The sequence below is a fragment of the Heteronotia binoei genome, chromosome 6 (assembly GCF_032191835.1).
Source record: "Heteronotia binoei isolate CCM8104 ecotype False Entrance Well chromosome 6, APGP_CSIRO_Hbin_v1, whole genome shotgun sequence".
NCBI lineage: Eukaryota > Metazoa > Chordata > Lepidosauria > Squamata > Gekkonidae > Heteronotia > Heteronotia binoei.
In genome coordinates, this window is record NC_083228.1 from 141,318,849 (window position 1) to 141,384,930 (window position 66,082).

The 66,082-nt window shown below is 49.2% G+C and overlaps 1 protein-coding gene and 1 non-coding gene across 2 annotated transcripts; both read left to right on the forward strand.

Moving 5' to 3' along the window:
* Positions 1–25,877: 25,877 nt before the first annotated feature.
* NCL (nucleolin) lies at positions 25,878–58,893 on the forward strand. The gene is given in 19 exon segments (XM_060242827.1): positions 25,878–26,036; positions 29,915–30,034; positions 33,769–34,033; positions 35,861–36,016; positions 38,715–38,900; positions 39,201–39,275; positions 44,039–44,168; positions 44,790–44,926; positions 47,164–47,290; positions 48,165–48,298; positions 50,195–50,321; positions 50,463–50,614; positions 52,158–52,284; positions 56,491–56,516; positions 56,519–56,563; positions 56,566–56,618; positions 56,620–56,709; position 57,004; positions 58,024–58,893. Coding segments are annotated over 19 exon segments (2,052 nt in total). The 5' UTR covers positions 25,878–26,018; the 3' UTR covers positions 58,107–58,893.
* Positions 36,507–36,577, forward strand: LOC132574541 (small nucleolar RNA SNORD82). The gene has a single exon (XR_009555618.1). It is a non-coding gene; the product is annotated as a small nucleolar RNA SNORD82 (small nucleolar RNA).
* Positions 58,894–66,082: the final 7,189 nt, after the last annotated feature.

Here is a 66,082-nt window from a genome sequence, read left to right on the forward strand (position 1 = left end):
ATCTTTTGCCTCATTGGGGGCCAAAAACAGTTTTTAAAATGCTACCGAAAAGAGAGCAAAACTTCTAGAGCACAAACAGCTACCGAATGAGAAGACAACATTCAATCCTCGGGACGGTGGGGGGGGGGGGGAGGGAGGAATGATTGTGACTTATCAGTAGATCTTTGAGAAAGTAGATGGAGACTGGAAATGAGACCTGCCATGGCTCAGATGTAGAACCTCTGCTTGATACGCAGAAGATCCCAGGTTCAGTCCCCGGCATCTCCAGTGAAAAGGACCGGGCAGGAGGTGATGGGAAAGATATCTGTCTAAGACCATGGAGAGACATAGACAGGGGTTGTGGCTCAGTGGCAGAGATTCTGCTTGGCATGCAGAAGGTCCCAGGTTCAATCCCCGGCATCTCCAGTTGAAAGGACCAGGCAGGAGATGATGGGAAAGCCCTCAGCCTGAGACCCTGGCGAGTTAGGGAGGGGGGCTGTGGCTCAGTGGCAGAGTATCTGCTTGGCATGCAGAAGGTCCCCGGTTCAATCCCCGGCATCTCCAGTTGAAAGGACCAGGCAGGAGATGATGGGAAAGCCCTCAGCCTGAGACCCTGGAGAGCCATGAAGTAGGGCTGTAGCTCAGTAGCAGAGTGTCTGCTTGGCATGCAGAAGGTCCCCGGTTCAATCCCCAGCATCTCCAGTTGAAAGGACCAGGCAGGAGGAGATGGGAAAGACCTCAGTCTGAGACCCTGGAGAGCTAAGGAGGGGGGCTGTGGTTCAGAGGTAGAGCATCTGCTTGGCATGCAGAAGGTCCCATGTTCAATCCCCGGCATCTCCAGTTGAAAGGACCAGGCAGAAGGTGATGGGAAAGACCTCAGTCTGAGACCCTGGAGAGCTAAGGAGGGGGGGCTGTGGCTCTGTGGTAGAGCATCTGTTTGGCATGCAGAAGGTCCCATGTTCAATCCCCGGCATCTCCAGTTGAAAGGACCAGGCAGGAGATGATGGGAAAGCCCTCAGCCTGAGACCCTGGAGAGCTAAGGAGGGGGGGCTGTGGCTCTGTGGTAGAGCATCTGTTTGGCATGCAGAAGGTCCCATGTTCAATCCCCGGCATCTCCAGTTGAAAGGACCAGGCAGGAGATGATGGGAAAGCCCTCAGCCTGAGACCCTGGAGAGCTAAGGAGGGGGGGCTGTGGCTCTGTGGTAGAGCATCTGTTTGGCATGCAGAAGGTCCCATGTTCAATCCCCGGCATCTCCAGTTGAAAGGACCAGGCAGAAGGTGATGGGAAAGACCTCAGTCTGAGACCCTGGAGAGCTAAGGAGGGGGGCTGTGGTTCAGAGGTAGAGCATCTGCTTGGCATGCAGAAGGTCCCAGGTTCAATCCCCGGCATCTCCAGTTGAAAGGACCAGGCAGGAGATGATGGGGAAGACCTCAGACCCTGGAGAGCTGCTGCTAGTCAGAGTAGACAATTCTGACCTTGATGGACAGAGGGTCTGATTCAGTTAAAGCCGGGGTGGCCGAACTTGCCTACCGTAAGAGCCACATAGAATAAACATCAGATGTCTGAGAGCCTCAAGACTGGAATGTCAGATGTTTGAGGGGAGGGAGGGAGGGAAGGAAGGGGGGATGGGAGGTGGAAAGAAAGCAACTTTAAATGTGTTCTCCAAGCAGACAGCTGGCTTGGCTTGGAGAAGTGATTTCAAGAGAGAACGGCCTTCTCCAAGCCAGCCTAGAAGAAGAAGAAGAAGATATTGGATTTATATCCCGCCCTCCACTCCGAAGAGTCTCAGAGCGGCTCACAATCTTCTTTCCCTTCCTCCCCCACAACAGACACCCTGTGAGGTGGGTGGGGCTGGAGAGGGCTCTCACAGCAGCTGCCCTTTCAAGGACAACCTCTGCCAGAGCTATGGCTGACCCAAGGCCATGCTAGCAGGTGCAAGTGGAGGAGTGGGGAATCAAACCCGGTTCTCCCAGATAAGAGTCCGCGCACTTAACCACTACACCAAACTGGCTCTCTACAGGGCAGTGGGGGCTTCAAGAGCCGCACAATATGTGTGAAAGAGCCACATCTGGCTCCCGAGTTACAGTTTGGCCACCCTGAGTTAAAGGCTGCTTCAGGGGGAGGGCCGTTGCCCAGTGGCAGAGATTCTGTTTGACACACAGAAGGTCCCAGGTTCGATCCCCGGCATCTCCAGTTAAAAGGACCAGGCAAGAGGCGACGGGAAAGACCTCAGCCGGAGACCCTGGAGACAGGGGCTGTGGCTCAGTGGCAGAGATTCTGTTTGAAACACAGATGGTCCCAGGTTCAATCCCCGGCATCTCCAGTTAAAAGGACCAGGCAAGAGGCGACGGGAAAGACCTCAGCCGGAGACCCTGGAGAGACGTAGACAGGGGCTGTGGCTCAGTGGCAGAGATTCTGTTTGACACACAGAAGGTCCCAGGTTCAATCCCCGGCATCTCCAGTGAGAAGGAACCAGGCAGGAGGTGATGGGAAAGACCTCAGCCTGAGACTCTGGAGAGCCATGAAATGGGGCTGTTCAGATGGCAGAGATTCTGCTTGGCATGCAGAACGTCCCAGGTTCAATCCCCGGCATCTCCAGTTAAAAGGACCAGGGAGGAGTGGATGGGAAAGACCTCTGCCTGAGACCCTGGAGAGACGTAGACAGGGGCTGTGGCTCAGTGGCAGAGATTCTGTTTGACACACAGAAGGTCCCAGGTTCGATCCCCGGCATCTCCAGTTAAAAGGACCAGGCAAGAGGCGACGGGAAAGACCTCAGCCAGAGACCCTGGAGAGACATAGACAGGGGCTGTGGCTCAGTGGCAGAGATTCTGTTTGACACACAGAAGGTCCCAGGTTCGATCCCCGGCATCTCCAGTTAAAAGGACCAGGCAAGAGGCGACGGGAAAGACCTCAGCCAGAGACCCTGAAGAGACGTAGACAGCAGCTGTGGCTCAGTGGCAGAGATTCTGTTTGACACACAGAAGGTCCCAGGTTCAATCCCCGGCATCTCCATTGAGAAGGAACCAGGCAGGAGGTGATGGGAAAGACCTCAGCCTGAGACTCTGGAGAGCCATGAAATGGGGCTGTTCAGATGGCAGAGATTCTGCTTGGCATGCAGAACGTCCCAGGTTCAATCCCCGGCATCTCCAGTTAAAAGGGCCAGGGAGGAGTGGATGGGAAAGACCTCTGCCTGAGACCCTGGAGAGACGTAGACAGGGGCTGTGGCTCAGTGGCAGAGATTCTGTTTGACACACAGAAGGTCCCAGGTTTGATCCCCGGCATCTCCAGTTAAAAGGACCAGGCAAGAGGCGACGGGAAAGACCTCAGCCAGAGACCCTGGAGAGACGTAGACAGCGGCTGTGGCTCAGTGGCAGAGATTCTGTTTGACACACAGAAGGTCCCAGGTTCAATCCCCGGCATCTCCAGTTAAAAGGACCAGGCAGGAGGTGATGGGAAAGACCTCAGCTGGAGACCCTGGAGAGACATAGACAGGGGCTGTGGCTCAGTGGCAGAGATTCTGTTTGACACACAGAAGGTCCCCGGTTCAATCCCCGGCATCTCCAGTTAAAAGGACCAGGCAAGAGGCAACGAGAAAGACCTCAGCCGGAGACCCTGGAGAGACATAGACAGGGGCTGTGGCTCAGTGGCAGAGATTCTGTTTGACACACAGAAGGCCCCAGGTTCGATCCCCGGCATCTTCAGTTAAATGGACCAGGCAAGAGGTGATGGTCCTCAGCCAGAGACTCTGGAAAGCTACTGCCAGTCTGAGTAGACAAGACTGACCTTGATGGGCGATTCAGCAGAAGGCAGCTTCATGTTTTGCAGCCCGCATGTTCCCCAGAGAGCACTGAGATCGGGATCTCAAAATCTTTTGGTTGTCCCCGGGCCAAAGGAGGCCCGCTTGAAGATCACAAGAGACCGGGCCTTCTCTGTAATGGCTCCATTTTGGTGGAACCAGCTGCCGGAGGAGGTAAGGGCCCTGCGGGATCTCACCCAATTCCGCAGGGCCTGTAAGACAGTCCTCTTCCGGCTGGCCCACAACTAACGGCCCTGTATACCGACTACTGAATGCTGTATATTGTATACTGAATTTTTATCTGAAGCTGAATAGAGTGTAGCTCCACGACTGCTGGCTGTTTTAATGATGTATAGTTATAACAAATGTTTGATTTTAATTATATATTGGGAAATGTTAATTTAAAGTGTAATTTTATACTTTTATGTTAGTTTTATAGATGTTGTAAGCCGCCCTGAGCCACTCAGTGGGAAGGGCGGGATATAAATCCCAGATAAATAAATAAATGTTTTCATTTGCGGGACAGGTAAACATGGTCCTTGAAGGCACCCAAACAAACTGTCTGGAATGCAAGAGAAACAAAGAGGTGGGTTTGGGTCACTCCCTTCGGGCTGATGGACAAGCAAAATGCTGTACTCCCCCTGGGCAGGCACAACCATGAACCCCCAGTTTAGTTATAGATGAATAAAAAAAAATACGCCCCAAGGCTAGAAAAGGTTCAGAAAGAGTGTCTGAAATCAGGGGTGTCGAACTTATTTCTTAAGAGGGCCGGATCTGACATAAATGAGACCTTGTTAGGCCGGGCCTGTGTGTCATAAAAGTAGCTGAGATGTACACTTTATAACGGACACCGACAAACACAATTAAAAATTTTGTATCCCTCCTGTGTGATCGAGGCAACTGGGCAAAGGAAGCTCTGGCTCTTTCCCTCCCTCCCCAGGGGATGAGGAGGGCGTGGAGCCACAACCAAGAGAAGGAAAAGGGGCTTTGCTCTGTAGCTCCTGGGCAATTGAGCAAGCCTGACAAAGCAAGCTATGATGCAGAAGGAAGCAAAAGGAGAAGAAAGGAATTTGGGGGGGGGAGAGGAGGGAGGAACTGCCATACTGTCGATCCCTTGCCCACTCCCACTTGTCATGATTTCTAAAGCCTCCAACAGACCCAAAAGCAGCATCCAGACCCAAAAGCTGCTTGCAGGCAGAAGATGGGAAGGGAGATGCATCTATTGGGTAGAGCAAGGGTGTCAAAACATGTGGCCGAGGGGCTGAATCAGGCCCCTGGAGGGCTCCTCTCAGGCCCCCGAGCAACTGGCTGTCATCTGCTTCCTTCTCCCTCTCTCTTGCTTCCTTCTGCATCTCAGCTTGCTTTGCCAGGCTCTCTCAATCACACAGCAGAGCTACTGAGCCAAGCCTCTCTTCCTTCTGTTGGCTAAGGCTCCTCCCCCTCCAATATATGTGTGTGTGTGTGTGTGTGTGTGTATATATATATATATATATATATATATATACACACACACACACACACATATATATACATATACATATATATATACATACACACACAAACATATATTGGCCACTGTGTGACACAGAGTGTTGGACTGGATGGGCCATTGGCCTGATCCAACATGGCTTCTCTTATGTTCTTACGTGACAGAGTGTTGGACTGGATGGGCCATTGGCCTGATCCAACATGGCTTCTCTTATGTTCTTATGTGACACAGAGTGTTGGACTGGAGGGGCCATTGGCCTGATCCAACATGGCTTGTCTTATGTTCTTATGTGACTCAGAGTGTTGGACTGGAGGGGCCATTGGCCTGATCCAACATGGCTTCTCTTATGTTCTTATGTGACTCAGAGTGTCGGACTGGATGGGCCATTGTCCTGATCCAACATGGCTTCTCTTATGTGACACAGAGTGTGGGACTGGAGGGGCCATTGGCCTGATCCAACAGGGCTTCTCTTATGTTCTTATGTTCTCCTGGTCCCCTGGGAAGGGAGGGAAAGAGTAAGAGCTTCCTTTGCCCAGTTCCCTGGATCCCATGGGAGAAATACAAAGAAACTACCTTTAAGACCAAGAAGTGCTAATGTTTTAAGCATGTTTTATATAAAGTTTTTTAAAAAAAAACTTTAGTCATGTTTGTCTGTGTCCTTTAAAAAGTTTGTATCTCTGCTACCTAAACTTAAATAGGTATACACATGGCCTGGCCCTGCAAGGTCTCATTTATGTCAGATCTGACCCTCATAACAAATGAGTTTGACACACCTGGGGTAGAGAGAGAGACTTCTTGTCCATACAAAGTTGCCGTGTTTTTCAATGTCTGCTTCTTGTTCTCTTATTTAAGGCCGAAAGACGGCAGACAAGACTTGGCCACATGTATGGATTTTGTACTGCTTTTTGCTCATTATGCATTAATATTATTCAATACCCAGCCTTTCCGTAGCGGCTTGAACCACAAGACGCTGGAGCAAAAGAAGAGGAGCTGGATTTATACCCTGCCCTTCACTCAGAGTGGCTTACAGTCTCCATTCCCTTCCCCTCCCCTCAATATGGAGCAGAGGTCCATCAGTGGTTATTAGCCACAGCATATTGTTGGAACTCTGTCTGGGGCAAGTGATGCTCTGTATTCTTGGTGCTTGGGAGGGGCAACAGTGGGAGGGCTTCTAGTGTCCTAGGCCCAATGGTGGACCTCCTGATGGCACCTGGGTTTTTTTGGCCACTGTGTGACACAGAGTGTTGGACTGGATGGGCCATTGGCCTGATCCAGCATGGCTTCTCATATGTTCTTATGTCCAGGGCAGTGATGCTCTGTATTCTTAGTGCTTCAGGGGGCACAGTTGAGGGCTTCTAGTGTCCTAGGCCCAATGGTGGACCTCCTGATGGCACCTGGGTTTTTTTGGCCACTGTGTGACACAGAGTGTTGGACTGGATGGGCTATTGCCTGATCCAACATGGCTTCTCTTATGTTCTTATGTCCAGGGCAGTGATGCTCTGTATTCTTGGTCCGGGGGGGCGGGGCACAGTTGAGGGCTTCTAGTGTCCTGGTCCCCCTGATGGACCTCATGATGGTACCTGGGTTTTTTGGCCACTGTGTGACACAGAGTGTTGGACTGGATGGGCCATTGGCCTGATCCAACATGGCTTCTCTTATGTCCTTATGTGACACAGAATCTTGGACTGGATGGGCCATTGGCCTGATCCAACATGGCTTCTTTTATGTTCTTATGTGACACAGAATCTTGGACTGTATGGGCCATTGGCCTGATCCAACATGGCTTCTCTTATGTTCTTATGTGACACAGAGTGTTGGACTGGAGGGGCCATTGGCCTGATCCAACATGGCTTCTCTTATGTTCTTATGTGACACAGAGTGTTGGACTGGAGGGGCCATTGGCCTGATCCAACATGGCTTCTCTTATGTCCTTTACAGACACCCTGTGAGGCAAGTGGGGCTGAGAGAGCTCTGAGAGACCCACTCTTGAGAGAACAGCTCTGAGAGAACTGTGACTGATCCAAGGTCACCCAGCTGGCTGTACGTGGAGTGGGGTACCAAGCCCAGTTCTCCAGACTGGAGTCTGCCGCTCTTAACCACTACGCCAAACTGTCTCTTGCACAGCCGTTGTGCCGATCGCCCCGGACACTACATCAAGAAAAAAGCAAATATAGTTTCCTCAATCCAATTCTTCCTCAAGAGCAAACAGGCTCACCCCTCTGCCTCTCGAACTAAGTTTGTGTCCAGTGGCACCGTTAAGACCAACGAAGTTTTATTCTGGCTGCAAGCTTTCATGTGCATGCACGCTTCTTCAGGAAGTTTATACCCGGAATAAAACACTGTCGGTCTTAAACGGGTGACACTGGACTCAAACTTTGTTCTGCTGCATCAGACCAACATACTAATCCCCAGGGCTTTTTTTTTGTAGAAAAGGCCCAGCAGGAACTCATTTGCATATTAGGCCACACCCCCAATGCCAAGTCAGCCGGAACTGCGTTCCTGTGCCATCCTGCTCAAAAAAAGCCCTCGTCCCACCTGCAAGCAACCCCGTGGCGCAGAGTGTTAAAGCTGCTGTCCTAAGCTCTGCTCACGACCTGTGTTTGATCCCGGCGGAAGCTGGGTTCAGGTAGCCGGCTCGAGGTTGACTCAGCCTTCCATCCTTCCGAGGTCGGTCAAAGGAGTCCCCAGCTTGCTGGGGGGAAAGCATAGATGACTGGGGAAGACAACAGCAAACCACCCCGTAAAAAAGTCTGCCATGACATCACCCCAGAATCGGAAACGACTGATGCTTGCACAGGGGACTACCTTTACCTTTTTTTTTTACCTTTTTTTTTTACCCAGAGGAGATCCGGGAAATTACAGGCCAGTCAGTCTGACTTCAATACCGGGAAAGTTGGTAGAAACCATTATCAAGGACAGAATGAGTAGGCACATTGATGAACACGGGTTATTGAGGAAGATTCAGCATGGGTTCTGCAAGGGAAGATCTTGCCTCACTAACCTGTTACATTTCTTTGAGGGGGTGAACAAACATGTGGACAAAGGAGACCCGATAGATGTTGTTTACCTTGACTTCCAGAAAGCTTTTGATAAAGTTCCTCATCAAAGGCTCCTTAGAAAGCTTGAGAGTCATGGAGTAAAAGGACAGGTCCTCTTGTGGATCAAAAACTGGCTGAGTAATAGGAAGCAGAGAGTGAGTATAAATGGGCAGTCTTCGCAGTGGAGGACGGTAAGCAGTGGGGTGCCGCAGGGCTCGGTACTGGGTCCCATCCTCTTTAACTTGTTCATAAATGATTTAGAGTTGGGAGTGAGCAGTGAAGTGGCCAAATTTGCGGATGACACTAAATTGTTCAGGGTGGTGAGAACCAGAGAGGATTGTGAGGAACTCCAAAGGGATCTGTTGAGGCTGGGTGAGTGGGCGTCAACGTGGCAGATGCGGTTCAATGTGGCCAAGTGCAAAGTAATGCACATTGGGGCCAAGAATCCCAGCTACAAATACAAGTTGATGGGGTGTGAACTGGCAGAGACAGACCAAGAGAGAGATCTTGGGGTCATGGTAGATAATTCACTGAAAATGTCAAGACAGTGTGCGTTTGCAATAAAAAAGGCCAACGCCATGCTGGGAATTATTAGGAAGGGAATTGAAAACAAATCAGCCAGTATCATAATGCCTCTGTATAAATCGATGGTGCGGTCTCATTTGGAGTACTGTGTGCAGTTCTGGTCGCCGCACCTCAAAAAGGATATTATAGCATTGGAGAAAGTTCAGAAAAGGGCAACTAAAATGATTAAAGGGCTGGAACACCTTCCCTATGAAGAAAGGTTGAAACGCTTGGGGCTCTTTAGCTTGGAGAAACGTCGACTGAGGGGTGACATGATAGAGGTTTACAAGATAATGCATGGGATGGAGAAAGTAGAGAAAGAAGTACTTTTCTCCCTTTCTCACAATACAAGAACTCGTGGGCATTCGATGAAATTGCTGAGCAGACAGGTTAAAACGGATAAAAGGAAGTACTTCTTCACCCAAAGGGTGATTAACATGTGGAATTCACTGCCACAGGAGGTGGTGGCGTCCACAAGCATGGCCACCTTCAAGAAGGGGTTCGATAAAAATATGGAGCAGAGGTCCATCAGTGGCTATTAGCCACAGTGTGTGTGTGTGTGTGTATATATATATATATATATTTGGCCGCTGTGTGACACAGAATGTTGGACTGGATGGGCCATTGGCCTGATCTAACATGGCTTCTCTTATGTTCTTATGTTCTTATGTAACTGCATCCAACCTCTGCCTCTCCTTTGACAGAGGTAACTCGTTTTGTTTTTTAAAAAATCTTTTTTTTTTTAACTTCTGCAAATTATCGTGCAGACTTCGACTACTCTGTGATCGGTACTCTGAATTCCACCTTCTCCTTCAACTAGATCCTCCCCCCCCCCGCCCCCCGCTCTAAAGACCGTGAAGTTAGCTCTCTTTTGCCATCTGGTGGAACACTTTCCAACGCAGAGAGCTGGAGCAGCTGCAAAAATGAAATGAACACTGGCACCACCAGGCCGAATTGCTCAAGAGTCCGTTGAGTCCGGTGCTCTGTTTTCAAGGATTTGAACAAAGCAGGAGTCAAGCGCAGCCTTTAAAACCAACCTATTTTTATTTCGAACGTAAGCTTTCATGTGCTCTTAAGCACACGTCGCCAGACGAGGAATCCGGCACAGTGAGCAAAGCCATACAGAGCTGGTAGGCAGTGGCTAGATCCAAGCAGGCAGCTGTGTTGGTCTGAAGCAGTTGAACAAAGCAGGAGTCAAGTAACACCTTGAAGACCAACCCATTTTTATTTTGAATGTCAGCTTTCATGTGCTCTTAAGCACCCTTCCTCAGACGTGGAATCCGGCACAGTGAGCAAAGCCATACTTAGCTGAGCAGAGCCATACAGAGCGGGCAGGCAGCGGCCCAGAATGCAACACGGTACAGATTTAAGAACCAATGACAGTGAAGTAAAATTATCTGGTAGGCCAGTGGTTTAGAATGTAAAATGGTACAGTGACAGAATAGTCAAATTAGCAAATTGAGCAAACCTTTGGATCTGTTTCCAAGGATGTAAAAAACAGGGAGTGGCCTACAAGTGGTGGAAGTGATAATGGCCTGTGCTCCTGAGGGGACTTTTTCGGTGCAGTAAATAAACATTAAATTTCTCTGAGATGTTTTGCAAAAGGAAAAAAAAAAAGTTGCTGGTTTTTCTGCTGTAAAGTTTCAGATCTCTGCCATTAAACGCGAGAGCCAGTTTGGTGTAGTGGTTAAGGGCGCGGACTTTTCTCTGGGAGAACTGGGTTTGATTCCCCACTCCTCCACTGGATGAGGCAGTACTTGTATTGAAGTGAAAGAGAGCAAGTGTATATGTTGTTGTCGTTGTTGTTCAGTTGCACAGTCGAGTCCAACTCTTTGCGACCCCATGGACAAAGTCACGGCAGGCCCTCCTGTCTTCCACCATCATCCGAAGTCTGCTCAAATTCGTGTTTGTTACATCAGTAATGCTGTCCAGCCATCTCCTCTTTTGCCGTCCCCTTCTTCTTTTGCCTTCTGTCTTTCCCAGCATCAGGGTCTTCTCCAGGGAGTGCTCCCTTCTCATTGGGTGGCCAAAGTGTTTGAGCTTCAGCTTCAGCATCTGACCTTCCAGGGAACAGTCTGGGTTGATTTCCCTTAGGACTGACTGATTGGATCTTCTTGCAGTCCAAGGGACTCTCAAGAGCCTTCTCCAGGGAGTGCTCCCTTCTCATTGGGTGGCCAAAGGATTTGAGCTTCAGCTTCAGCATCTGACCTTCCAGGGAACAGTCTGGGTTGATTTCCCTTATGACTGACTGATTGGATCTTCTTGCAGTCCAAGGGACGCTCAAGATTCTTCTCCAGCACCACAGCTCAAAAGCATCTATTCTTCTGCACTCGGCCTTCCTTATGGTCCAGCTCTCACAGCCATACATTATTACTGGGAATACCATCGCTTTGATTATACAGACTTTTGTCGGCAGGGTGACATCTCTACTTTTTATTATACTGCCTATGTTTGCCATAGCTGTCCTCCCAAGGAGCAAACGTCTTTTAATTTCATGGCTACAGTCACCATCTGCAGTGATCTTGGATCCCAGAAATGTGAAGTCTGTCACTACTTCCATGTCTTCCCCTTCTATTTGCCATGGTGTGATGGGGCTGGATGCCATGATCTTAGTTTTTTTGATGTTGAGTTTCAAGCCTACTTTTGTGCTTTCCTCTTTCACCCTCAACAAGAGGTTCTTTAGGTCCTCTTCACTTTCTGCCATTAGAGTGGTATCATCTGCATATCTGAGGTTGTTGATGTTTTTCCCAGCAATCTTAATTCCGGCTTCTGCTTCATCCAGGCCGGCATTCTGCACGACGTACTCTGCATATAAATTAAATAAGCAGGGTGACAATATACATCCTTGTCAAACTTTTCCTATTCTAAACCTAACAGTTGTTCCATATCTCGTTCTGACCGTTGCTTCTTGAGCCTTATACAGGTTTCTCAGGAGACATGTGAGGTGGGCTGGTACTCCCATCTCTTTAAGGACTTGCCACAGTGTACATACTGCTTGGATATGAAGTGTGTTGGAATTTGATTATAGGAAGCTTGTCGAAGCCTACATGAAATGAGGATATAAATACGGCCTTGTCGCTGGATATTACTGCATTGAATTAAAGAATTCTTCAATTAGAACATAAGAACATAAGAGAAGCCATGTTGGATCAGGCCAACGGCCCATCCAGTCCAACACTCTGTGTCACACAGTGGCAAAAAAATTTATATATACACACACACTGTGGCTAATAGCCACTGATGGACCTGTGCTCCATATTTTTATCTAAACCCCTCTTGAAGGTGGCTATGCTTGTGGCCGCCACCACCTCCTGTGGCAGTGAATTGGAGCACTGGATTTTTTAAAGAGTACTTATATGGATGTTTCCTCCTGACCATCTTGTTTGAAGAAACTGCTTTCTTCACAAAGTCAGAAAGAGACTTTGGGTACTGGGAGGGGCAGACGTTCTTGCTTGGATGCACTACTAATGATGTGCCTTGGTTGAAGTGACTTACTACTGTTTCATAAATATTAATTTGGGTACTTTGGTTTTGAGGCTGGTTTACGTGGCGGCTCTGCGCCTTTTCCCCCCCTGCCCCCAACTGGAGATTAAGAATCAAAGGTACATAACCCACCGTGAAAACCAGCTTCTATTATTCAATTATACAAGGTCAACAAAAATAAACATACTCATGTACACATCTCTCTCTCTCTCTCGGCTTGGCTTCGCGAACGAAGATTTAAGAAGGGTGCAATAGTCCACGTTTGCTGCAGGCTCGCTGGTGGCTGACAAGACCAATGTGGGACAGGCAGGTCCGGCCACAGCGGCTGCAGGGAAAAGTCTGATTTAGGGTTGGTCCTGTAGCAGTGCGATTCTTCCTCAATCTCCTTTTGTCCTCAAGACCAGCTATGCGTGCGTTCTCAAAGGAAGAGACAGCCTGGTGGATGGTGTGCCTCCATGCTTTGCGATCTGAGGCTAGGTCAGACCACTGGTGATGGTTGATGTGACAGGTGCTAAGGGATTTCTTCAAGGAGTCCTTGTACCTCTTCTTTGGTGCCCCTCTATTTCGATGGCCGGTGGAGAGTTCGCCATACAGGGCAATCTTGGGAAGGCGGTGGTTTTCCATCCTAGAAATATGCCCTGCCCAGCGCAGCTGCGTCTTCAACAGCAGTGCCTCGATGCTGGTAACCTCTGCCCGCTTGAGGACTTCAGTGTTGGTCACAAAGTCACTCCAGTGGATGTTGAGGATGGTGCGAAGGCAGCGCTGATGAAAGCGCTCAAGGAGTCGCAGGTGATGACGGTATAAAACCCACGATTCGGAGCCATAGATGAGGGTTGTCATCACAACCGCTTTGTAAACATTGATCTTTGTGCCTTTTTTCAGATGCTTGTTGCTCCACACTCTTTTGTGCAGTCGGCCAAATGCACGGTTTGCCTTTGCCAGCCTGTTGTCAATCTCCTTGTCGATCTTGGCATCTGAGGAGATGATGCACCCCAGGTAGCTGAACTGCTGGACTGTCTTCAGAACTGATTCACCCACAGTGATGCAGGGGAGGGTGATAATCTTCCTGGGGTGCAGGCTGGTGGAGAACTTCTGTCTTCTTCAGACTAACTTCTAGGCCAAATAGCTTGGCAGCCTCTGCAAAGCAGGACGTCATATGCTGCAGAGCTGATACCGAGTGGGAGACGAGTGCAGCATCATCAGCAAACAGTAGCTCTCGGATGAGTTTTTCCATTGTCTTGGAGTGTGCCTTTAGTCGCCTCAGGTTGAACAGGCTGCCATCGGTGCGATAGCGGATGTAGACACCATCGTCATCATCTAGATCTACTGCGGCTCTTTGAAGCATCATGCTAAAGAAGATCGTAAAGAGAGTTGGCGCGAGAACGCAGCCTTGCTTTACACCTGTGCCTATTGGGAAGGGCTCCGAGAGGTCATTGCAGTGTCTGACTTGGCCTCGCTGGTCTTCGTGTAGCTGGATGATCATGCTGAGGAACCTTGGGGGACATCCTAAACGTTCCAAGATTTGCCACAGGCCTTTCCTGCTAACGGTATCGAAAGCTTTGGTAAGGTCGACAAAAGTCACATACAGAGCCTTGTTCTGTTCCCTGCATTTCTCTTGGAGCTGCCTGAGAACAAATACCATGTCGGTGGTGCTCCTGTTAGCTCTGAAGCCGCACTGGCTCTCTGGGAGGAGTTCTTCTGCAATGGTGGGCACCAGTCTGTTCAGGAGTATTCTGGCAAGGATTTTGCCTGCGATGGAGAGCAGGGTTATCCCCCGGTAGTTGGAGCAGTCTGACTTTTCCCCTTTGTTCTTGTATAGGGTGATGATGATTGCATCGCGAAAGTCCTGTGGTAATTTGCCTTGTTCCCAGCAGGTGACAAGTACTTTGTGAAGTGAGCTATGTAGTACTGTGCCCCCATGCTTCCAGATCTCTGGTGGAATTCCATCAATTCCTGCTGCCTTGCCACTTTTCAGTTGCTTGATGGCTTTAACAGTCTCTTCTAGGGTGGGGATCTCATCCAACTCTGTTTTCACCGGTTGAAGTGGGGTGAGGTGGATTGCTGAATCTTGAACTACGCGGTTGGCACTGAAGAGAACCTGAAAATACTCCGACCACCGGTTCAGTATGGATGCCTTGTCTGTGAGGAGCACTTGGCCGTCTGCACTATGCAAGGGACTCTGAGCCTGATATGATGGACCATATACTGCCTTCAGGGCTTCGTAGAACCCTCTTAAATCACCAGTGTCTGCACACAGCTGGGTTCTCTCTGCAAGCTTGGTCCACCACTCGTTCTGAATGTCTCGAAGCTTGCGCTGGAGGTTGCTACATGCAGCGCGAAAGGTTGCTTTTTTCCCAGGACAGGAGGGCTGAGCAAGATGTGCTTGGTAGGCAGATCTCTTTTTTGCCAGTAATTCTTGGATCTCTTGATTGTTCTCATCAAACCAGTCCTTGTTCTTCCTTGTGGAGAACCCGAGGACTTCTTCAGAGATCTGCAGGACGGTAGTTTTTAGGTATTCCCAGAGTGCTTCTGCAGAAGGGTCTGTGGGGCAACTGAGGTCCTCAATTCTTGACTGGAGTTTTGCCTGGAAGGCAGCTTTAACTTCGGCTGACTGGAGGCTGCCAACACATCATGTACACATCATAAATTACAAAACAACCATAACTTTTAGTCCTTAATGAAAAAGGAAGCATTAGCACCAAGAGTCCTCCTTTTCATCCTGTGGCAAAACTTCCCATCTCATTCCATGAAGTCCTGGTGTAGTACTCCAGATGTTTAATGTCTGTCCAAAGATGCAGCCAATAATCCAAGTTTCCAAGGACAAGGTCGTACGGAACCCTTGTTTCGTGTGAGCTTCTTCAAGCTGCAACAATCCTAAATGACATGAATGAATAGGAGAGGGACGGTGGCTCAGTGGTAGAGCATCTGCTTGGGAAGCAGAAGGTCCCAGGTTCAATCCCTGGCATCTCCAAAAAAGGGCCCAGGCAAATAGGTGTGAAAAACCTCAGCTTGAGACCCTGGAGAGCCACTGCTGGTCTGAGAAGACAAGACTGACTTTGATGGACCAAGGGTCTAATTCAGTATAAGGCAGCTTCATATATATTTGGGGAGGGATGGTGGCTCAGTGGTAGAGCATCTGCTCGGGAAGCAGAAGGTCCCAGGTTCAATCCCCGGCATCTCCAAAAAAGGGTCCAGGCAAATAGGTGTGAAAAACCTCAGCTTGAGACCCTGGAGAGCCGCTGCTGGTCTGAGAAGACAAGACTGACTTTGATGGACCAAGGGTCTGATTCAGTATAAGGCAGCTTCATATATATTTGGGGAGGGATGGTGGCTCAGTGGTAGAGCATCTGCTTGGGAAGCAGAAGGTCCCAGGCTCAATCCCTGGCATCTCCAAAAAAGGGTCCAGGCAAATAGGTGTGAAAAACCTCAGCTTGAGACCCTGGAGAGCCCCACCCACCTCACAGGATGTCTGTTGTGGGGGGAGAAGACATAGGAGCTCGTGAGCCGCTCTGAGTCTCTGATTCAGGGAGAAGGGCAGGGTATAAATCTGCCCCCACCTCACAGGGTGTCTGTTGTGGGGGGAGAAGGCATAGGAGATTGTGAGCCGCTCTGAGTCTCTGATTCAGAGAGAAGGGCGGGGTATAAATCTGCCCCCACCTCACAGGGTGTCTGTTGTGGGGGGAGAAGACAGAGGAGATTGTGAGCCGCTCTGAGTCTCTGATTCAGAGAGAAGGGCGGCGTATAGATCTGCAGTCTTCTTCTTCTTATGGTGACCCTGTGAATTGATTACCTCTGAAAAAGTCCTATTGTTAACAGCCTTGTTCGGGTTTCGGAAACTGAGGGCCCTTGTGGCTTCCCTGATTCAATCCATCCCCTGTTGGGTCTCCCTCTTTTCCCACTGCCTTCGACTTTTCCTATCGTTATGGTCTTTCCCAATAAGTCTCGTCTTCTCACGATGTGACCAAAGCACAATAGCTGTGTAGAATGCATTACAATAGTTTGGTCTCAATGTTACCACAGCGTGGATCCAGGCACCCAGACTGGCCCTACTGAGGTACAAGGGACCATCTTCTGGGTTAAACTGAGTTGGAGGATGCATTGCTTGCAGCTGTTTTAACTTGCTTCTCCAGCAGTAATGGTGGAGAGCCAGTTTGGTGTAGTGGTTAAGTGTGCGGACTCTTATCTGGGAGAACCGTGTTTGATTCCCCCCCTCCTCCACTTGCAGCTGCTGGAATGGCCTTGGGTCAGCCATAGCTCTGGAAGGGGTTGTGCTTGAAAGGGCAGCTGCTGGGAGAGCCCTCTCTAGCCCCTCCCACCTCACAGGGTGTCTGTTGTGGGGGAGGAAGGTAAAGGAGATTGTGAGCCGCTCTGAGATTCTTTGGAGTGGAGGGCAGGATATAAATCCAATATCTTCATCTACCTCACAGGGTGTCTGCTGTGGGGGAGAGGGCTCTCACAGCAGCTGCCCTTTCAAGGACAGCTCTGCCAGAGCTATGGCTGACCCAAGGCCATTCCAGCAGGTGCAAGTGGAGGAGTGGGGAATCAAACCCGGTTCTCCCAGATAAGAGTCCGCACACTTCACCACTACACCAAACTGGCTCTTGAGGTGAGCTCCCCACCTCCCTAGGCAGCTGGTTCCACACTTGTACAACTCTTACTGTAAAAAAGCTTTTTCTTCCCACCCTTAATTTAAACCCATGATTACGAGTCCTCTCCTTTGGGGCCAACATGAACAGCTCCCTGCCCCCTGTAACGAAGCAGGAGTCAAGTTGCACCGACCAAGTTTTATTCAGAACGTAAGCTTTCGTGTGCTCTCTGCGGTTCTCTCCTGACTGCAAACGCGCATATTGAAGAACCGCAAACACGCATATTGAAGTTGAAGAATAACACGTACGAGAGCTGTTGCTTTAGCACGGTTTCCTAGCGTACTACTGCGGCCAGCGGAAGTGGTCAATGAAACACGGTATTAGCCGGTCTCGTGTCACCGCACCGGTTAACATAAGAACATAAGAGAAGCCATGTTGGATCAGGCCAACGGCCCATCCAGTCCAACACTCTGTGTCACACAGTGGCAAAAAATTTTATATACACACATACACTGTGGCTAATAGCCACTGATGGACCTGTGCTCCATATTTTTATCTAAACCCTTCTTGAAGGTGGCTATACTTGTGGCCGCCACCACCTCCTGTGGCAGTGAATTCCACATGTTAATCACCCTTTGGGTGAAGAAGTACTTCCTTTTATCCGTTTTAACCTGTCTGCTCAGCAATTTCATCGAATGCCCACGAGTTCTTGTATTGTGAGAAAGGGAGAAAAGTACTTCTTTCTCTACTTTCTCCATCCCATGCATTATCTTGTAAACCTCTATCATGTCACCCCGCAGTCGATGTTTCTCCAAGCTAAAGAGCCCCAAGCGTTTCAACCTTTGAACAAGAGGATTATCGCCTGAAGAACATAAAGTGCTTCACGGAACTACCTGCGTCTGGAACACACGAATACAACAGATGGTGGTACCCACTTTTTTCTTTGTGGAATTTCGAGCATCCGGACGGAACATCAATTTGCGTTTATGGACTATGGCCTTTAGAAGTATTGGAAACTGAAATAGTTTGGATTGCATATATGTGAAAGTTATAAATTTATGCATCGACACAGCATAAATGTGTGTAATGCTTATGTGCACCGTTTTTGGATGCTGACAGTTAACTACAGGCTGTGGTTTCCTATTTATGTTTATACTCCTCTAAGTGGCAGCAGAGTGGTAAAGCTGCAGTACTGCAGTCTGAACTCTCTGCTCACGACCTGAGTTCGATCCTGGCGGAAGCTGGGTTTCAGGTAGCCGGCTCAGGTTGACTCAGCCTTCCATCCTTCCGAGGTTGGTAAAATGAGTACCCAGCTTGCTGGGGGGAAAGCGTAGATGACTGGGGAAGGCAATGGAAAACCACCATGTAAAAAAGTCTGAAAACGTTGTGAGAGTAATGTCACCCCAGAGTCGGAAACGACTGGTGCTTGCACAGGGGACTACCTTTACCTTTTTTATACTCTGAAAAGAGCCCCGTGGCGCAAAATGTTAAAGCTGCAGTACTGGAGTCCTAAGCTCTGCTCACGACCTGAGTTTGATCCCCGGTGGAAGCTGGGTTTTCAGGTAGCTGGCTCGAGGTTGACTCAACCTTCCATCCTTCCAAGATCAGTCAAATGAGTACCCAGCTTGCTGGAGGGAAAGCGTAGATGACCGGCGAAGGCAACGGCAAACCACCATGTAAAAAAGTCTGCCGTGAAAACATTGCGACAGCAACGTCACCCCAGAGTCGGAAACGACTGGTGCTTGCACAGGGGACTGTCTTGACCTTTAAGTGGCAGAAGCCCTTCTAAGACTTTTTATTTATTTGATTTATACCCCGCCCTCCTCGCTGAAGCAGGATTACAGAGAGCAATTACATCCTGCGCCCCCCCCACAGCCTCAAAGTTCCAAGAAGTAAGTCAAATGAAGAAGTCAGATAAAACAAGTCATATTATTAGCAATTGCTGAAATAGAAATTGGACGTAAATGGAGACAGAAAAAAGGGCCTAGGTTGGAGGAACGGTATAACGCTATTTAGAATCATTTTGTGTTGGGTAGATGAGATCTCTCTTCGGGGTTACAACATTTAGTTGCTTATCAGAAAAAAATTCAAACAGAGTTTCTTCAAGAAGAAATTCTGTCATCTAACCCTTTTTTTTAGCTTATATTTTTTTAAAAAGGATACATCACTTTTAAATAATAATAGATTAAAGAACAATGAACAGGGGAATAATGGGGCATCGAATTATAGGAGAAGAAATTTTGCTTAGGGTTGTAGATCGGTTGAAACATTTTATATTATCTTTTCTGTTACTAATATTATCTTTTGTGTTACTACTGTTTCAAATATATACACACACACATATATTTTTAAAAAGTTCCAAGAGCGGAGCTGGTTCTATTGGAGGATCTGGTGCCCAGAACTCCACCATTTCCCGCAGAAATCCAAGAGGTTAATCCACCACAGGAAATGAAATTAGCCACGGGCATATGTCATTCTTGCCTCTTCTCTCAAAACTAGCTAGGGTTGCCAAGTCCCATTTAAGAAATATCTGGGGACTTTGGGGGTGGAGCCAGGAGACATTAGGGGTGGAGCCAGGAGCAAGGGTGTGACAAGCATCATTGAACTCCAAAGGGAGTTCTGGCCATCACATTTAAAGGGACTGCACACTTTTTCAATGCCTTCCTTCCATAGGAAATAATGAAGGATAGGGGCACCTTCTTTTGAGGCTCATAGAATTGGACCCCCTGGTCCAATCGTTTTGAAACTTGGTGTATATTTTGGGGGAGAGGCACTAGATGCTGTACTGAAAATTTGATGCCTCTACCTCAAAAAACAGCCCCCCCCACAGCCCCAGATACCCACGGATCAATTCTCCATGATTTTCTATGGGAATAAATCTCCATAGGGAATAACAGAGTTCCCAGCAGACATTCCCCTCCCCTCCCCCCGCTTTCTGACGACCCTGAAGCGGGGGGAGGGCCTCCAAACCAGGGGATCCCCTGCCCCCACCTGGGGATTGGCAACCCTAAAACTAGCTCATGAGGGCCAAAGAGAGTTGCCAGGTCCAATGCAAGAAATATCTGGGGACTTTGAGGGTGGGGCCAGGAGACATTGGGGGTGGAGCCAGGAGCAAGGCTGTGACGTGCAATTGAACTCCAAAGGGAGTTCTGGCCATCCCATTTAGAGGGACCGCACACTTTTTAAATGCCTTCCCTCCGCTGGAAATAACAGATAGGGGCACCTTCTTTGGGGGCTCACCGAACTGGACCCCCTGGTCCGATCTTTTTGAAACTTGGAGGGTCTTTTGAGGAGAGGCATTGGATGCTGTGCAGAAAATCTGGTGCCTCTACCTCAAAAAACAGCCCCCCTCCCAATCAATTCTCCCGTTATACCCTATGGGAATCGTTCCCAGCAGACATTTCCCTCCCCCTGCCCCCGCTTGCTGGTGACCCTGAAGTGGGGGGAGGGCCTCCGAGCCAGGGGATCCCCTGCCCCCACCTGGGGATTGGCAGCCTTGGGGCCAAACCAGAGATACAATGGGAATAATCTTTAAAACACAATCTTCAGAGACGTGCAGGAAACCCAAGATTAAAACAAACTTGGAGCTCTGGACACAGAACTTCCAACAGTTATGTTCAAGTCCAGTAGCACCTTAGGGACCAGCAAGAGTTTCAGGGTGTAAGCTTTCGAAAGTCTAAGCCAGGGGTGTTAAACATGTGGCCCGGGGCTCAAATCGGGCCCCTGGAGGGTTCCTATCAGGCCCCCGAGGAACTGGCTCTCATCTGCTTCCCTCTGCATCACAGCTTGCTTTGCTAGGCTTGCACAATCGCACAGGAGCTACAGAGCAAAGCCTCTATTTTCTCCGTTGGCTGAGGCTCCTCCCTTGGGGAGGGAGAGCTCACTTTGCCAGGCTCTCAATTGCACAGCAGAGCTCCTGAGCGAAGCCTCTCTTCCTTCTATTGGTTGAGGCTCCTCCCCATCCTGGTCCCCTGGGGAAAGAAGGAAATAACCAGACCTTCCCTTGGAACCCATGGGAGAGATACAAAGAAAGCGCCTTTAAGACCAATGAGTGCTAATGTGTTAAGCATGTTTTATTTTTAACACATCATTGTGTTTGTCTGTGTCCTTTGTAAAGTTTATATCTCTGCTACCTAATCTTAAATAGGAACACACATGGCCCAGCCAGCCTGTCATGGCACAGCCCAACAAGGTCTCATGTCAGATCCGGCCCTCATAAAAATGAGTTTAACACCCCTGGTGTACGCTTTCGAGAGTCTAAGCTCTCTTCCTCAGACACCAGCAGAATAGAACAGGGATCTCAGAGTCCTTCTATCCTAGTCAGGTGTCGAAAACACTGCTTATAAAAGATGCAGAAGTACAATGCATGTTGTAAGCAGCTTGAATAGAACAGACGGAAAATGTACAGTATACACTGCACTTTTCCACCCTTAAAAGGTAAAGGTAGTCCCCTGTGCAAGCACCAGTCGTTTTCGACTCCGGGGTGACGTTTGCAATGTTTTCACGGCAGAATTTTTATGGGGTGGTTTGCCATTGCCTTCCCCAGTCATCTACACTCCCCCCCCCCCCCAGCAAGCTGGGGACTCATTTGACCGACCTTGGAAGGATGGAAGGCTGAGTCAACCTCGAGCTGGCTATCTGAACCAGCTTTCGCTGGGATTGAACTCAGGTTGTGAGCAGAGGGCTCCGACTGCAGTACTGCAGCTTTACCACTCTGCGCCACGGGGCTCATTTTGCATCCTTTTCAACATCCCTATCTTCTGACCGTCTTCCTTGTCAACCTCCCTTCCAAGTCAAGATCCTGCTTAGCTTTTGAGATGAGGCTATGCCACGGGTGGCTGAACTGCGGCTCAGAAGCCACATGTGGCTCTTTCACATGTATTGTGTGGCTCTCAAAGCCCCAATCGCCCTGTCAGCCAGCTAGGAGAAGGCATTTGTATCTTTAAATCTCTTTAAATCCAAGCCAGACTGCAGCTTGGAAAATGCATTTAAAGTTGCTTTCTTTCCACCTTTCTCTCCCAATTTTTTTGCTTTTCCTTCCTTCCTGCTCTCAGACATCTGACGTTTATTCTATGTGGCTCATACGTTACAGAGCAAAGCCTCTATTTTCTCCATTGTCTGAGACTCCTCCCTTGGGGAGGGAGAGCTCACTTTACCAGGCTCTCTCAATTGCACAGCAGAGCTCCTGAGCGAAGCCTCTCTTCCTTCTATTGGTTGAGGCCCCTGGCCTTAAAGGGACAGCACATCTTTTAAATGCCTTCCCTCCATTAGAAATAATGAAGGATAGGGGCACCTTCTTTTGGGGTTCATAAAATTGGACCCCCTGGTCCAATCCTTTTGAAACTTGGGAGGCTATTCTGGGGAGTGGCACTGAATGCTATGCCACAAATTTGGTGCCTCTAACTGAAAAAACAAGCCCCACCCCCAGATCAATTCTCCATTATTCTCCTATGAAAATTGGTCTCCATGGGTAAAAGTGGAGCGCCCAGAGGTTTGGCCTGCGCTATACCATGCAGCCTTCTCTCTCCTACCCTATTAGAAAGAGCAAAGAAAGTCCTCTAATTCTCATGCAAACAATAGAAAAGCAGCTATCATATCCACAATGCAGGCCCTGGTCCCTATCAAATTACGCAGTCTGAGCCACGGATAGGTTGCGAGCAAAGCTGCGAAGCAGCGCAGAGCTCCACTCTGAGACCTTCAGTAAGGATGATGCTTTGAGAAGTACATGTAGCTCTATGGTTTGTCACCTCTTTGCTTCGGAGAAGGTTCCAGGTTCAGTTTCCAGTATAAAAGATTCAGAGAGAGTAGGTGCATTCACACTACACTTAATAATGCTTTTTGCAGCTGGATTCTTTGCTATTCTTACACAGTAAGAATCCAGCTGCAAAACACATTGCTTAGTGTGAACGCACTCAGTAGTAGACAGATGTAAGACACGAGCCTTTCATGAGAAGTTTCGTGACGCATCTCTTTTAAGCATCGCAAGTCTTAAGCCGAATTTATTTAATTCATCAGTGCCCTGCCTTTGTCTCCAGCGAGCACCCATCTTTCTTCTTTCCTCCATTTTATCTTCACAACAACCCTGTGAGGCAGGCTACGCCAAGAGACTGTAACCGGCCCCAGGTCACCCAGCAAGCTTCCATGGTGCAACTGGGGATTCAAATCTGGATCTTCCTGATACTAGTCCACGGGTGGCCAAACTGGCTCGGGAGCCACATGTGGCTCTTTCACACACATTGTGTGGCTCTTGAAGCCCCCAATGCCCCGTCAGCCAGTTTGGAGAAGACATTTGTCTCTTTAAATCACTCCTGATGATAATGATATTGGATTTATATCCCGCCCTCCACTCCGAAGAGTCTCAGAGCGGCTCAAAATCTCCTTTCCCTTCCTCCCCCACAACAGACACCCTGTGAGGGAGATGAAGATATTGGATTTATATCCCGCCCTCCACGCCAAAGAGTCTCAGAGCGGCTCACAATCTCCTTTCCCTTCCTCCCCCACAACAGACACCCTGTGAGGTAGATGAAGACATTGGATTTATATCCCGCCCTCCACTCTGAAGAGTCTCAGAGTGGCTCACAATCTCCTTTACCTCCCTCCCCCACAACAGACACCCTGTGAGGTAGGTGAAGATATTGGATTTATATCCCGCCCTCCACTCCGAAGAGTCTCAGAGCGGCTCACAATCTCCTTTACCTTCCTCCCCCACAACAGACACCCTGTGAGGTAGATGAAGATATTGGATTTATATCCCGCCCTCCACTCCGAAGAGTCTCAGAGCGGCTCACAATCTCCTTTACCTTCCTCCCCCACAACAGACACCCTGTGAGGTAGATGAAGATATTGGATTTATATCCCGCCCTCCACTCCGAAGAGTCTCAGAGCGGCTCACAATCTCCTTTACCTTCCTCCCCCACAACAGACACCCTGTGAGGTAGATGAAGATATTGGATTTATACCCCACCCTCCACTCCGAAGAGTCTCAGAGCGGCTCACAATCTCCTTTACCTTCCTCCCCCACAACAGACACCCTGTGAGGTAGATGAAGATATTGGATTTATATCCCGCCCTCCACTCCGAAGAGTCTCAGAGCGGCTCACAATCTCCTTTACCTTCCTCCCCCACAACAGACACCCTGTGAGGTAGATGAAGATATTGGATTTATATCCCGCCCTCCACTCCGAAGAGTCTCAGAGCGGCTCACAATCTCCTTTACCTTCCTCCCCCACAACAGACACCCTGTGAGGTAGATGAAGATATTGGATTTATATCCCGCCCTCCACTCCGAAGAGTCTCAGAGCGGCTCACAATCTCCTTTACCTTCCTCCCCCACAACAGACACCCTGTGAGGTAGATGAAGATATTGGATTTAAATCCCGCCCTCCACTCCGAAGAGTCTCAGAGCAGCTCACAATCTCCTTTCCCTTCCTCCCCCGCAACAGACACCCTGTGAGGTGGGTGGGGCTGGAGAGGGCTCTCACAGCAGCTGCCCTTTCGAGGACAACCTCTGCCAGAGCTATGGCTGACCCAAGGCCATGCTAGCAGGTGCAAGCGGAGGAGTGGGGAATCAAACCCGTTTCTCCCAGATAAGAGTCCGCACACTTAGCCACTACACCAAACTGGCTCTCCAAGTTAAGTCAACCTGCAGCTTGGAGAAGGCATTGAAAGTTGCTTTCTTTCCACCTCCTCCTTTCACATATATTTCCTTTCTTCCTTCCTCCCCGTCTTGCGGCTCTCAAACATCTGTTGTTCATGTCTGGTGGCTCTCAAACATCAGACATTTATTCTATGTGGCTCTTACATTAAGCAAATTTGGCCACCCCTGTACTAGTCCAACATTCTTAACTGCTACAACCACACATTAACTCTCCGAAGCCTGTATCTCTTTTCCAGCACTCCAGTCCAGAGTTTCTGACATTAGGGTTGCCATGTCCAATTCAAGAAATATCTGGGGACTTTGGGGGTGGAGCCAGGTTGTGACAAGCATACCTGAACTCCAAAGGGAGTTCTGGTTGCCACATTTAAAGGGACAGCACATCTTTTAAATGCCTTCCCTCCATTAGAAATAATGGATAGGGGGACCTTCTTTTGGGGCTCATAGAATTGGACCCCCTGGTCCAATCTTTTTGAAATTTGGAGGCTATTCTGGGGAGTGGCATTGAATGCTATGCCGCAAATTTGGTGCCTCTAACTCCAAAAACAGCCCCACCCCAGATCAATTATCCATTAGTCCCCATGGGTAAAAATGGAGCGCCCAGAAGACATTTCCTTCCCCTCTTTCTGATGACCCTGAAACGGGGAAGGGCCTCCAAACCGGGAGATCCCCTGCCCCACCTAGGGACTGGCCACCCTAGTTTCTGCACATGCCGACAATGGTCATCCCGGTCGTTATCTGCTACCCACAGACTCTCAGAACCCAGGCTGAAATCCTATGGACGCTTACATGTAAGTAAAGCCCACTGAACACAGCAGGATTTTCTTGAGAGTAAATTATAAAGTAATCACACTGCAAAATCTCCCCCTTTCTTATGCGTCCTCCCAAATGCCCATTCCGATCCCAAGGGAGCCGAAATGACGAGGCCGCTTTCTTTTCTCCCTCCCCTCCTGCACAGCCGAAACCGCCCAATCTCACAAAATGGGCAGCACCACGCGGTCGCATGGCAAGTAACCGCACACGTGCTTCACTTCCTTCGAGCCACTTCCGCCCGTCAGAACGCACCAATCGCAGGGCGCGCAGCCCTCAGCGCCGTCTCCCTATTGGTTGCGACTCTTCCACCCCGCCTCTCCCTAGGACGCGCTTTCCCATTGGGCAGGGCGGGGTCCGTCCCCATTGGCTAAACTTCTCCGCCTCCAGGGAGGGGGGGAAGGCCAAGGAGTGGCTGTCTGTCTTGCAGAGTAGGCGGGGCGTTGGGGGCTGCGTGCCCTCGGATTGGCTGGGCGGCCGCGCGGGGGGGTAAGGAGCCAGGGCGAAGCCAGTCCTCGACCTCACTCTTTCCGATTCAGGCCGAGAGGCGAGTGTGACGCTGGGATCGTGCGGTGGTGCTCTCGGCTCGCTCGACATCCGGACCACTCCGCCGCCATTATGGTGAAGCTCGCCAAGGTGAGCCTCGCGGCCTAGCTGAGGGTGCGCGGGCAGGAAGGGAGCGGGCAGGGGAGGCCCTTTATTCCTGAGGAGAGCCGAAAAGCCGCTGAGGCGAGGGCCTGGAGCGGCCATGGCGCGCGCAGCGGTTTCCAGGCGCCCGGCGTCGTTTCGTGAGGGAGAAAGACAGAGAGGGGGGCATTGCTGTTTCAAGCCCACCCCTCCCTTAGATGTATTCCCCCCCCTTCTCTCTCCTTATTCTTTCGCCGCTTATTGGCTGACGAGGCGCGCGTCGTCTTCGAACGTTGAGCGGTTTCAAGACTCCCCCCCCTTCTTTTTTTTTTCTTTTCTATTCAAAGGGATTTTACAGTCGATAGGGAGTGAGGAGCGAGAGCGCGTGCGCTCGGAGGCGTTTCTAGGCGCCCCTCGCCCGGGACACAGGCGCTCGCTCTCTCTCTCTTTCTTTTGCGCGCGCATCCCCGTCGCGCGCCCAAAGCGGCTCGCTGGCGGGGAAGAGGCGACGCGGCGTGTGCGCGCGCGCGTTCTCCCCCCTCCTCCCCGCTTTCTCCCCCCTTCTCTCGCCACGTGATGCGGCCCGGGGAGTTTGCAGCACGTGGGAGGGGAGGAAATCGGCCCGGCTGGCTTCTACCAGGCGGCGAGGCCTTTGCAATCCCCGGAGGGCTCCCTCGGGGATCGTCGTCTCTTGCAGCGCAGACCGGGTTGTTTTTTTTTTGCAAAGCGGCGAGGCCTTTACACGTGGGCGGCGGGGCAGAGGCCTTCCCGCCTGCTGCGCGCGACGATTTTGTGCCCTGCGGGAGCGAGTCCTGCCTTAAGTAGCTGGCACCGCCTGGGTTGGTCTATGCTTCCTTGGGGTTTTCCGCCCGGGGAGGGGCGCGCACGTGGGACTCCCCCCCCCCTCTTCCGTTTGCTCCACGAGGTGGGCTAGTAGGCCGACTGGCTTGCGAGTCAAAAAAAACAAACAAAAACGTGGAGCGGTGGTGGGGAATCCGCAGATTTGATTGTTTCTTTATGTTTGCGTGCTTTGCAAATTTAAATGCATTTTAAATTAAATTTCCCCATTATCTAGTTCACACGACCAACCTAGTGTGTGCTATACCAGGGGTGGCCAATGGTAGCTCTCCAGATGTTTTTTTTTGCCTACAACTCCCATCAGCCCCAGCCAGCATGGCCAATGCATTTTCAATTAAGTCCCCCAATTATATAGTTCACACCACTGACCTAGTGTGTACTATACTATTGTGGGGCATTATAGCAGATCAAAACTATTTCTCTTCCCCCCCCCTCCCCCATTTTGCATGATTGTTCTGGTACAGGTGGGCTCGTTGGACTGTTTCCAAGTTAAAAAAAACACGTGGTGCAATGGTGGGGATCCGTAGATTACTTGTTCCTTTATGTTTGCGTGTTTTGGAAATTTAAATGCATTTTAAATTAAATTCCCTCATTATATAGTTCACACGACCAACCTAGTGTGTACTATATTATTATGGGACATTACAGCGGATCAAAACTATCCCCCCCTCCCCCATTTTGCATAATGGTTCTAGTACAGGTGAGCTGGTTGGACTGTCTCCAAGTGGTGCATAGATTTCTTTGTTTGTGTTCTTTGCAAATTTAAATGCATTTTAAATTAAATTCCCCCATTATATAGTTCACACGACCAATCTAGTGTGTGCTATACCAGGGGTGGCCAATGGTAGCTCTCCAGATTTTTTTTTGCCTACAACTCCCATCAGCCCTAGCCAGCATGGCCAATGGTTGGGGCTGATGGGAGTTGTAGGCAAAAACACCTGGAGAACTACCGTTGGCCATCCCTGTACTATACTATTATGGGGAATTGTAGCAGATCAAAACGATTTCTCCTCTCTTCCCCCCCCCCCTCTATATTTTGCATGATGGTTCTAATACAGGTGGGCTCAGTGGACTGTCTCCGAGTTAAAAAACACGTGGGGCAGTTCTGGGAGTCCGTAGATTGTTTGTTTATTTATGTTTGTGTGTTTTGCGAATTCAAATGCATTTTAAATTAAATGTAAAAACCCAGTTTTGTCTTGCTACTATATTACCCCCCCTTGTATAGTTCACAGAAACTACCTGGTGTGTACTATGTTATTATGGGGCAAGAGATCAGAACTACTTCCCCGCCTTACATGATGGTTATAGTCCAGTAACACTGTAGAGACCAAGAAGCATGTCAGGGGGATGGAAGCTTAGATTCAGGCGGGGAGCCCTGTCGGTCCGAAGCAAAAGGAAGTTTTGAGCCCAGTGGCACCTTTAAGAACAATGCGATTGAATTCTGGACATGAGCTTTTAAGAGCTAACACTCTCTTCATCGGTAGTAGTATAAGGGAATAGAACTGTTATTTTCCCCATTTTATTTTTAAAAATTGTATTTTATTATTTTTAACTGTCTGGCTTTGTTGTACTCTGCCCTGAGCCTGCTTTTGGGGTATGGTGGAATCAACCACAATTAATAAAATCCATCCCTCCATTCTTTTTCTCTGTTAGTGCAATCTCCTGGTGCCTTCAGGTAGCCTAGTGAGCTTCATGGTCAGTGGTGTGTCGAACCTGGGTTTCCAAAACCTGTTGGGGTATTTCCTTGGGTAGTACATGGGCAAGCTAGTACCTGGCACCATACAAAGGCCTCATGCTCCCATTTAAGCACATTGGATTTTGGCTGCAGAGTCTTGCGAGTAAAAGTTCTACTTAATGAGCTACTGGCCTGAAAGTTATGAGCTCCTGCATAAATTATTGTGCTCTGAGGCCATCCTTCCTCACAAAAATGTGTGAGCTGGAGGCTAAAAATCTTTGAGCTAGCCCATGCTAACTCAGCTTAGAGGGAATACTGGTGGTGTCTTGATTATAGTTTCAGTCGTTTGCTCTGAGATTGGTGGGAATTCAGATAGGTAGAGCCTGCATTATAAAGCAGGTATTATAGTTGGACAACTGGATTAAAGTCCAGTAGCGCCTTAGACACCAACAGAGCTCATTTTGGGATTCCCTAATGTGCTACTGGGTTCAAAAACGTCTGTTTTATTCCAGACCAACATGGTTACTTTCTGGAATTACCTTTATAGTTAGCTGAGATTCTTTTTAATTAAAGTTGCAGTTAGCACTTCAGAACGATAAAGGTAACTGGAGAAGCTACCTTTGAAATTCTGTTTTACGTTTGCTCTCCAGTAAATTACAAGAGATGGAGGCATGGACGACATGTGCTTGGTTTTTGTCCCTACTTTAAACGTGACTTCTTTCCAGCCACGCGCATGGCAGCTGCGGGCATTCAGTCAGCTGGGGTGCTGAACTAGTAGGGTGTAGAAGACTAGAGTTCAAATCCCCACCCTGCCATGGAAGCTTGTTGGGTGACCTTAGGCCGGTCACAACCTACCACGCAGGCTTCTTGTGAGGATAATGTGGAGGAGAGAATGACAAAGTCATTTTGGACCCCATTGAAGACAAAGTTAGGGTGTGAATGAACTAAATAAGTAAACTTTTAAGAGGTACCAGCAGACAGACAAATTGCTAGGGTTATGCTATGGGTTGCTAAGAGAAATAAATATGTTGTTAACTCATGTCTTTATGAAGACATGAAATGAATAACGTATAAGTAGAAATGTTATAGAATTTATTTACCCTTTTCACATCTCTTTTACTCCCCCCCCCCAAAAAATCTTCCTTGAAACTTAATAGAATTATTTAAATATGAAGATTCCGTTAACTTGGCTGTCATTATTATCCTAAAGGCATGTGGGTGTTTCTGTGCTCAAAAGCAACAAGATTGTATTTCTCGTTTTCTGTGCACTTAACACGTATATTCTTAATTGCAGTGTGCCGTTCAGGCTGTTGGAAAGGTTGAATCCTCATTCGTCCTTTCTGTCTCTTTTCAGAACGTTAAAAACCAACCTAAACAGAAAAAAATGGCTCCCCCTCCTCCAAAGGAAGTGGAAGACAGCGAAGAAGAGGATTCTTCGGAGGAGGAAGAGGAAGAGAGCAGCGAGGAGGAGGAGGTGAGAGTTTGTTTAGCACATGGCCTTTCACAGCTCAGCACACGGCTGCTCACGCGCTTTGGTGCCTCTTTCTCTCTCCTCGGTTATTTGCCTCCGCTCTTAGCAGAGTAATTTTCACATAAACAAGCACGGTGGCATTTCTCCATTGGGGAAAGTTATTTCTGGCTAGGGGTCTCCATGTTTGCTGAGGTACTTCCAGCCATGCTTGCGGAGCCTGTCCCTCTCCCACCAAAAAGGTGAATGTGATGGACATGAAGAAGTGCACCTGGAAAGCCAGGTCATGAAAACAGTTCCCATTTCAAATAGTGCCCGCCCAATTTCCTTTTCCTGCGCCAGCCTAGCACACATTAATTATGTATTGGGTCTCACTTGGGCATCTTTTTTATGTACGTTATACATAACTGAAACGGTAGCCAGCCACATAGCAAATTATATGCAATTTAAACATTCCTAAGGCAGAGTATCTTATTTCTTTTTTTAAAAAATTGATTTAAAACATTTATCTCTTTTCTTTGGAGAGCAGAGGCTAGATGGCCATCTGACCGCAATGATGATTCTGTGAATTGGGCAGATCAAGAGAAGGAGGGCAGGAAGGGTCGCAGCAGGGCTCAGTTCTCACGGCCCTTTCTTACACGCCCAGAGAAATACTGATTGCCACTCTGGGGTCAGGTAGCAAGTTTTTCTCCTGATCCTGGAGGGTTTCTTGTTCTGTTTTTTTTTAAATCTTCTGGGCATGGAGCAGTGGTCACTGGGGATGTATGTGTGTGTGGGGCGGAGGTATTTGTGAAGGTCCTGTATTGTGCAGGAAGTTGGACTAGATGACCCTGGAGGTCCCTTCCAACTCTGATTTTATCCTACCTCCACCCAGTCAGGGTCTCCAGGGCAGCGCACATAAAAAAACGAGAGCAATTGGGCCATTAAAACATTAAAAATTATAAAATAGTTAAATAACATATGGACATATGAAGCTGCCTTATACTGAATCAGACCCTCGGTCCATCAAAGTCAGTATTGTCTTCTCAGACCGGCAGCGGCTCTCCAGGGTCTCAAACTGAGGTTTTTCACACCTATTTGCCTGGATCCTTTTTTGGAGATGCCAGGGTTTGAACCTGGGACCTTCTGCTTACCAAGCAGATGCTCTACCACTGAGCCACCGTCCCTCCCTGAATAAAAACACAATACCTACATTAGGAAGGGGGGGGGGTCCAATAACTATTATTGGACACGTGCTAAAGGAAACAAAAAATTCTTCACCCGCTGGTGGAATGCATTGGTGAAGACGATCTCTCTGCAGTAAGGAGTCGCAGAGTTATCTTTAAACTTCCTGTTATAGAAAATAACATAAAAGCCAGCACGATGTAGTAGCTAAAGTGTCGGACCATGATCTGGGAAACCCAGGTTTGAATTTGCACTCCGCCCAGTCACAGATGCTCAGCCTGACCTACCTGGAATAACCAGCTTAGTTTGTATGGTCACCATGTGGTTGGGTATAAAGGAAGTACGTATATCAAAATCAGATTTCATGGATAGATGTACCCTTTTTAATTGCGGAATGCAGGCAGTAATTCATTTTAAAACGGTTTTATGTTAGTTGCACACCTAAAATTACGACTGCTAACACAACCGTTTTTTAATGATAAGTGGATATCGGATGACTGACGTATTGATTCTAAAGGAATTTTGATTAACTACTTTACATATGAAGCACTTAAAAGTGTTGGACCTGGGAGAGCCACTGAATCCCCACTCTGCTGTGAACGTTTGCTGTTTGACTTTGGGCCAGCTGCTCTCTCAGCCTAACCTTCACAGGGTTGTTGAAAGAACAAGACAGAGGGAAAGGAACTCAATGTAAACTGCCCTGGGTTCTTTGGAGAAAGGGAATAAAAATTTAGGAAATAAAAATGGGAATTCATCAGGTAAGAGAACAACGTAACTAATGGGTGGAAATGAGTTTCTAATTTAGTAATACCTCCAGTTAAAACACTGCCGCCTTTGAGTGAAAAAACATACAGATCCGAGAACTGAAACGAGATTTATATAGATTTGAATACTTTTAGAAAGGTGTAGCATTTTACACCAGGTAGTATGCAAAAAATCTACAACAATCCCCTGGGTTCATGATACCGTCTGAATAAAGCTGATTTTGTGTATTTTGGGAAATGTTTTGGAACTCAGTTGGTGTATCATTACAGAATTAGCATTGTTATCTGGAAGGGCTGAACCAGATTTAGGAATTTTTTTAGCTTGATTACAGCAGCTAAACAATGTACAGGCACTGACTGGGAAAAGCCAGCGTCACCTTCTGTAGGGGAATTGCACCGGAAAATTTAGAAAATTGTTTTAATGCCAAAATTGGCAGTCCAGTTTAATGCAGTCCAGAACTATCAAAATGACAGAAAGTAGTGAAACAGCATCTTGATCATTCCCAATGGGAGTTGCTGTCTCTAGCGCAGGGGTGGCCAACGGTAGCTCTCCAGGTATTTTTTTACCTACCACTCCCATCCGCCCCAGCCATTGGCCATGCTGGTTGGGGTTGATGGGAGTTGTAGGCAAAAAACATCTGGAGAGCTACCGTTGGCCACCCCTTCTCTAGAGCAAACTGGGAAGCGGCTGTTAACAGGGTGCAGAAAAATAAAACGAGCTAGCTGGCTGAACAGTCAACTTTTGGTTTGGCTGATCTCATACATATTAATGTAATAGTGACAGCTAGACTGGTCATTGCATCGCGTTGGATTGATAAATATACCCCTACCTTAGAAATGTGGCACCAGAGAATCTGGGATATATTTATCTTGTGTAAGATTGCATACAATTCATATAACATCGCCTATACTCAGTATGAAAGGCATATTGTCACAGTTTGGTACCCTTTAATGGCTTATTTTTCTGAAAATGGTATTATTCCCAGAAATCCAGTGTATAGAAAGTTAATGTATTTCTGAATGTTCTTTTGTTAAAGAAACTTAGGTAATATTTTTTATTTCTCCTACTAGACAAGCTGTAAGTTTTATAAAAACTAAATTGTATGCCTGTAACAATACAAGGATGCTGCATATTGCATGATATGTAATGCTATGAAGATTACCAATAAAGTACATTTTTCTGGGGGGGGGAACCCTTTTGGTTTGGCAGAAGAGAAGCACCCAAGATGTAAAATGCGGCACAGGCAAAACTTCCGTCCACTGCTACATAATCTCTTGTCTAACAGTGCCTCATAAGGAGAGTCAGGTTTGGCTGCAGGATCAGCTTGAGTTTTCTGGCTCTTGGTGGGTTATTTTAAATCTCTTTCTGGCTGCATCTCGGATCGTTGGGTGGCATAGTCAGTTTATTTACAGTCACAGACCAAGTAAAAAAACCCCCCAAAATTTAAAAGCTTCAATACGTTCAGTATAATAAGAGTTACATCAAGTTTAAACAACATCTTAAAACCGAGAAGCAGTAAAACGAGTCTTTCAGATGCTATACCAGGCAGCACAGAACTTGACAACAGCTTCGGAAATGAGCTGGTTTTCATTCGAAAGCGTGAGATTAAGACATTCTGATTCCAGCAGCCCAGAACTTGGCCTTAATATAGGCTCTGTATCCCACGGGCCTCTCTATGCCAGGAGCACCTAAGAATGATGAGCGTAGTGGATTCAACTTCCCCCAAAGCCACAGTGGCAAAGCCTTTGCGCAAAAGGGGATCCCCTTGTAGCATTGCTGACTGTGCACTCTGCTGTTTGCGTTGCCCCCAGATGATCCCTCTGAAGAAAGCTGCCCCTCCAGCAAAGGCCGCTAACAAAAAGGCAGCTACCCCTGCAAAGAAGGCAGTTGCGACCCCGGCAAAGAAGGGAGCTGCTGCAACCCCAGCTAAAAAGGTGGTTGTTACTCCAGCGAAGAAAACTCCAGTCCCTGCCAAAGGAGCTAAAAACGGGAAGAACGCCAAGAAAGAAGAGAGTGATGATGAGGAGGAGGAAGAAGATGATGATGAAGAAGAGGAAGATAGCGAAGAGGAGGAAGGTGAGTCGGGGATCAGGTATTTTTCTTGTCTGTTCAAATACAAGGGCAGGGCAGAGTTTTGGGGAAGTTGCAAAAATTCAAAGCAGAAATTTCCATGCAGAAACTGCTGTTTGCGCTAAATACATAATAATGGCAATAATAATATGCTGATGATACTGGATTTATATCCCGCTCCTCACTTTGAATCTCAGAGCAGTCACAATCAGTGTTCCCTCTAAGCTGAGTTAGCGTGAGGTAGCTCGCAGATTTTTAGCCTCCAGCTTACAGATTTTTGTCTTAGCTCAGGGAAAAGTGCCCCAGAGCACAATAATTTAGCTTACAAAGTAGAATTTTTGCTCAGAAGCCTGTGCAGCTTAGAGGGAACATTGGTTACAATCTCCTTTACCTCCCCCCTCCCCGCAACAGACACCGTGTGAGGTGGGTGGGGCTGAGAGAGCTCTCCCAGAAGCTGCCCTTTCAAGGACAACTACGAGAGCTATAGCTGACCCAGGCTGTCGATCGTGGAGATAGATCCAGGTAGACGGCCATATTGGTCTGAAACAGCAGAACATCTTTTTAAAAACGACAAAAAAACTATGGGTGCTTTTAACAGTTATACACATATCGAGGTATATGAAGAATGTGCAGAATAGATAACCAAATATCTTATTAACTGTTCACAGCTGTGAACTAATACTGCAAGTAAAACTCTTGTTACATTCCAAGATAACTTTTGTCTTGAACGAAGATAAATAGTTCCCAAACTAGAATCAAATGGTAAAAGAAACATTAGGAAGATTCCTTTGCTCCATCCCAAGCCCAACAAAGAAAAAGAGAGAAGGAAAACAGAGAGCAATGAATAGGATGCAGTGAGACAGAATTCAGAGAGAAAGGAATTGCTGATAAGATGGGTTAATGGGTGGGGATGTCTGAATAACAGATTTTGAGTCCAGTAGCGCCTTTAAGGCCAATTAAAGCTTATTCAGGGTTTGAGCTTTCTTGTGCAGACCCCTTTTTTCAGATACGTAGAAATGGGTGTTCATATATATAGGCAGATGTCTCTACCAGTGTTCCTCTAAGCTGAGTTAGTGTGAGCTAGCTCATGGTTTTTTAGCATCTGACTCAGAGTTTTGTCTTAGCTCAGGAAAAATGTCCCCAGAGCAAACTTAACCGATGCGGTCGCTCACAACTTCAATGCCAGTAGATCACAAAGTAGAATTTCTGCTCACAAAACTCCCAACAGCTTAGAGGGAATACTCGTCGCTCACCTATGTAAAGGCATTTGCCTGCGTATCTGAGGAAGTCTGCTTACATACCAAAGCTCACACCTTGAATAAACTTTAAAAATAATATTCACTTTATTTGTTATATCAAGTGGTGTTAAAACACAAAGCAAGTTAAAACAACAATATGCAGAAGGTAAGTATATAATTTCCATTTGCGTCTTGCTTAAATCTTAAAGAAAAAAATTATTTAATCTTCCATTAAAAGTAAAGCGTCTGGCTATATAACGGATTTCTTGGGATTATCTCTAGCATAGCGCAAGTATTCTACAATAGGAAACCAAACAGGCACAAAATGTTTCTCATATTTGTCAACAGAAGCAATAACCATTGAATTAGAAATTTTAGCCATTATAAAATGCTCCCACATACGTTGTTGCCATTGAATAAACTTTCATTGGCCTTAAAGGTGCCCCACTGGACTCAAAATTTGCTCTAATCCTGGAGATGGATCTCAGTTCCCCTCTTCACACGAAAGGGCTTGGCAGGCACACGTTGCTTGCAGCTACACCCGAGTTGGTTCTCTGTATTGCTTACCGACAAATGCCCAATCGCTTGGTTACAGATGAGTCCGAGACGGAGCTTCCTATGCCAGTGAAGAAGCCGGCAGCCCAAGCAGCAGCTGCAAAGAAACCCGCCACTCCAGCTGCGGCAAAGAAACAAGAGTCTGAAGATGAGGAAGACGATGAAGAAGATGACGAGGAAGACGACGAAGAAGACGGTGAGTCGGTTTTGTAAGGACAGCTAGATTTGAGTCAGAAGTGCCTTAGAAAGGGGAGCGTTGGCTCTCAGAAGCTGAAATCCTCGGCCCCCCCCCCCCCCCCCCCAAAAAAATCTTGTTGGTCTCTAAGGACTCAAGCTTTTCTACTGCAAACCTTCCCCAGCTGCTTACTTATTTTCGTGAAAGGTTTCTCATAACCATTGCAGAAAGGATATTGGCTAGTCAGCTGGATAACTTGGGATGTGAAAAGAGGAGTCCAGAAACACCTTAAAGACTAACCAAGTTTGTGAGGAGGGGAGGAGCTTTTGGGAGTCACTGCTGGGGTGTGAAGTTGGGGAAGAGGATACAGGGATAGAAAAATACAGCCTTTCGTGGTAACTGCTAGCCCTCGCCCGCAGTCATTGCCCCCTCTGCAAGTAGCCAGTAAACCACGTTTCCCATGATGCCTCTGTGGGAAGAAGACTGACTGTCTTGGCTTTCCTTGCGGGCCAGCATAAATGATGACCATCGGGACTTAATACTGATATTTATCATGATGTCCTTAGATGCATGCTGATGTGTTGGGCCCAAGATGCTCCTCTAGCGTCCCTGCTGATTCTGTGGCTTCACTGGATTTAGTGTGGTGTGGCCGTAACAAGGATTAGAAGAATAAGAGATTGGATCTATACCAGGGGTGGCCAAACTTGCTTAACATAAGAGCCACATAGAATGAATGGTGTTTGAGAGCCACAAGGAGTGAACATCAGATGTTTGAGAGCTGCAAGGAAGGGAGGGAAGCGAAGCGATAGATGGGGAGGTTAAAAGAAAGCAACTTTAAATTTAAAAGCTTTCTCCAAGCCGCCGACTGGCCTGGCTTGGAGAAGTAATAATAACATTTAATTTATACCCCGCCCTCCCCGCCGAAGCAGGCTCAGGGCGGCTCACAACATAATATAAAATACAAAGGTTACATAATAAAACAATCTACAGAATTATATAATTTCCTTAAAATTCTCTTAAAACCATCTAAGTAAAACCAGCAATATCATAAGATCGTACTCGGTGCTACGTTTTCAGAATTCCCGATCTTACTCATACAGATTTTATCATAACGATGGTACAGCTGGATCTGCATTAAGAAAAGGCCAGCTGAAAGAGGGTAGCCTCGCAGGCCCTGCGGAACTGGCCAAGACTCCGCAGGGCCCGCACCTCCTCTGGTAATTTATTCCACCCATGGGGAGCCATGATTGAGAAGGCCCTTTCCCTTGTGTTTTTCAGTTTGGCCTCCTTCAGCCCCGGGGAGCTGCCCTTTTAAGGATAACCTCTGCCAGAGCTGTGGCTGACCCAAGGCCATGCTAGCAGGTGCAAGTGGAGGAGTGGGGAATCAAACCTGGTTCTCCCAGATAAGAGTCCGCACACTTAACCACTACACCAAACTGGCTCTCTGTGAGCCAGTGAACATTCAGTGGCTCACAGAGAGCCAGTTTGGTGTACAGTGAACATTCACAATGAAGTGTAGCCTTCATAATTTGCATATGTCAGAAGAATCAAGACAAGGATTGACAACGCGGCACTCTGCATAGCTTTGGAGGTCGCTTGCCGCCTTGTATATCCAGTGGGCTTACTGATGAAGGTTATCGGGATTCCCGGGATTTCTTATATTCACTGAATTCAGGGCAGTTTGGCATCTGTTACCTGTTATTAGAGTATCAGAATAGGATCTGACCTCGGGGCCAGTCATACTCTCAGCTTAACTTACCCCACTGGGGGCTGTGGGGGGGGGGAATAAAATCGGCTCCTTGGAGTAAACCCACTGCGTTCAACCATGATCTTCTTGCCTGTTTGGTGTAGTTGTGAAGTGCGTGGACTCTTTATCTGGGAGAACCGGGTTTGATTCCCCCACTCCTCCGCTTGCAGCTGCTGGAATGGCCTTGGGTCAGCCATAGCTGTCGCAGGAGTTGTCCTTGAAAGGGCAGCTGCTATGAAAGCTCTCTCAGCCCCCACCTACCTCGCAGTATGAAGAAAGGTTAAAACGCTTGGGGCTCTTTAGGTTGACTGAGGGGTGACGTGAGAGAGGTTTACAAGATGATGCATGGGATAGAGAAGGTAGAGAAAAGTACTTTTCTCCCTTTCTCACAATACAAGAACTCGTGGGCATTCAATGAAATTGCTGAGTAGTCGGATTAGAACGGATAAAAGGAAGTCCTTCTTCACCCAAAGGGCGATTAACATGTGGAACTCACTGCCACAGGAGGTGGTGGCGGCTACAAGCATAGCCAGCTCCAAGAGGGGATTGGATAAGCATATGGAGGGGAGGTCCATCAGTGGCTACTAGCCACAGTATATCGTTGGAGCTCTCTGTCTGGGGCAGTCATGGTCTATTCTGGATGCTTGCAGGGGAGGCCACAGTGGGGGGGGGGCTCCTAGTGTCCTGGCCCCACTGGTCGACCTCCTGATGACACTTGGGGGGTTTTGGCACAGAGTGTTGGACTGGATGGGCCATTGGCCTGATCCAACGTGGCTTCTCTTACATTCTTAAAGAAGATTGTGACAGCTCTGAGACTCTGATTCAGAGAGAAGGGCGGGGTATAAATCTACAATCATCGTCTTCTCGCTGGCTCCTGTTCTCAAGGGAGCAAGAGAAATCACAGCAGCAGTGGCGTGCGTTGCGCAGCCGAGGTTGCGGGCTGTATCTAAATCAGCTGCCTTGTGGTTTCAGACTCCGAAGAGGAGCCCATGGATACCACCCCGGCCAAAGGGAAGAAAGCCGTTCTGGCGAAGGCTGCCCCGCTCAAAGCTGCTGCTGGCAAAGTTGCTGCAGAGGAGTCTGAGGACGAGGAGGATGAAGATGACGACGACGAGGAGGAAGACGATGATGATGAGGAAGAGGAGGAAGAAGAGGAAGGTGAGCTGAACGTGGCCATCTACTTTTATCGTGTAAAGAACTGGTCTAGTCTTTCCATCATTCCTTCTTGGTTTTCCCCCTTTTTTGGTCTCAAAGCTGGAAATGATGATTTCTCGCTGAGCTGATGTGATAAGAATCACATGTGAATTATCTCCAAAGATAGTCAAGTCCTGAGCCGGCTGTCTCCTTTCGCAAATTCTCTCTGCCTTTTCCCTCCTGAGAGTTTTCTGACAGCTGGTTGTTGTTGTTTTTTTCCCTTGTCCCTTTCTTCCCCTCACTTCCCGGTAGAAGCTGTACAAGAAACACCTGGAAAGCGGAAGAAGGAAATGGCCAAACAGAAGGGCATCCCGGATGCCAAGAAGAAGAAAACTGAAGGTGAGTTGCCCGTGAGATCCCAAGTGGTCTTCCTCTTAATAACGAATTTAACTTGAATTTATGGTGTGAACATCAGGCACACATCCCTCCATGCCTTGTGGTTCTTCCCTTCGTCCTTTCCGAGCATCTGTAGGTACAAAAGCCAGGGTCAATATTCTGGAAAGGAAAGGTCCCCTGCGCAAGCACCAGTCGTTTCCGACTCTGTGGTGACGTTGCTTTCACAGCGTTTTCACGGCAGACTTTTTACGGGGTGGTTTGCCATTGCCTTCCCCAGTCATCCACACTTTCCCCCCAGCAAGCTGGGGACTCCTTTGACCGACCTCGGAAGGATGGAAGGCTGAGTCAGCCTCGAGCCGGCGACCTGAAAACCCAGCTACCACCGGGGATCGAACTCAGGTCGTGAGCAGAGCTTAGGACTGCAGTACTGCAGCTTTAACACTCTGCGCAAAACCAACAATCTAGGCCAGGGGTGACCAAACTTGCTTAATGTTAAAGCCACGTAGAATAAACGTCAGATGTTTGAGAGCTGCGAGACAGGAAGGAAGGAAAGCAAATAGATTTGAGGGGAGAGGTGGAAAGAAAACAACTTTAAATGCCTTCTCCGAGCCAGCCAGTGGGCTGGTGGGAACTTTGAGAGCCACACATTATGTGTGAAAAGGCCACATCTGGCTCCCAAGCTGCAGTTTGGCCATCCCTGGGGGGGGGGGGGCATCCTGCATTAGTGTGGTAACATAACTAGCTAACCTAGGTTGGTCCAACTCGCTCTGCGGTAACTCGCACCAAATAAAACAAATAAACCAAACCTGACTGTCATTTGTTCTTACTGCGAAAGTGTTCCAGAGCATCCAAAGATGGGAAAGGGAGATTAGAAAGGGATGTTCTCTTCCAGGGTTTTTTTTTGTAGCAGGAACTCCTTTGCATATTAGGGCGCACACCCCTGAAGTAGCCAGTCCTGGCGTGAACAGGGCTCTTACTCTTAGTACAGAGCCCACTGTAAGCTCCAGGAGGATTGGCTACATCAGGGTGTGTGTGGCCTAATATGCAAATGAGTTCCTGTCACACACAAAAAAAGTCCTATTCTCTTCCATCATAGTCAGGACTCATTTTGGGCAGATGCTCACAGGAGTGGAGTTCTAGAACCTCTACATTTAATCGTGCTCTTTTTCTCCCCCCCTCCCCAAAAAATACTTCTTCAAACCTCTTGTGAGAATTTTGCTGAATTCTTAAGATTTGAGCTTTCCAGCATTTACCCCCACAAAAATATGAGAAAATAACCAAAATATATAAAGCTGGCGGAGGGGAATCTTCATCATGCCACTGCGGCCTCATAGAAGAAAGCGATTTTAAAAGTATGATGGGGTTAAGGTTTTAATTATGACAGTTATAATTCAAGAAGCATCTTAAGGGAGATGCTGAGCTGTTATAATTTAGTACACCTTTTGGTGATATCTCATGAGCTCCATGGCACAGCAGAGTGCAGCACTTCTGTTCTAAGCTCTGCTCACGACCTGAGTTCGATCCCCGGCGGAAGCTGGGTTTTCAGGTAGCCGACTCGAGGTTGACTCAGCCTTCCATCCTTCTGAGGTCGGTCAAAGAAGTCCCCAGCTTGCTGAGGGGAAAGCGTAGATGACTGGGGAAGGCAATGGCAAACCACCCTGTAAACAAGTCTGCTGTGAAAATGTTGCAAAAGCAATGTCACCCCAGAGTCGGAAACAACTGGTGCTTGCACAGGGGACCTTTCCTTTCCCTTTGGTGATAGCAGGGGGGGATGTCATACACAAATGAGTTTCAGCACCTCTTTTTCTATAGGAATCACCACTGATCATAGGTAATATTCTATAGAAACTGCCAGCCATAATTTCCTGTTTGGTGTAGAGCCAGTTTGGTGTAGTGGTGAAGTGTGGACTCTTATTTGAAATGACTGGGTTTTGATTCCCCCACTCCTCCACTTGCACCTGCTGGCATGACCTTGGGTCAGCCATAGCGCTGGCAGAGGTTGTCCTTGAAAGGGCAGCTGCTGGGAGAGCCCTCTCCAGCCCCACCCACCTCACAGGGTGTCTGTTGTGGGGGAGGAAGGTAAAGGAGATTGTGAGCTGCTCTGAGACTCTTGAGTGGAGGGCAGAATATAAACCCACTGTCCTTGTCGTCGTCGTCTTCCTGACCTTCCCCAAATACTAAAGAGAGCAGTCTCCAAGGGCCTTTCTGGACGGGAGCAGGCTTCCCACTCCCTTCTGGGATTCACAGCTGAACGATGGGAACTAATTAACAGGCCTTGGAGATGGCCTTGGCCAGTAATTCTCAGTCTACGTGGGAGGGGGGGGCAACACCTGCAGAGCAGTCGAAAGGATAGTGAAATGAGAGCTGAGCTGGAATTTTCTTCTGAGGGCGGCTTCTGTCTTGACCAGGGTGGGTTTTTTGTAGCAGGGACTCCTTTAGTTTAGTTCAGGGGTGGCCATTGGTAGCTCTTCAGATGTTCGGGGGTTTTTTGCCTACAACTCCCATCAGCCCCAGCCAGCATGACCAATGGCTGGGGTTGATGGGAGTTGTAGGCAAAAACCACCTGGGGAACTACCGTTGGACACCCCTGGTTTCGTTTATTAAATTTATACCCCCGCCCTTCTCGCCTCGGGGCAGCATACGACGATAGTCATAAGACAATGAGAGACTTAATAGTACATTGTTGTGATAAAGGCAATTAAATAATAAAAGCAATTTAAAACAGTTGGTGCTAATAACGTGTTGGTGCTGTTCAGTTATGATGGCGTCAGTATTTCCTGGATGCCTCCCGATGTTAAGGGTCAGCTGTGAAAGCAAGCCGGAAGAGTGTGGTCTTGCAGAATTGGGCGAGGTCCCAAGGGTAGGGAACGTTAGCTCTCCAGATGTTGTTTTTTTTTGCCTACAACTCCCCATCAGCCACAGCCATTGGCCATGCTGGCTGGGGCTGATGGGAGTTGTAGGCAAAAAACATCTGGAGAGCCACTGTTCCCCACCCCTGCCCTAACCTCTTCCGGCAGCTGGTTCCACCTGTAGGGGGCTGCTGCTTTGCATATTAGGCCACACACCCCTGATGTAGCCAATCCTCCAGACATCATGCATGTTCTTACTGATGGGCACTGTCAAGACCAGGGCTTTTTTTTGTAGCAGGAACTCCTTTGCGTATCAGGCCACACACCCCTGATGCAGCCAATCCTCCTGGAGCTTGCAGTAGGCCCAGCATTAAGAGCCCTTTTGACCGTGAGGCAGTCACAAGTTCTCACAGAGCTGTTCCTCTCAAGAGCAGTTTCCGTCAGAGCTCGCTCGGTTTTTTTAGCCTCTAGCTCGCACGTTTCTGTCTCAGCTCAGGAGAAATGGCCCCAGAGCAAACTAAATTATGCAGTAGCTCGCAAAGCAGAATTATTGCTCGCAGGGTGTCTGTTGTGGGGAGGGGAGCTTCCAGGGCTCTTCGTACAGGGCCTACTGTAAGCTCCAGGAGGATTGGCTGCATCAGGGGTGTGTCGCCTGATATGCAAACCCTTAGTCCTCCTCATCGTTCTGGGCACCTTTTGTATGGGCTTCCTATTAAAAGGTCTCCAGAACTGGACGCAGTACCCCAAATGGGGTCTGACCAGTGCGGTATACAGTTGTGGTTTCACATATGTTCTAGCTGCTACAGTCCACGGAGTATACAAGCTCACTCTCCATACTGAGCTAGCTACAGGTGTCCTGCCACTCAAAGCCAAGTTACAGGTTTTACAGGAGAGGTTTGGGGGTTTTCTTCCATGCGGTTCAGTGCCATGTCTGCAGCAGTCTTAACAGTGTATATAAGAGCCCCGTGGTGCAGAGTGTTAAAGCTGCAGTACTGCAGTCCTAAGCTCTGCTCACGACCTGAGTTCCATCCCAATGGAAGCTGGGTTTTCAGGTAGTAGATGACTTGAGAAGGCAATGGTAAACCACCCTGTAAAAAGTCTGCGGTGAAAACATGGAAGCAACATCACCCCAGAGTTGGAAACGACTGGTGCTTGCACAGGGGACCTTTCCTTTCCTAACAGTGTATAGCTGCCTGTACAAGTACTTGCTAGGACCAAAAATTTGCTTCTCTGCAAGCTGATTTATTCGACACCACTGCGGCTGGACTTGGACTACTCTGGAGAGCCAGTTTGGTGTAGTGGTTAAGTGTGCGGACTCTTAACTGGGAGAACCGGGTTTGATTCCCACTCCTTCACTTGCACCTGCTGGAATGGCCTTGGGTCAGCCATAGCTCTGGCAGAGGTTGTCCTTGAAAGGGCGGCTGCTGTGAGAGCCCTCTCCAGCTCACCCACCTCACAGGGTGTCTGTTGTGGGGGAGGAAGGTGAAGGAGATTGTGAGCCGCTCTGAGACTCTTCGGAGTGGAGGGCGGGATATAAATCCAATATCTTCATCTACCTCACAGGGTGTCTGTTGTGGGGAAGGAAGGGAAAGGAGATTGTGAGCCGCTCTGAGACTCTTCGGAGTGGAGGGAGGGATATAAATCCAATATCTTCATTACCTCACAGGGTGTCTGTTGTGGGGGAAGAAGGAAAGGAGATTGTGAGCCGCTCTGAGACTCTTCGGAGTGGAGGGCGGGATATAAATCCAATATCTTCATCTACCTCACAGGGTGTCTGTTGTGGGGGAGGAAGGGAAAGGAGATTGTGAGCTGCTCTGAGACTCTTCGGATTGTAAGGGAGGGATATAAATCCAATTTCTTCTTCTTTGGTCGTTTTCCATGTTGGGTAGCCTAACCGGTTTTCATTGCCCTTTTCAGAAGCCGCCTTCTCCCTCTTCATGGGCAATCTGAACTCTAACAAGGACTTTGAAGAACTGAAGGCCGGCATCAGGGACTTCTTTGCCAAAAAGGACCTCCAAGTCCAAGAAGTCAGGATCGGCAACTCAAAGTAAGAACTTCGCTAGCTTGGCTGGCACTTGAAGAAGCGAGGTCTTCTCTGTATAGAACGTGTTTCGGTGGTAGCCTTGGGTCTGTAAGAGGCAAACCTGTTCATTGCTGACGAGTGTCGCTCCTGCAAAAAACAGGCCCAGGATGGGCTTCCGGGAGGTGATCTGGCCGCACAAGAGCTTGGGTGAAAGCTCGTTAATGTAACGCAATGGCGGTGTTTTGCTTGGAGTGAGAAAAAAAGGACCTCCGGCCTTTTTTTTTTAGCCTGTCAGGCCCCTTTGGAATTCCTGCAGCGAGCAGAGTCAGCAAATGACTGCTGCGGGAGACGGCGCCTGCCACAAAACATCAGGGAGCAAGGTTATTATAGGCGACTTCAGTAGTGACTAGATCCCAGTGGGCAGCCGTGTTGGTCTGAAGCAATGGAACAGAGCAGTAGACAAGCGCGCCTTTAAGACCGACTTAAGTTTTATTCCGAATGGAAGCTTCCGGATGCTCTTAAGCAGACTTCATCAGACAAAATGGGAATGGCAAGCAGCGATTCTTAATATGAGTGGGCAGTCAGGAAATTGCATAGGTGTACCCGGTCGAATGTTGGGAACGAGTCTCGTTTTCTTCCCTGCAGGAAGTTTGGCTACGCAGACTTCTGCTCAGAAGCAGAGCTGGACAAAGCGCTGAAGTTCAACGGGAAGAAATTAATGGGCTTGGAAATGAAACTGGAAAGGGCAAAGAGTAAGGAGAGCCTGGAAGAGAACAAGAAACGTAAGTAGAGCCGTCTTGGCTGGCGCTGCTGGCGCGAGCATAGGTGTTGTCTCTGGTGCTATCGATGGGACCGCACTTCCGCATACATTCCCCAAAGAGCACTGCATTTGGGAGCTCAAAATCTGTCCATCCTCAGACCAAGGGAGGCCAGCCTAAGTTCTACACCAGTGGCCCCCAACCTTTTTGGCACCAGGGACCAGTTTTGTGGAAGACCGGTGGGGGTGCTGGGGTTTTTGCTGCCCCCATGCCCCATCCCTGCCCCCAATGGGGGTCTTTAAATGAAGGGTAAGTGAAGGTCACTGCTGTGCTGCCCCTTCCGCCTGGGACCCGGGCGGGTGAAAGGGATGGTGCCGTGCCTCTGCCTCAATCTGCGGCCCGGTACTAGTCCACGGACCAGGGGTTGGGGACCCAGTTTTGGGCACTGCATTTTAAGAAGGGTATAGACAAGCTGGAAGGGGTCCAGAGGAGGGCGACGAAGATGGTTGAGGGGTGTGGAGACCAAGTCCTGTGAGGAAAGGTTGAAGGAGCTGGGGATGTTTAGCCTGGAGAGGAGGCGGCTGAGAGGAGAGTACGTGAAGGGCTGTCATATAGAGGGGTCTGGAGACCAAGTCCTATGAGGAAAGGTTGAAGGAGCTGAGCATGTTTAGCCTGGAGAGGAGGTGGCTGAGAGATGATAGGATCACCCTCTTCAAGTACATGAAGGGCTGTCATATAGAGCAGGGTGTGGAATTGTTTTCTGTGGCCCCGGAAGGTAGGACCAGAACCAATGGGTTGAAATTAAATCGAAAGAGTTCCCGGCTCAACATTAGGAAGAACTTCCTGTCCGTTAGAGCGGTTCCTCAGTGGAACAGGCTTCCTCCTTGGGAGGTGATGGGCTCTCCTTCCTTACAGGTTTTTCAACAGAGGCTACATGGCCATCTGACAGCAATGAAGATCCTGTGAATTTAGAGGGAGGTGTTTGTGAGTTTAGAGTGGTTCCTCAGGGGAACAGGCTTCCTTGGGAGGTGGTGGGCTCTCCTTCCTTGGAGGTTTTTCAACAGAGGCTAGATGGCCATCTGACAGCAATGAGGATACTGTGAATTGAGGGGGAAGCGTTTGTGAGTTTCCTGCATTGTGCAGGGGGTTGGACTAGATCACCCTAGAGGTCCCTTCCAACTCTGTGATTCTTCAGGAGGTGGTGGGCTCTCCTTCCTTGGAGGTTTTTCAACAGAGGCTAGATGGCCATCTGACAGCTATGAGGATCCTGTGAATTTAGGGGGAGGTGTTTGTGAGTTTCCTGCATTGTGCGGGGGGTTGGACTAGATGACCCTGGAGGTCCCTTCCAACTCTATGTTTCTATGACCCCTGCTCTACACAGTCCAGGGCCTTCTCAGTGGCAGCACCAGTACTGTGGAATCCTCTCCCAGAGGCCGTAAGAGCCCTGCGGGATTTCTCCCAATTCCACGGGGTCTGTAAAACTGAACTTTTTCGACAGGCCTATAATAACTAAGTGGGAGAAGGCTGCTGCCTCTTCCGTGCTGCTGAGCGGTACCATCAGAAGGACCGCTAGCCGATAATCAGAAGAACCGTGATATCAAAAGTAATCCAATCCGGCCTGTGTCAAAATTCTTGCATAGCACCAAATATTGAGTTTTAAAGTGTTACCATTAAGTTTTATCGTTTTAAAATTGTAACTGAAATGGTTGTTTTAGCATGGCTGTGAGCCGCCCCGAGCCCGCTTGCGGAGTGGGCAGCACCCCGTAAAAAAAGTCTGCCGTGAACGCATTGTGAAAGCAACGTCACCCCAGAGTCGGAAACGACTGGTGCTTGCACAGGGGACTACCTTTCCATTTTTACAGAGCAAAGCTCCTCCTTCGGGGAGAAAGTGGGAGGGGAGAAGGAGAGCTCGCTTTGCCAGGCTTTCTCAGTTGCGCAGCAGAGTTACTGAGCCAAGCCTCTCTTCCTTCTTTTGGCTGAGGCTCAACAAGCCAGTGAGGTGAATAAGGCCGAGTGTGTGTGTGTGTTTGTCTGCGTCCTTTATAAACTTTATCTCTCTCCTACCTGGCATTGCATTTTATGACACGCCCGGCCCGCAAAGGTGACATTTATGCCAGATCCGGCCCTCGTGACAAATGAGTTCGACACCCCTGTCCTAGAGGGCTGCTGCCAGTCTGAGTCGACAGGACACTCCTCGACGGACTGAGGGCCTGGTTTCAATATACGGTAGCTTTACTTGTTCACGTACGTGTGTCTTTCAGAAAGAACCGCGAGAACCATCTTTGTGAAGAATCTTGCCTACAGCACAACCAAGGAGGACCTACAGGAAGTCTTTGACAATGCCATGGAGATCAGGCTGGTGGTGGCCAAAGATGGGAACAGCAAAGGGTACGTAGCTGAGGTTATCGTTTTGATTTGATTTATATCCCGCCCTCCCCGCCGGAGCAGGCTCAGGGCGTCTCACCGCATAAAAATCAAGAACAAACAGTTGGATGGAAACGTTATAAAATTGCATCACATATAAAACACATTCTGTAATTAAAGCGATCCAGTTCGGCGCTAATCGCTTTGGTGATGCGTATTTCTCCAGTGGCGACAGTATGTCTTCAGCTTCCTACAGCATAAGCTCCACATCCATTAAAACGCCAACCGGAAGCGAGCGGTCTTGCAGGCCTTGCGGAACCTGGGCAGGGGTCCACAAGGCCCTCGCTTCCTCTGACAGTCGATTCCACCGTGATCAGGTTCCTGGAAATGTATGACGTGTCATCCCCGCCGCTGCTGCCCTTTCAAGGACAGAGTTTCAGAGCAGCCTACAGTCTCCTTTACCTTCCTCCCCCCACAACAGACACTCTGTGAGGTGGTTGGGGCTGAGAGAGCTCTCCCAGAAGCTGCCCTTTCAAGGACAGAGTCTCAGAGTAGCCTACAATCTCCTTTACCTTCCTCCCTCACAACAAGACACCCTGTGGGGTGAGTGGGACTGAGAGGGCTCTCCCAGAAGCTGCCCTTTCAAGGACAGCTCCTGCAAGAGCTATGGCAGACCCAAGGCCGTCCCAGCGGATGCACGTGGAGGAGGGGGGAATCCAACCCTGTTCTCCCAGATTAGAGTCCCTGCACTTCACCACTACACCAAACTGGCTCTGGAAAGGTGTCAGCGGCCCCCACCTTGGGGGAACCTCTGTACTAGCGAGGCTGCTTGCAATACTAGCGTATCGTTTGCTTAAGGGGAACCATTTGCTCAGAAATCTCTTCTCCCTCTTTTCAGGATTGCCTACATTGAGTTTAAATCTGAAGCAGATGCCGAGAAAGCCATGGAGGAGAAACAAGGAATGGAACTCGAGGGCCGCTCCATCTTCCTCGACTACACGAGAGAGAAAAGTCTGGCGGACGGCAGGAAAGGTACGCAGGAGCCTAGCAAGGGGAGAAGGGTGCCCGATTCTCTGAGGCTTTTAATTTTAATTTGATTTTTCAATTTATACCCCGCCGTATCCTGCAAGCGGGCTCAGGGTGGCTTCCAGTATTGAAGCAGCACTCAAACGAATCACTTCAAAAACCATTATCGCCATAAAAATGTCGATTGGATTCAAGAGCAGTAATCAGTACAACAACCACACGATGTTGGGTAGGCTGGAAGCTTTCAACACAGCTTAAACGCCTTGATGGCAGGGTGTTGGGGGAGCAGTGGCTTCATAGGTCACCAACTAGATCAAGTGAAAGCCTAGCAGAAGAGCTCCATTTTACAAGCCCTGCAGAACTTGGGTAGGTCCCGCAGGCCCCAGATCTCCAACAGGAGCTCATTCCACCAGGTAGGGGCCCAGACTGAAAAGGCCCTGTATGCCTTAGCGAGAAAGGAAATGGGTTTCCTTTGCTCCCTCCCCCAATGAAAGTAGTGTTGAGGTGAAGGGCCACATCCTGTGCTCACCAATAGCCACAGAAACCGGTGGGCACACTTGTTACAAAATAGACATTGGAATGCCAGGCACGGAAAAGTAAGTTGGCTGAGTTATGGAAGGCCATGGAGACCCAAGAAGCCCTGTGAGGAAAGACAGAGAGGGACGTGGGAAGGTTCAGTCTGGAGAAGAGGAGGCTGGGGGTGGGTGGGCAGGATTGCTCTCTTGAAGGATTCAAGGGGCTGTCCCTTAGAGCTCCTTGGGAGGACAGCTATGGCGAACCTGGGCAGTATAATAAAAACAGAGACATCACCCTGCCAACAAAAGTCCGTATAGTCAAAGCGATGGTATTCCCACTAGTAATGTATGGCTGTGAGAGCTGGACCATAAGGAAGGCCGAGCGCAGAAGAATAGATGCTTTTGAGCTGTGGTGCTGGAGAAGAATCTTGAGAGTCCCTTGGACTGCAAGAAGATCCAATCAGACCGTCCTAAGGGAAATCAACCCAGACTGTTCCCTGGAAGGTCAGATGCTGAAGCTCCAATACTTTGGCCACCCAATGAGAAGGGAGAAGACCCTGATGCTGGGAAAGACAGTCAGCAAAAGAAGAAGGGGACGGCAAAGGAGGAGATGGCTGGATAGCGTTACTGATGCGACCAACACGAATTTGAGCAGACTTCGGAGGATGGTGGAAGACAGGAGGGCCTGGCGTGACTTGGTCCATGGGGTCGCAAAGAGTCTGACTCGACTGTGCTCTCAGAGGAGGGCAGGACTCACATTCAAAGGTTTACATTAAGGGCAGGAAGCTCCCAGCTGGATATTAGGAAAACTTTTATAGTCGAGAGTTGTTCAACAGTGGAATCAGCTGCCGAGGGAGGTGTTGAGCTTCCCCTCACTGGCAGTCTTTAAGCTTCGGTTGGATGAACGCGTGTCGGGATGCTCTAGGCCAGGGGTGGCCAAACTTGCCTAATGAAAGAGCCGCGTAGAATAAGCATCAGATGTTTGAGAGCCGCAAGACATGAGTGTCAAACGTTTGAGAGCCGAAAGGATGGACGGAAGGAAGGCAGATAGGTGGGGGGGGGAGGCATGAGGGAAGGAGAGGTTGGAAAGAAAGCGACTTTAAGTGCATTCTCCAAGCTGCTGGCTGACAAATGCCTTCTCCAAGCCAGCCAAAGGGCAGTGGAGGCGTCGAGAGCCACACAATATGTGTGAAAGAGCCACATGTGGCTCCTGAGCCGCAGTTTGGCCACCCCTGCTCTAGGCTGATCTGCACTGAGCAGGGTGTTGGACTAGATGGCCCCTTCCAACTCTTGTGATTCTAGGATTCCGAGAAATCCTCCGATCAGGGCAGAGAGAGAGAGAGACCTTGAAGGTGTGTTCAGAATGTGGCATATCTCTTCTGTGCAGGTCCAGAGTCCAAAACCCTTGTTGTGAACAACCTGGCATATGATGCAACAGAGGAGGCTCTTCAGGAGGTGTTTGAGAAGGCGTCCTCCATCAGGATTCCACAGAACAACCAAGGAAGGCCTAAAGGGTGAGTAGGAACAGACTTCGCTGGCTGGTTCATGGCGGCAAAAAGGTTAGAGTGATGGGATCTCCTCCCCTCTTGAAGTCGCCGTCAGCTCTCCCTTGCCCAAAAGTAGCCATTTTCGACCCTGGTTTCTCCCTGCCTCAGGTACGCTTTCGTAGAGTTCCCCACGGTCGAAGAAGCCAAAGAAGCCATGAGTTCCCACAACAACACAGAGATCGAAGGCCGAATAATCCGGTTGGAGTTCAGCACCCCCGGAGGCCAAAACAGGAGCTTCAACGCCAGAGGAGGATTTAGTCGTAAGGAGATTTTGGTGTCTTGCTTGGGGGGAGGCGGCCCACGGGATAGTGTTGGTTTTCTGTGCTTTCCTGGTGCCCTCAGTTCTGAGCATGCATGGGAAATGTGCAGCCTTGAACCCCCCCCCCACTTCCCTTCCCTTGATCTACAACTTGATCTAAGCAAGAGTCAAGTTTGCACCTTTAAAGATATTGGATTTATATCCCACCCTCCACTCCGAAGAGTCTCAGAGCGGCTCACAATCTCCTTTACCTCCCTCCCCCACAAGAGACACCCTATGAGGTAGATGAAGATATTGGATTTATATCCCGCTTTCCACTCCAAAGAGTCTCAGAGCGGCTCACAATCTCCTTTCCCTTCCTCCCCCACAACAGACACCCTGTGAGGGAGATTAAGATATTGGATTTATATCCCGCCCTCCACTCCGAAGGGTCTCAGAGCGGCTCACAATCTCCTTTACCTTCCTCCCCCACAACAGACCCCCTGTGAGGTAGATGAAGATATTGGATTTATATCCCGCCCTCCACTCTGAGGAGTCTCGGAGCGGCTCACAATGTCCTTTACCTTCCTCCCCCACAACAGACCCCCTGTGAGGTAGATGAAGATATTGGATTTATATCCCGCCCTCCACTCTGAGGGGTCTCAGAGCGGCTCACAATGTCCTTTACCTTCCTCCCCCACAACAGACATCCTGTGAGGTAGATGAAGATATTGGATTTATATCCCGCCCTCCACTCCGAAGAGTCTCGGAGCGGCTCACAATCTCCTTTCCCTTCCTCCCCCACAACAGACACCCTGTGAGGTAGATGAAGATATTGGATTTATATCCTGCCCTCCAGTCCGAAGAGTCTCAGAGCGGCTCACAATCTCCTTTACCTCCCCCCCCCCCCACAACAGACACCCTGTGAGGTAGATGAAGACACCCTGTGAGGTGGGTGGGGCTGAGAGGGCTCTCACAGCAGCTGCCCTTTCAAGGACAACTTCTGCCAGAGCTATGGCTGACCCAAGGCCATTCCAGCAGCTGCAAGTGGAGGAGTGGGGAATCAAACCCGGTTCTCCCAGATAAGAGTCCGCACACTTAACCACTACACCAAACTGGCTCTCCTTTAAGACCAACCAAGTTTTATTCAGAATGTAAGCGTTTGTGTGATAGAAGCACGCTGCATCAGAAATTAGGATGGAGTGGCAAGCAGTCCTAAATATAGAAAAGGTTGGCTGGCAGTGTGTTAGTATTGCGGTGTCGTAGATTAAATGATTTGGCAGTTTTTTTAGCAGATTTCAATCTGCAGAAAAACATTTTCCCGACTCTGCATACTAACTCACTGCCCACTTCCTCTGTATTTAGGACTGCTTGCCATTCCATCCTATTGTCTGACGAAGTGTGCTTCTACCACGCAAAAGCTTCCGTTCTGAATAAAACTTCGTTGGTCTTAAAGGTGCAACTTGACTCCTGCTTTGTTCTACCGCTTCAAACCACCGGGGCCGCCCACCTGGATCTAACTACAGTTTTGATCTGTTTTGGGGGGGGTTTTTTCTCTCATTCAGAGCAAAGCAAAACGCTCTTTGTCAAAGGCCTGTCTGAGGACACGACAGAAGAAACACTGCGAGAGTCCTTCGACGGCTCCATCGGTGCGAGAATCGTCACAGACAGAGACACGGGGTCATCCAAAGGGTAGGTGTGAGAGCCAAATACTGTTTAGGTAGATAAAGAAAAATGCAGCCAGCTTGCATTTGGAAAGCCCTGGGCATCAGAAGTGCGTTTTTCTTAGTTTTGAATAAATTTTATTACATTTAGATACAAAATTTTATAGAATCGTGAAATCAAAAATACATCAAAGCAAAATACAAGTTGAACATATGAAGCTGCCTTTTACTGAATCAGAACCTTGGTCCATCAAAGTCAGTATTGTCATCTCAGACTGGCAGCGGCTCTCCAGGGTCTCAAGCTGAGGTTTTTCACACCTATTTGCCTGGACCCTTTTTTGGAGATGCCGGGGATTGCAGATGCTCTAGCACTGAGCCACTGTCCCTCCCCTAAATAAGTTAAATATTTCAAAAATAGTTCTCAAATAAGGAAGTCAATCCTCTGACATAAAACCGGAATATTATAAGTATTCAAAAATACAGCGTTCTTCGATAGAACTGGTTTTCTGCTATGACTTCTTTTTCTGTTAAATTGGATGTAATCTCTTATGCATTATAAAATGTTCCCACAATCTGTTTTTCAAGATACAATAGTCGGTCTTGATTTTACTGTCCATTTTAAGGCTATGGTTGTACGTGCCACTGATAATATACGAATTGTTTCAGGTTTTATTTTGTTACCGTTTGAATAGGACCAGTTACCCAATAATAATGTTTCAGGAAGTAACGGTAGTTCTATATCGCTATCGGTTTACCAATCCACTGGCAATGTAAAACACATCCAGTGGCAATGTCAAAAACCGCCTTCAAGGCCACACTGTTTTCTGCATTATGGATCGATATAGTTCTTTGTACCAGAAGTACTTTTAAATTTTGAAACAGTCTTTCGTACCCTTCTCAATGAGCTCCTTCCTGCTGTAAATCCAGTGGCGGGCAACGGATTCGCACGAGAAGGAGAGCCAAGACCACGGTGGTGACCCGGAGCGCCTCTGCCCACTTCAGAGGAGCGCAACAGTCCCCCCGTGGCACAACTCTTGCGAGTCGTCTCGTGAGCAGTGAACGCAGTTAAGCCTCGGTCGCCTGCGGCTGTCTCTTCTCCAAGCGGCCCCATTCGGGTGTCGCAGTTAAGAGCAGCAAACTCTAATCTGGGGAGCTGAGTTTGATTCCCCAACTCCTCCACACGAGGCCTGCTGGGTCATAGGGGCCAGTCACAGTTCCGTAAGAACTCTCAGCCCCACCTGTCTCACATGGTTGTCTGTTGCTAAAAAAAAAAGTAAAGGTAGTCCCCTGTGCAAGCACCAGTCGTTTCCAACTCTGGGGTGATGTCACATCATGAAGTTTTCATGGCAGACTTTTTTGTAGGGTGGTTTGCCATTGCCTTCCCCCGTCATCTACACTTCTTACCCCCCCTTCCCCCCAGCAAGCTGGGTCCTCATTTTACCAACCTTGGGAAGGCTGAGTCAACCTTGAGCCGGCTACCTGACACCCAGATTCCACTGGGATTGAACTCTGGTCATGAGCAGAGTCTTGGACTGTAGTATTGCAGCTTGTCATTCTGCACGATGGAGCAGTTGTCTGTTTGGGAGGGGGGAGGAAAAGAAGGCAATTGTAAACTGCCTTTGAGACTCCTTTGGGCAGAGTCAGACCTGGCAACCCTAGTGGTCCATCTAGTCCAACCTCCTGCCTCACACAGTGGCCAACCAGTTCCTCTGGAGGGCCAGCAACAGGGCAGAGAGGCTGAGGCCGTCATAAGAACTTCAGAAGAGCCCTGCTGGATCAGACCAGGGAGGGTCCTTCTAGTCCAGCCTCCTGCCTCACACAGTGGCCAACCAGTTCCTCTGGAGGGCCAGCAACAGGGCACAGAGGCCAAGGCCGTCATAAGAACTTCAGAAGAGCCCTGCTGGATCAGACCAGGGAGGGTCCTTCTAGTCCAGCCTCCTGCCTCACACAGTGGCCAGCCAGTTCCTCTGGAGGGCCAGCAACAGGGCAGAGAGGCTGAGGCCTTCATAAGAACATCAGAAGAGCCCTGCTGGATCAGACCAGGGAGGGTCCTTCTAGTCCAGCCTCCTGCCTCACACAGTGGCCAGCCAGTTCCTCTGGAGGGCCAGCAACAGGGCAGAGAAGCTGAGGCCTTCATAAGAACATCAGAAGAGCCCTGCTGGATCAGACCAGGGAGGGTCCTTCTAGTCCAGCCTCCTGCCTCGCACAGTGGCCGACCAGTTCCTCTGGAGGGCCAGCAACAGGGCAGAGAGGCTGAGGCCTTCATAAGAACTTCAGAAGAGCCCTGCTGGATCAGACCAGGGAGGGTCCTTCTAGTCCAGCCTCCTGTCTTACACAAGGCCGAGGCCTTGATGTTGCATCCTTGCACCGGAATTCAGAGGATTACCGCCTCTGAATGTTGAGGTTCCCCTCCGTCACCACGGCTAGTAGCCATTGATAGACCCCTTCTCCGTGATTCTGTCAAAAAGAACATTTCATTTCATTCTGAAACCGCTCTGCCTTCCCCCCAAAAGCTGGTGTTTTTTGGTGCTTACTGTTTAAAGCCCTAAACAGCCGTGTGATGGCTTCACCCATGAGGTTAACTAGCGGCAACCTTGTCTTTCTAGAGGCGCTCTTAAGTGTGTGAGTGCCGAGCAGCTTGTCTCCGATGGCAACTGTCGCTATGGAGCACCCTCCCTCAAGAGTTCTCTGGACGGCTCAGTGTGCAGAACGTTGAGCCTGACTTTGGCAAATGTGCAGAGGCTGCATTTTGTGGCTGCTGCCGAGATGTTCTCAGAGGCTGTGTCCCCATGACCCAGATGGTCCAACCTAGCCCAGTTTTGCTAGATATTGGAGGCTATACAGCAGGGGTGGCCAACAGGTAGCTCTCCGGATGTTTTTTGGCCTACAACTCCATCAGCCCCAGCCATTGGCCATGCTGGCTGGGGCTGATGGGAATTGTAGGCAAAAATAAACATCTGGAGAGCTACCGTTGGCCACCCCTGCTATACAGAAAGAGATGGCTGTATAGAGCCAGTTTGGTGTAGTGGATAAGTGTGAGGGCTCTCAGAGTTGTCCTTGAAAGGACAGCTTCTGTCAGAGCTCTCTCAGCCCCACCTGCCTCACAGGGTGTCTGTTGTGGGGAGGAAGATAAAGGAGATTGTGAACAGCTCTGAGATTCAGTGGAGGGCGGGATAAATCCAATATCTTCTTCTTAGAGAGCCAGTTTGGTGTCGTGGTTAAGTGTGCGGACTCTTCTCAGGGAGAGCTGGGTTGAGTCCGCACTCCTCCACTTGCCCCTGCTGGAGTGGCCTTGGGTCAGCCAGAGCTCTCGCAGTTGTCCTTGAAAGGACAGCTTCTGTGAGTGTCTTCTGAGCCCCACCCGCTTCACAGGGTGTCTGTTTGGGGAGAAGACATAGGAGATTGTAAGCTGCTCTGAGTCTGATTCAGGGAGAAGGGCAGGTTGTAAATCTGCAGTCGTCTTCAGAAAAGTAATACTGTAACCGGGGGAAAAAAATGTATAAAAGTAACAACTTGTTGATACAAGTCTTGGCTACTCTATATTTTGAAACAATCCATTATCAGTATTATTGACAAAAAACACTATAGATGCCAGATTGTAACAACATTGGCAAAATTGAGGGTTGATGTTACAGCAGCAGCAGCAATGGATAGCCTAGGTAGCTATCCGTCTTTTTCGTGGTCCCTTTGCAGTCTGCCCACTTGGGTTCATGCCCTTGCTCAAAGCCGACCACGGAGAACTCCAATAGCAGTGTGTTTTTGGCGGGCTCCTCTCCCGCTATGGGCAGCAGGCACACGGTGTGCATGCCTAGAACGGGGGAAGGAGCTCCACCTCCCGCTCAGTTCCTTTTTTGCCGCCGCCCTTACCGGACCTCATTGCCTTAGCTCCTCACAGTTTCGTTGTCCTCCTTCGTCTGCTCTTCATATGCAAAAAAAAAACATCTGGAGAGCTACCGTCGGCCACTCCTGCTGTAGAAGACTCTAGAGATAGCTCTACGGTGCCTAGAGGTCGAACTTGCTGGCTGGGGCTGATGGGAGTTGTAGGCAAAAAAAATCTGTTGTGGCTCAGCCTTCCGGGGTCTCCTCATTCCAGACTTGTATCTCTTTGCTGCCGCCTCATCAGTGCTATGGAAGTGGAACGGTAGCAAAGGGCCACCTCTGAATAAGGGTGGATGCTGTGTGGGTGCAGGCGGGTGCCAGCGCACTCGGATCTAAGGCTCGTCTCCTTTCCTAGGTTCGGCTTCGTGGACTTCAGCTCGCCGAAGATGCCAAGGCAGCGAAGGAAGCCATGGAGGACGGGGAAATCGATGCAACAAAGTGACCCTTGACTTCGCCAAGCCCAAGGGCGACGGGCCCCGCGGCCGGTGGCGGCTTTGGCCGCGGAGGAAGAGGCGGGCGAGGAGGAGGCGGCAGAGGGGGCTTTGGCGGCCGGGGTGGCGGAAGAGGCTTTGGAGTAAGCGTAGCTGACGCGAGCTGGTGGGTTTGCATCGTGTGATGTGATGGCATCGCTCTACTTTGCTCTGAGAAGACCTCCCCTGGACTCTCGTGTTCAGTTTTGGGCACCACAATTTAAGGATATAGACAAGCTGGAAACGGGTCCAGAGGAGGGCGACAGATGGTGAGGGGTCTGGAGACCGAGTCCTGTGAGGAAAGGCTGAAGGAGCTGGGGATGTTTAGCCTGGAGAGGAGGCAGCTGGGAGGTGATAAGATCACCATCTTCAAGTATTTGATGGGCTGTCCTATAGAGGGTGTGGAATTTTTTCTGTGGCCCCAGAATGTTGGACCAGAACCAGTGGGTTGAAATTAAATCAGAAGAGTTTTCGGCTCAACGTTAGGAAGAACTTCCTGACCATTAGAACGGTTTCTCAGTGGAAGAGCGTTTCTCGGGAGGTGGTGGGCTCTTCTTCCTTGACAGTTTTCAACAGAGGCTAGATGGCCATCTGATAGCAATGAAGATCCTGTGAATTAGGGGGAGGTGTTTGTGAGTTTCCTGCATTGTGCAGGGGGTTGGACTCGATGACCTTAGAGGTCCCTTCCAACTCTAGGATTCTATGATATATTAGTCCTATAAGGAAAGGCTGAAGGAGCTGAGAGGGTGATAGAATCACCATCTTCAAGTCCTTGAAGGGCTGTCCTATAAAGGGAGGGTGTGGAATTGTTTACCTTGGCCCCGGAAGGTAGGACCAGAACCCAGTGGGTTGAAATTAAATGGAAAGAGTTCCTGGCTCAACATTAGGAAGAACTTCCTGACTGTTAGAGCGTTTCCTCAGTGGAGCAGGCTTCCTCCTCGGGAGGTGGTGGGCTCTCCTTCCTTGGAGGTTTTTCAACAGAGGCTGGATGGCCATCTGATAGCAATGAAGGTCCTGTGAATTTAGGGGGAGGGGTTTGTGAGTTTTCTGCATTGTGCAGGGGGATACACACATGAAGCTGCCTTATACTGAATCAGACCCTCAGTCCATCAAAGTCAATATTGTCTACTCAGACTGGCAGCGGCTCTCCAGGGTCTCAAGCTGAGGTTTTCACGGTTTATTTGCTTGGACCCTTTTTAGTTGGAGATGCTGGGGATTGAACCTGGGACCTTCTACTTCCCAAGCAGAGGCTCTACCACTGAGCCACAGTCCCTCCCCTGACTGGCAGCGGCTCTCCAGGGTCTCATGCGGACTAGATGACCCTGGATGTCCCTTCCAACTCTATGATTCGTTTTTTTAACTGGCATCCTCTGAGCTGAGAATTTGTGTCTTTTAACATTTTCTGAAATCTCTCTCAGGCCGAGGAGGCGGCTTCCGGGGAGGCCGAGGCGGCGGCGGCGACCACAAGCCCCAAGGCAAAAAGATAAAATTTGACGACTGAGTTGGCTCGCTGCGTCTGAAAGGACTCTGGGTTTTAAAATTCTGTCACCCTGCAAAATGACGGAGCCTTTTGAGGACATTCCAAGATGCGTTTTGCAGTCCTTCAAGAAGACCGACTTGGGAGGGGATCCTTTCAACGAAGAAACAGCCATTTGACTGCCTGCCACAAATACGATGAACTTTTTAAAAAAAGAAAAGCACAAGAGATGTTGGGAGTTTACCCTTGTCAGTGCATTGTCCTGAAATTTATAACGTTTTACCCCGCTTCCCCCCCCCCCCCCCCCATGTAAAAAAATTAACTTCCTTATACATTTCTGTAGTTCCTCCTCGTTATTCCTTGCTGTAAAAATGCAAAAAAAATTGTTTAATCACTTGTCTTGGCACACTGTGCTGGACAGATTAAAGGGCCTAAATGGATTTGTGTGTGTCCTTGCAAATTAACTTAAATGCTGGTTTTTCTCCCCATTTGGAGCCAGGACAAAGCACAGAATTGGAGGAGCTGCTTTGCGCGTCCTTTTCCCGCCCTTGCGCCGCTGGAAATGTTTCAGAGGCGTTAACTGTTTTGTATAATCCGGTTCCCGATAGATTCTTGGTTTTGTGCATCCTCCTAACGGTGGAAATGTCCCGCCGGAGGCACCCAGATATCTTCCTTTAGGTCTCCTGCGCTTGAGCTCTTTCTAGCAGAACGCAGGCAAAGGTTGACATTAGCAGAAGTTGTACTTGTCATGTTTATGCTGTGTGAGAGGCTGAGTAATTTTTAATAAACTTCTAGGTACTCTTAATTTTTTTTTAAAAAAAGGTATGTAATTTTAATGGTTCTTCATCTCGAAATGTCGGCAAAGTTACTGGATGGATGGCTTGCTTTAAAAGTGAGAAGGGAGACTTCCAAGCAAAAAGTAGTAGTTTGGGGAAAAAAACTTTTTAATCTGACACAGGGCGTCGTTATGAGCAGAAAGCTGGCTCTATTGCCATCAGTTGAGAATTGTGCATTTTGTATTGAGAGCCAGTTTGGTGTCGTGGTTAAGTGTGCAGACTCTTACCTGGGAGAACCAGGTTTGATTCCCCACTCCTCCACTTGCACCTGCTGGAATGGCCTTGGGTCAGCCAGAGCTCTGGCAGAAGGTGTCCTTGAAAGGGCAGCTGCTGTGAGAGCTCTCTCAGCCCCACCCACTTCAACAGGGTGTCTGTTGGGGGAGAAGCTAATGGAGATTATGAGCTGCTCTTAGATTCAGAGTGAACGGAAGGGTATAAATCCAATAGAGCCAGTTTGGTGTAGTGTTTAAGTGAGCGGACTCCCTATCTGGGAGAACCGGGTTTGATTCCCCACTCCTCCACTTGCACCTGCTGGGATGGCCTTGGGTCAGCCGTATATATAGCTGTCTTCATCCACTTGCAGCTGCTGGAATAGCCTCAGGTCTGCCATAGCTCTGGCAGAAGTTGTCCTTGAAAGGGCAGCTGCTGGGAGAGCCCTCTCCAGCTCCACCCATGTCACAGGGTGTCTGCTGTGGGGGGAGGAAGGTAAAGGAGATTGTAAGCCGCTCTGAGTCTCTGATTCAGAGAGAAGGGGCGGGGTATAAATCTGCAGCGTCTTCTCCACTTGCAGCTGCTGGAATGGCCTTGGGTCAGCCATAGCTCTGGCAGAGGTTGTTCTTGAAAGGGCAGCTGCTGTGAGAGCCCTCTCCAGCCCCACCCACCTCACAGGGTGTCTGTTGTCGGGGAGGAAGGTAAAGGAGATTGTGAGCCCCTCTGAGACTCTTGAGTGGAGGGCGGAATTTAAATCCAATGTCGTCTTGTATTGTTGGCACCACAGCGTAACAGTTGAAAAGAGCAAGAGTCCAGAGCACTTGCCAGACCTTTTATCCTGCTTGTCCCCTGCCACAGATTTTGTTTTGTCTTTAAGGTCCTACCGGGCTCTGCTCTTTTCCGCAGTGAACAGACTTAACACGGCTACGTGTCTTGATCTGTGCATCATACGACCGTTGAGAGTTCAGCAACCCGACATTCAGCTTCCATTTAAACAAAACAGGCGCTACCTAGCGTAGGGCTTCGCCGCCCCGCATCATGCTCCGTCGCAGAGTTCACGCTGCCACTCCGCAGGGTCTCAGCCTTGCTTATTTCACGCTGTCTGAACGTGAGCCGGCGGACGTTAAAGGATCAAAACGAGGACCAGTTTCGGCTGTAGGAACAGCACGGTTCCCAGATTAGTTCTCGGGTGGAGTAGTGGGTAATACTTTGAGCTGTGGTTTGAGACTGTTGAAGACGCAGCTGCGCTGGGCAGGGCATATTTCTAGGATGGAAAACCACCGCCTTCCCAAGATTGCTCTGTATGGCGAACTCTCCACCGGCCATCGAAACAGCGGGGCACCAAAGAAGAGGTACAAGGACTCCTTGAAGAAATCCCTTGGCACCTGTCGCGTCAACCACCACCAGTGGTCTGACCTAGCCTCAGATCGCAAAGCATGGAGGCACACCATCCACCAGGCTGTCTCTTCCTTTGAGAACGCACGCATAGCTGGTCTTGAGGACAAAAGGAGATTGAGGAAGAATCGCACTGCTACAGCACCAACCCCAAATCAGACCTTTCCCTGCAGCCGCTGTGGCCGGACCTGCCTGTCCCGCATTGGTCTTGTCAGCCACCAGCGAGCCTGCAGCAGATGTGGACTACTGCACCCTTCTTAAATCTTCGTTCGCGAAGTCAAGCCGAGAGAGAGGGGTTTGAGACTGGTAGATATCAGGGCGGCGTTTTGACTGCAGATCCTCAGAGCAAAGGTCAGGGGAGCCAGGATTGCATAAGCATATGGAGCAGAGGTCCATCAGTGGCTATTGGTCACGGCATATTGACGGAACTGTGGGGCAGCGATGCTCTTATTCTTGGTGCTTGGCAGGGGGGCACAGTGGAAGGGCTTCTAGTGTCCTGGCCCCACTGGTGGACAACCTGATGGCACCTGAGGTTTTTTTGGCCACCGTGACAGATCAGTGGCCTGATCCAACATGGCTTCTCGTAGCCAGTTTGGTGTAGTGGTTAAGTGTGCGGACTCTTATCTGGGAGAACCGGGTTTGATTCCCCTCTCCTCCACTTGCACCTGCTGCAATGGCCTTGGGTCAGCCATAGCTCTCGCTGCTGTGAGAGCCCTCTTCAGCCCCACCCACCTCAAAGGGTGTCTGTTGTGGGGGAGGAAGGGAAAGGAGATTGTGAGCCGCTCTGAGACTCTTTGGAGTGGAGGGCGGGATATAAATCCAATATCTTCATCTACCTCACAGGGTGTCTGTTGTGGGGGAGGAAAGGAAAGGAGATTGTGAGCCGCTCTGAGACTCTTCGGAGTGGAGGGCGGGATATAAATCCAATATCTTCATCTACCTCACAGGGTGTCTGTTGTGGGGGAGGAAGGGAAAGGAGATTGTGAGCCGCTCTGAGACTCTTCGGAGTGGAGGGCGGGATATAAATCCAGTATCTTCATCTACCTCACACAGTGTCTGTTGTGGGGGAGGGAGGAAAGGAGATTGTGAGCCGCTCTGAGACTCTTCGGAGTGGAGAGCAGGATATAAATCCAGTATCTTCATCTACCTCACACAGTGTCTGTTGTGGGGGAGGGAGGGAAAGGAGATTGTGAGCCGCTCTGAGACTCTTTGGAGTGGAGGGCAGGATATAAATCCAACATCTTCATCTACCTCACAGGGTGTCTGTTGTGGGGGGGGAAGGGAAAGGAGATTGTGAGCCGCTCTGAGACTCTTCGGAGTGGAGGGCGGGATATAAATCCAATATCATCATCATTTCTATGTTCTAGAAGGGCAGCGAAACTCATGAGCAGAAACTGCCCAAATGGTGTTTGCCAACAGAACTTCAGGAGAAGTGGGGCTGTTGATCTCAGCAGAGTTCTTGACGGGAAACCCCCATACGTCTGTCAGATGCTCTTAACTTTGGATGTTCTGCACTGAGCAGAAGGGGGGTGGATATGATCTAGAACGGGTGGCCAGAGTTAACATAAGCACCGCGTCGAATAAACATCAGATGCTAGTGGAAAGACATTTAAAGTTGCTTTCTTTCCGTCTCGGCTTTTTTTCCTTCCTATCTTGCAGAACTTGGAACCTCGGATGTTCATGGTCCTAATGGTTTCACCTTGGAATGAACATGGGAGATGCTGTCCTGTGGCCCCTCCCCAAAGTATTAGATTCTCCCTCCCCAAGAAACCCCTGGGGATGTTATGGAACCAAAATTATTGACAAGTTACCGGTTGTAGATTTCCCGGGCTGGGTGGCCATGGTCTTGGCATTGTGAGACCTGACGTTTCTCCAGCAATTTGACCCAGAGAGAACTCCAGTTTTCTGGGTGACACCTCTTGAGGATGCCAGTCACAGTTGCTCAAGGACACGACTACACAGCCTGGAAAATCTACAACCGCCAATGGACTCCAGCTGTGAATGCCTTCAACAACATACTGACTTTCGTTCTATTCAGCATTCTTCAGCCTTAGCTACAGGATAGAGATTTAGGATCTCAAGCTGTTCCCATGTATGAGAGGCACTCGGGAGATGGGGGGCAAAGCTCAGGGAGCATCTGTTTTACACTGCCGATGCCAGGAACCTGCATGCCAAAGTTTTTTTTTAAATGTCAAGGTAGTCCCCTTGTGGAGAGTCAGTTTGGTGTAGTGGTTAAGTGTGCGGACTCTCATCTGGGAGAACCGGGTTTGATTCCTCACTCCACTTGCACCTGCTAGCGTGGCCTTGGGTCAGCCGTAGCTCTGGCGGAGGTTGTCCTTGAAAGGGCAGCTGCTGGGAGAGCCCTCTCAGCCCCACCCACCTCACAGGGTGTCTGTTGTGGGGGAGGAAGCTAAAGAAGATTGTGAGCCGCTCTGAGACTCTTCGGAGTGGAAGGCGGGATATAAATCCAATATCTTCTTCCCTGTGCAAGCACCAGTCGTTTTTGACTCGGGTGACGTTGCTTTCACATTTTCACGGCAGACTTTTTACGGGGTGGTTTGCCATGGCCTTCCCCAGTCATCTACACTCCCCCACCCCCAGCAAGCTGGGGACCCATTTCACCGACCTCGGAGGAATGGAAGGCTGAGTCAAACTCGAGCCGGCTACCTGAACCCATCTTCGCCGGGATCGAACTCGGGTCGTGAGCAGAGGGCTCCGACTGCAGTACTGCAGCTTTACCACTCTGCGCCACGAGGCTCTTTTTAAAAAGCTTTAGGTGCCGTGAAAGCTTATAGATGACCCTGGGGCAGGCAAACTTCCTTAACATAAGAGCCACATCGAATAAACGTCAGATGTTTGAGAGCCACAAGACGCGAACGTCATGTTCCGAGAGCTGCAAGATAGGAAAGAGCGAGCTGATAGATGAAGGGAAGGGAGGGGGAGATGGAAAAAAAGCAACTTTAACTAAATGCATTCTCCAAGCAGTAGGCTGGCTTGACTTGGAGAAGTGATATAAAAAAGAGAAAGGCCTTCTCTAAGCCGGTTTATAGAGTGGTGGTGGGGCTCAGAGCCGCACCATATGTGTGAAAAAGCCACAGTTTGGCCACTATCGGTGTTTTCTTTTTAGCAGGAACACAGTTCCGGCTGGTGTGGTGTCGGTTGTGTGGCTTAATATGTTCCTACTGGGCTTTTTCTGCAAGGAAAAAAAACCCTCTTGACTACCATGTAAGAACATAAGAGAAGCCATGTTGGATCAGGCCAGTGGCCCCTTCAGTCCAACACTCTGTGTCACATAAGAGAAGCCATGTTGGATCAGGCCAGTGGCCCCTCCAGTCCAACACTCTGTGTCACATAAGAGAAGCCATGTTGGATCAGGCCAGTGGCCCCTCCAGTCCAACACTCTGTGTCACATAAGAGAAGCCATGTTGGATCAGGCCAGTGGCCCCTTCAGTCCAACACTCTGTGTCACATAAGAGAAGCCATGTTGGATCAGGCCAGTGGCCCCTCCAGTCCAACACTGTGTCACATAAGAGAAGCCATGTTGGATCAGGCCAGTGGCCCCTTCAGTCCAACACTCTGTGTCACATAAGAGAAGCCATGTTGGATCAGGCCAGTGGCCCCTCCAGTCCAACACTCTGTGTCACAGAAGAGAAGCCATGTTGGATCAGGCCAGTGGCCCCTCCAGTCCAACACTCTGTGTCACATAAGAGAAGCCATGTTGGATCAGGCCAGTGGCCCCTCCAGTCCAACACTCTGTGTCACATAAGAGAAGCCATGTTGGATCAGGCCAGTGGCCCCTCCAGTCCAACACTCTGTGTCACAGAAGAGAAGCCATGTTGGATCAGGCCAATGGCCCCTCCAGTCCAACACCCTGTGTCACACAGTGGCCAAAAAAATTCTATATATAACGGAGTTCCAAAGGGAGCTCTGGCCATCACATTTAAAAGGGCTGCATGTCTTTTAAATGCCTTCTCTCCATTGGAAATAATGAAGGCTAGAGGCAGCTTCTTTTGGGGCTCATAGAATTGGAGCCTTTCATCCAAACTTTTTGAAACTTGGAGGGTGTTTTGAAGAGAGGCACTGGATGCTATACTGGAAATTTGGTGCATCTACCTCAAAAAACAGCCCCTCCCAGAGCCCCAGATACCCGTGGATCAATTCGCCATTATACCCTAAGGCAGGGGTGGCCGAGGGTAGTTCTCCAGATGTTCCTTGCCTACAACTCCCATCAGCCCCAGCCAGCATGGCCAATGGCTGGGGCTGATGGGAGTTGTAGGCAAGAAACATCTGGAGAACTACCGTCGGCCACCCCTGCCCTATGGGAATCGGTCCCCATAGGGAATAATTGAGTGCCCAGAAGACTTTTTTCCCCTCCCCGCTTTCTGGTGACCCTGAAGCGGGGGGAGGGGCCTCCAAACAGGGGGATCTCCTGCCCCCCCCCCCTGGGGACTGGCAACCCTAATGGAAGGCAACATCTGTTTACCCTGGAGGACATTTTTAAAAAAATCACCTCGTGAGATTGCTAAATCAGACTCCGTTGGGCCGGATGGTTGTAGGGTTGCCAATCCCCAGGTGGGGGCAGGGGATCGCCCGGTTTGAAGGCCCTCCCCCCACTTCAGGGTCGTCAGAAAGCGGGGAAGGGGAGGGCAATGTCTGCTGGGAACTCTCTTATTCCCTATGGAGATTTATTCCCATAGAAAATCATGGAGAATTGATCTGCAGGTATCTGGGGTTGTGGGGGGGGCTGTTTTTTGAGGTAGGGGCACCAAATTTTCAGTACAGCATCTAGTGCCTTTCCACAAAATATCTCCCAAGTTTCAAAACGATTGGACCAGGGGGTCCAATTCTATGAGCCCCAAAAGAAGGTGCCCCTATCCATTATTTCCTATGGAAGGAAGGAATTGAAAAGGTGTGCCGTTCCTTTAGATGTGAGGGCCAGAACTCCCTTTGGAGTTGAATTATGCTTGACACAACCTTGATTTTGGCTCCACCCCAATGTCTCCTGGCTCCACCCCCAAAGTTCCCAGATATTTCTTAAATTGGACTTGGCAACCCTACCTGGAGGACATTTTAAAAAAAATCACCTCGTGAAATTGCTAAATCAGACTCCGTTGGGCCGGATGGTTGTGAGAACGCCTGAGATCAGACTTGGGAGAGCCGCGCACGGTGCACGTTTTAGAGGCAGAGAAACTGCGGCTGCAGCCATTTTGCAAAGAGCGCCCAGAGGCCACGGAGGAAATGGAAGCTGCGGTGGAGCTGTGGACCCCTCTGAGCACTAGGGGGCAGCAGCGCACAAAGGAGCGCCGCTGCGAAGCCGTTTTGCTCTTGGGGAACAGCTGTGCGGCATCTGGATTAGAGGGAACCGCAAAGCCTTCTGGGGAAAAGTGGTTTTGCGTCGGCTTTAAATCGAGCCTCGGTTTGGAGGCTGGGAAGGGTGTAGGGGAGCCAATCCCCAGGGGGAGGCAGGGGATCCCCTGCTTTGGAGGCCCTCCCCCCCCCCCGGTCTGTTTTTCTGTAGATTATTCATAGGTATGGATTAGGGTTGCCAAATCCCATTCA